The sequence below is a fragment of the Rattus rattus genome, chromosome 3 (genome assembly GCF_011064425.1).
Source record: "Rattus rattus isolate New Zealand chromosome 3, Rrattus_CSIRO_v1, whole genome shotgun sequence".
Lineage (NCBI taxonomy): Eukaryota > Metazoa > Chordata > Mammalia > Rodentia > Muridae > Rattus > Rattus rattus.
The window spans coordinates 70,616,485-70,688,573 of NC_046156.1; the positions used below are offsets into that span (position 1 = coordinate 70,616,485).

The window sequence follows — 72,089 nt, forward strand, 5'->3', positions numbered from 1 at the left end:
GCTACAATTGATGGACACAGAAGTTAGGTACAACATTAGGAACTAGGGTGGCAGATAGAGCTCATTAGTAAAGGGAAAGAGAATAATTATGAGTGAATGGGGGTCTGGAAAAGGATGATCACGTAGGGAGGGGAAGGCCAAAGGGATATGAAGGAGGGAATACAGGGAGAGACAGCTAAAATCAAAGGCCATTTGAGGGATAGTAATGGGAATCTAATACAGCAGAGGCTTCCTAAAATATACACATATATGAAGGCAATATAAATGAAATCACCAAAGGCTGAGGGCAATGCCACAACTGGCCTTCTCTTGCAGCCAAATGAAGCTTCCTGTCTCTGGGCTGGGTTATATCTAATTGAGTTCTTGGCCAAAGAAATCCCATGGGAGTCTTCAAATAACCCAGGTAGTTGCTGAGACTATCAGTTGTTCTCCACAAACTGACAGCAAAGCCCTGTTGCTTAAGAAAATACCAATACACCTCACAGAACATGGGAAAGTCAAGCTGGTGCCTATATACAGCCTTGCCCCTACATTCTAATGCCCTTGGTACAGGAATCTGCATGTTGTTAGAAGAAGACTGGAAACACTAACTCACAAACCTGACTGACAATGATATTGTGCCTGCAAGATATGCCAGTGCAATGGCTACAGAGAGCTTGTGGGAGCAACCTGATTTCACGTATGGGTCACTCCGTAAGGTGGAACGAATACCCAGTCCTGCTTTGGTGACAGGACACTTGATAACCCAATGACATAGGGTAAAACCCAATAATGTTGCTCTAAAAAGGGAGAGAGGAAGAGAGAGGGAAAAAGAGAGAGGGACTGAAGGAGGGAGGGAAGGAAGGAGGGAGGGAAGGAGGGAGAGAATTTAGTGATAAAACTGCTTCTAATGACTTTGTATTATCCCCATAGAACAGTACTTTCCCTAGCCATCATTAGGGATGTTTCCTTCTGTAGCAGATGGGAACAAATGTAGAGATGCAGATAGACAACACACAGAATGAGAGACCTGGCTCAGGGAACCTCATAGAAATGGAGTTTAAGAGCCAAAAGTGATGGGGGCACCAAGAAAACAAGGCCCTCTAAATCAACATGACTCAAAGTACATATGAACTCACAGACTGAGGGAGCACACACAGGGCCTGCATAGGTGTGTATGGGGTCCTTTGTATATTTACTCTGTGTGTGTGTGTGTGTGTGTGTGTGTGTGTGTGTGTGTGTGTGTGTGTGTAATGTAATGTTATATATAGTGAGTAATATACTATATACTATGTGTATATATTATGGCCTCACGTTTAGTGTTTTTGTGATTCCTCAGTTTGTTACAAGTTAGTCTCTCATGTCTTGTGCATTCTCTTGGGTTCTTTTCCTTCTGTTTGTTTTGTCCATTCTATTGTGTTTTATTTTTTTTATCTTATTGCATTCTATTTTATTATTATTACTTAGTAACCTGCTTTTTCCTAGAGACAGAAAATGAGTGGATACAGATGGTAGGGGAGCTGTGGAGGAACTGGGAGGAGTAAAGGCAGGGGAAAACCATAATCAGGATATAGTATGTGAGAAAAAAGCATCAATTTTCAATAAAAGGAAAACAATCAAAAAGAAAGGAAGAGGTACTCATCCTTTCCTAAGCAATTGCCCATCTTTGTGAAAAAATCTGACTCAATGATAGTACAATTAGGAGGCAATGTTGCAGAGGGCTCTGTCTAAGGAGTCTGAAGTCAGTAGAAGCTTTGCTTAAAGGTCCCACAGCCACAGGTGACGGTTAGGAATGAGCAATCTGGCTAGGATGTAATGAAGAGGATGTCCGCATTACAGGTAATAGCTGTATTTATGGATACATAGGCAAGTGGGGCGAATAGGCATCAATATGGGGTGGTTTGAATAAAAATGGCCCCCACAGCCCCATATATTTGCATGCTCAGTTCCCAGCTGATGAACTGTTTGGGAAGGATTACAGGATGTGGCTCGGTTGGAGTAGGTTTGCCCATGGTGGAGGAGGTGGGTCTCTGGGGCTGGCCTTGAGCTTTAAAAAGCCTGGTCCAGACCTTGTGTCTCAGCCTGCTGCCTGTGGTGATGTAGCTCTCAGCAACTGTTCCAGCACATGCTTACCTGCCTGTGTGCTGTTATGCTCCCTGCTGTGATGATAATGGACTGACCCTCTGAAATGGTGAGCAAGCCCATGATTAAATGCTTTCTTTTATAAGAGTTGGCTTGATGACCTACCTTGTCTCTTCGCAGCAATAGAACACTGACTGAAATACAGGGAATGTTCCCTTTTCCCTTTTCAGCTTGCTATGCTCTGATATTTGAACAACTACCTTTACACAACACCATTTTGTTAATTCTAGGTACTAGTGTTATAATCTTGATCAGGACTCTATGAGGCCCATTAGGGTAAGCTAGATGGAGTTAATTCAGTGGGTGCAGTCAATTTCCCAGCCAAGGGACCACCCCCACAAAGGCAGCATGATGGCTAAGCTTCGTTGTCAACTTTGCTGCAAGTGGAACCAACTAACACCCAAGTTGCTAGGAATTCCTGTTGAGGGATTATTTTAGTCAGATTATTTGAAGCAAGGGGACCCTTATTAATCTGGGCCACACCTTGTGGTGGTGGCCTACATGAAAGGACAAGGAAAAGGGAAAACTTGCTTTTTGCCTGCTGGCCCTCACTAAACTGGTAAATTAATCTATTCTGTTGCTATGGGTGATATTAAATCCAGCTTCTTCAGAGTACAATGTAGACTGAAGATCAGCAGCTTTCCAGCAATCCTTCAGGACTCCATTGCCAGACTGGGTCTGCAGAGACACCAACTTCATGGGCTGAACAATGATCAGACTCCTAGCCTTCTCATTGTGAAACAGCCATTGTCTGGACTAAGCAGAACTCATTCTGTAATAAATCCCCTTTTATCATACATAGTCATTCTATAAGTTCTTTTCCTCTAGAGGACATTCACTAATACAGGCAGGTCCCCCAGAAGCTTTGGAGATAGGAAGATTAATTATCCTTTAATAAGGTAATGTGTCTTTCTTTGCCAGAATTCTAAGCCCACCCCCAACTTTCTCCACTTTCTCCAACAAGCTACACCTCCTAATCCTTATAATCCTTTTAAATACTGCCATTCCCTGGTGACTAAGCACTCAAATATGTGAACCTGTAAGTCTTATTCTTATTCAAATTGCCACAGACTTCGAAAAAATGGAGTACAGTATTGGGCATCATTTTTCACTCCTGTGCAATGATGAATAAAATATGACCTCACAGTCTTCAATTAAGAAGTATACAGCTGGAGAGATGGCTCAGTGGTTAAGATCATTCACTACTCTTCCTGAGTTTGGTTCCCAGAATTTCACGTCAAGTAGCTCATAGTTGCCTGTAACTCCAGGTCCAGGAGATCTAACACCCTCTTCTACACATATATGACACCCATGCATATGGATACATACAGGCAAGCAAATAAAATTTTAAGGGAAAAAATATTGTGGTTGGAGAGATGACTCAACTGTGATGAAAAGCATTTGTGGAGAGGACCCAGGTTCAGTTCCCAGAACCTACTTGGCAGCTTTTAACTGTCTGTAACTTGAGTTTCAGGGAATCCAATGCTCTCTTCTGAGCTTTGCTGGGACTCAACACGTGACAATACACAGATATACATGCTAACAAAACATTCATACACATAAAAATAATCTAGACAAACAGAATGGCACCAAGCTGGATGAGGAAGAGGCAGCAAAAGGGTAGCAGCAGTGCTTTGGAGGTGAAGGAGGAGCATCTCTGGGAGGCTCGGCCAATTGGGGTTACACAGTGACACTGTCTCTAATCAACTTAATACATTAATCAGGGGCTGTAGGTGTCATCTAGTGTTATAGAGGTGACCATATTTATCATACACAACTTGCTAGATCCAGTCCTCAGTGTGTGTACTCACATGTGCACATACACACGAAGTGAGAGCATAACTGTGAGTTTATAATTCTTTTTTTTCTCTTTTTTTTTTTCGGAGCTGGGGACCGAACCCAGGGCCTTGCACGTGCTAGGCAAGCACTCTACCACTGAACTAAATCCCCAACCCAAGTTTTGTAATTCTTATGGGGGCAAACACTCCATGATAGGAAAATAACCAGTAACTATCAGAGGTTCTGTTCAATCAACATTCTCACTCTACCAGTTTCTTTAAAAAGAATGTATTTCCTGAATCCGTTTTTATTGGGTAAGAGGAATTGGATCATGAGTTTGGACTCAAACTGCCATTTAAATACCTTGAGTTAAGTTTCTTACATTTCTTCCCTGACATACAGAAATCAAAATCACACAAGACTCAAATTCTAGCTCTTCTGGAAACTAGCTGAGCAGCGTGGCCTCGGAGATATTCATAATTGCTACAATCGAATATCAACATTTTATAAAATTGAAACACTTTTGGAAAACATAACAGAAGAGTAAACAATCTTGGGTACTCTGTCCCCAAACTGGGCACGGGTAAGCACTTCTTATCTCTTTGTTCTACTGTGACCCATGTAAGTTTTGAAAGCACCTTTATCTGGTGCCTGGCTGAATCACCTCTCCTTTGAAGAATGAACGTGTAAGTGTTCCTGACAAAATCTCTTTATTTGTGTTGAGTCAAACAACAAGTCCAAGTTGCAAAATTTATCAGATCAACAGCTCTTGTCAGAGTATGGTTCAGCCTGGAGCTGCTCCAAGGACCTGATGAAGCAAGAGGACTGGATCCCGTAAGTGTCTAGGTTTGCCCAGACACCTGCTGTGGTTGGCTGTCTCATTGCTGGGTGGAAAGCAAGAATGGAGCGGTTGCTGCATGCTCCATCAGTGCGGAGATGCCCGCTTTTTCCTAGCTTTCCCTGCTGCCCCTCAGCACTCACACCTTTACTCTGCCTCTGGCCCCTCATGCATAGATGGCTGTTAGGAAACTTGACTGCACATTCTTTTTATATTTCACACAGGTATTCTGGATGGAGATTTATGAAAACAATAAACTTCATAATAACTATGTCTGAGAAGAAGGAATTTAAGGCATAAGATATGATGGGGTCAAAATACTAAAAGTGTGGCTTTCTAAAATTGGCTAAGGATTTATAGACAGTTTAAAGCCCAGGTCTTCTGTTGAGTGATGCTTCACTAGAGTGGCTACTGTTGACACATGTCACATCTCTCTACATTGTTAGTATCTTTTCTTCTGACCATCCATGCTGAAACCATGCAATGTAGGTATTGTCTCTTAAGTGTGCATGTGTGCATCAGTGCATGTGTGCATCAGTGCATGCATGCACGTGTGTGTGTGTGTGTGTGTGTGTGTGTGTGTGTGTGTGTATCTGTGCATGTTATGAGGAGAGAGTGCAGGACTTATACTAGGCATACACTGACAGCATCTGAGGGCTTTCAGAAAATGCTCCTTTTGCATTTATTTCCCTTCCACTACAAAGTATTTTCTTAGTGGGTTTATCCTTCAGTTGCAGTTGCTTCTACAGTTAGTATTCTGTGCTTGGAAAGGTGCAGGAGGCTATGTCCAGTGCCCTTAGCATGTAGACTGAGGGTTCTGCTACTGAGTTATAGCTCCAGTCCATCATAAACTACCTCTCGTGCTGACTACAACTTAACTTTACTTAAACAGTACAAATGCTCTAATTGAAGACACATGATAGGTGGTGGTTAATCTTGAATGTCAGCCTGAGAGGACTTAGAATCACTATGGAAACAAATGTACGGGTATATGTGTGGGAGATTATCTAGGTTAGGTTGGTGAGCTGAGGTGGGAAGAACTGCTGGAAATGTGGCTCTGTGTTGGCACTGAATACACAGAGAAAGTGAGCTGAGCACAAACACTCACTCCTCAATTCTTGAGCGAGGACACAATGTGCTTCTACTGTCATGTCTTCCCTGCCATGATGGGCTGTCTGTAAAGTGAGACAAACCCTTGCTTCCTGACATAAGCTGCCATTTGGAGACTTTTTGTTACAACAATGAGGTAGGTAATTAATACAAGGTAATAAAAATATAACCAACAACTTAATTTCAGATATACAAGTCCCAATGCAGAAAAACAAGTCATAAAAAGGGACATTTAACAGTGAATGAGTTCACAGTAAAATTTTCTAGTGAGAGTAAATGAAATTCCAGACAAAGAAATGAAAAGTAGTAGTCAATAAGAATGTTCAACAAAGTAAAATGGGACAGTAACTCCTGAATTGAAAATCTGATCATGAAAAGCTCAGTAAATTAAATAAAAAAAATTCAGGAAACCTCACTCCCAGTTTAATGAAGCAGAAGGCACACCATCAGGACTTTAGGAGAGAAAGATTAACTTAGCATAGTCAGACAAAAAGGTTAATTACTGAGAATATAAATAAGCAGGACACGAAAGATTTAGGGTGCACCATCAACAGACAAAGCTTACAACTCGTGGGCACAGAAGGAAGAGACATACAAATTACAGACAAAGAAAACACGCTCAACAAAATCATAGCCAAAGCTAAGGGTAGTGGCACATGCCTTTAATCACAGCACTCTGGAGGTAGAGGTAAGGTGGATCTCTCTCTGCACATTCAAGACTGGTCTACTCTACACAGTGAATTCCAGGCCAGCCAGAGCTACCTGAAAAGGCCTTGTCTCAAAACAAAAGCAAAAAGAAGAAAATAAAAAAAACAAAAAACAAACAAAGCAAAAAAATAGAATAATTTTTCTAATACAGGGGAAGATGCAGCAAAATTATCCTTCGAAATTGAAAGAAAAACAAAATATCCCATGGTAATTACAAAGTGAAAGCTTTCATGACCACTCAGCTAGAGTTAAGCAATTCTAAACCTTGAGGAAAAAAAAGACACGCACCATGAGGTCATGAAAAAGAACAGAGGGTGAGCAAATGAGGGTTAGAAATGTACCAAATACTACAGAACCAACAAAATGTCATGAATTAAGTCATACTTCTCCATAACTGAGTGTTAATGACCTTAATTCTTCAGTGATAAAACAAACTAGCAGAGTGGATTAAAGAACAGTCTCCAGTTATTCTTGCCTGCAAGGAACACAACTCAATAACGAAGAAGAGCTAAGTCTTAGGACAAGAAATACTTCAAGCCCAAGGCTTGGCTGTGAGTACATGCATCGGTGTGAGTCGGCTGTGGGAAGAGCCTCTTAGAGGACAGCCATGCTTGGCTCCTGTCTCCAAGCACCACATAGTATCAGTACTAGTGTCAGGGCTTGGTGCCCAGCCCATGGGACGGATGCCAAGTTGTGCCGGTCGCTGGTCAGCCATTCAGTCTACCTCATCTGACCCTGCATTTCTTAGACAGGAATAATCTGGAGTGGAAATTTTAAGGTGAGTTGGCATCCCCATCCTCCATGAAGGCCCAGTCTGACTACTGAGGTGGTCTCTACAGGTTCCATCTCCCCCATTGTTGGACAACTGGGCTAAGGTTACCCACACTGAGACCTGGGAGTTTTCCCCATCCCTGCTCTATGGGACTTTCTAGAGGTTTCCCCACCCCTCCCCTGGCAGCTGCATATTTCCATTCATTCTCTCCCTGGGCTTCTCTCCTGTATCCTCCCATAACTAATCCTCCCCTCACCTTCCCCTTTCTCCCCCCTCCCACCCAGGTCCCTCCATTCCTCTGCCTCCCATGATTATTTTGTTCCCCCTTCTAAGTAGGATTGAAGCATCCTCATTTGAACCTTCATTCTTGTTTAACTTCTTAGGTCTTTGGTATGTCACAGGTATTCTATACTTTTGGCTAATATTCACTAATCAGTGAGTACATGCCATGCATGTCCTTTGGATCTGGGTTACCTCACTCAGGATGACCCCTATAAAACATTAGGGGAAGGATTGAAGGAATTGGAGAGGATGGGAACCCAATAGGAAGACCAAGAGTATCAACTAACCTGGACCCCTGGGAGCTCCCAGAGACTAAGTCACAAGCCAAAAAGCATACACAGGCTGGTCTGAGAGGCCCCTGGCACATACGTAGCAAAGGACTGCCTTATCTGGCCTCAGTAGGAGAGGATGAACCTAATCCTGTAGAGACTTGTAGGGAGGAGAGATGCTGGGAGGGGGGTACCATCTCAGAGTCAAAAAGGAGGAGTTAGGGGATGGGGAACTCTTTGAGGTGGGACCTGAAGGGGAGGAAGCTGAAAGGGGCAAACATTGGAATGTAAATGAATAACAATTTAAAAAAGAAAAATACTTCAAGCAAATGGAATTTGAAAGTAAGGAGACACAACTATAATTTTCTAGTTTTGAATCATAATGTACCTGATATACAGGATATCTGCTATGCAACCCAAAAGTGTGGTTGAGAAGCACTGCTTTAGACTCACCTCAGTCCTCCTCAGCTCCTAAAATGGCTGTACATAGCCTTTTTATCCTGTGCCTAGGAAGCTGGTTTATAATAAACTCTGAAGAGAACTCTTAGAATAAGAGAGAATAATCCAAGAGACTGTTAAAACAGAGAAAATAATTCACCTGAGAATATAATAATTCCAAACATACCAAATATCAGCACATCCATGTTTATAAAATAAACACTGCTGGGGAAAACGCTGACTTCAACAGAATATGGTGGGCCATTCAATACCTTATTCTTATTCCTACAGAAAAGTCAATAACTAGCAGTTAGGTGACAATATTGGCCAAATGGACTTAGTAGATATCTAAAGAATATTCCATCCAACAACTGCAGAATTAATGTTCTTTTCTGAACATTAATTTTCTATGGAATTCTCTCCAAAATAATTTCAGATATAAAGTAAGCCTTAACAAATACCAAAAAGAAATAGCTTCTTTTACTCTATCTAATCATAGGGTAATACACTTTGATATTATAGTGATGCTACAGAAAATGTACAGATAATGGAGATTGAACATGACCCTGAGGGATAAATGAATCATTGGAAAAACGTCAGGAGATAGAGTAAAATCCCTAGAGCAGAATGAAAATGCAATCACAGCATACAGAATTATATGGATACAATGAAAGTAGTTACCAGGTGGAAGTTACAGGTACAACTGCCACATTAAAAACCAGAGATACCCTGAATAAATAATTAAATGATGTTCTTCAAACTCTTAAGAAGTAATGAAATGCATAGAGTTGGTTCTGGGAATAAGAATGATCACGTTAGCCAATTTACTCGGTGAGAAAGACCAAAATCAATAAAGTTATAGATGAAAAGGGAGAGTTTAACTGATATCAAAAAAGTTAAGGGATCATTAGAGTATACTTTCAAAACCAGATACTCAAGAATTAGAATATCAAAATAAACAGGATAAATTTCTAGACATATATGACCTCCCAAAATTTAATCAAGAGGGTATATACAACTTAATAGGATCTACAAGAAGTTAGGCAATTTATGTGGAAAGAAAAAGTCTCATGGCTAGAGAATCGTGGGCCCTGGTGCAGTCACCATTAAATCACAGTCTTGAAGAAAAGCTAAAGCCCACTGTCCTGTAAGAATCCATAGAGTGGAAATGGAGAGAATGCTACTTTTTAACACCAATATTGTCTTGATGATAAAACTGGATCAGGATAATAAAAAAACAAACAAAAATATGGATATGATTGCAAGAAAATTATCAGCCAATCTCAGTAATCATCATGGAAGTTAACATTCTTAATAAATATTTGCAAACTGAACTCAACAACACATTAAAATGACCACTTACAATGGCCACACTGTCTTCATTCCAGGAATGTAAGCACAGCTCAATTTATAAAGATCAACAAATACAAGACAGAGAGAGTATAGACTCAAGGGCAGCAACTGCAGGGTCACCTTGATTGGATGTTGAGAAGGCTTTTGACAAAGTTCAATATTCCTTCACGATAAAGTCCTGAAACTAGCACTGAAAGAAACATCACGAAGCACTAAAGATTACGGATGGCAAACTATAGCCAACTTACGTTAAAAGGGGAAAAATAAAGGAAACACTCTAATCACAAACAAGACAAGGGTATTCGCCATCTCCAGTCTTACTCCACAAAGTACTTCACGTCTCCCCTAGAGTGAGAAAGAAACAAAAGGACTGCAAATAAAGACACAAAAGTAATGCCCACTTCATAAAGGCAGAAGGTCTCATTATCCTCCTGGAGCTCCATACTTTCCCAAAGCTTTAGGGTTGTGGACCAAGCCAGTCAGCATGCTGCTGCTCCTGGGAAGTCAGGGCGGAGAGGTCACAGTCAGCTGTGCAGGGAAAGAGGAAACATTCCTGCACATAGCAATGTGTCAGTATGCAGTGGAAGATAGGTATGCTGAACATGTGGGATGGTCTTGTGGGAAAGCCACATAGTCCAGTCTATTCTTGTAAAGAGAAGCCTCCCTGCTTCATCTGGGTCTTCTTGGCATCTCTTAATTGCCAGCCTGAAGGTACCAGCAAGCAGGAAAAAAAAAGACAAACAACATTGCATCCTAAAGGCACTTTGCAGAGTACAGTCACCTGATTGATACAGGCCCTGTGCCTTTTCTCAGCCTGTGATTATAGTATTGGCTTGATAAAACGGGACCAAACTGACCCCTAATCGTGTGTAGCTGCAAGCTTGAAGTTGATGACTATACCTTGAATTACAGTTGTCTTAGTGTTCTCACTAATAAAATTATACATTCTTTTGAGGCGTTTCAAGTACTTACCTATCTTCCACTCTGCATTCTGACACATTTTATACACTCATTTTACACACACACACACACACACACACACAGACACACAAACACACACACATTTAGAACATACCAAAATGTCATTTTTTTTATGTCTATAAACAAATAGGAAACTTTTTCACTTATAATTCTCTAGAGACGTACTTTTAAACATGATTATACATATGGTTGTAGGCCACCATAGAGGTGTTGGGAATTGAACCGGTCTTTTCTGAGAGCAACAAGTACTCTTAATTGCTGAGCCACCTCTCCTGCCCAGGCTTCTTTGCTTTTTGTTCTTCTATATACAACAAATTCATATTGAGCATCTAACTGCCAAGCACATGTTGAACCTTTGATCACTGAAAAGGGGAAAGTAAACCACTAGACCCCAGCAGCCACAGGGACAAGAGCAGCCCTATGTGGTTTTGGATTCTGCCTGACAAGAGTAAGGGTGATACTGTTTTGGCTGTTGTGAGAATATTAAGCAGTAACTCTATGCTCTGGGCTGCACATTGCAAATGAATTCTTTGCGTTATCTCTGCATCCACAACTCCAGTTTCAAATCCTCACTCTGAGGACTGGCTCTGGGTTTAAGGTGCAAAAGGTGTTTTCTTTGTCCCCTGAAGTTTCCTCTGTTATTCAGCTGAGAATCTCACTAAAGAAAAGTTCTGGCCCACATCAGTAGGAAGTGCCTCTCCTTTCCAGGCTTCCACCCACTGTTCACGTTTCCGCAGCACCAACTGCCCAGGTAGCACAGTGTTCAGGGTGCTGACATTATCCTTGTCTGTCACCACTATCTTCTTCAACTCAGTTTTGCCTTATGCTGCCTTTGTATACACTCTCATGCATGAAGGCAATCAACACGGTTAAGAACAAGGAAAGCCACACTTACTTGGAAGTGATGAGGCCTGAGACTTACTCAGAGAGACATGAAATATGACAGCTGTATTTAAATCTTAAAGTTGCAAGTGGGTAGGCAGTTATCCCTTGTAGTCAGTATTATGACAAAGCTGAGAACACCAAGTAGCCTTGTAAGACTGGGTGTAATCTCAAGCTTCTGGTAGTTGAAGGCCAGTAGGACCTTGTACGGAAAGTCAGCAGAGTCAATAGCAGGGTTTCAGAAAACTGCCAGTTTGGGCTCGGCGGAGATGCCAGCACTCTTGGGGTGGAGGTGGGGTTCAAAGCTTAGTTTAGCAAAGCACGGGCTCTTGCTAGAAAGCTGATCCCGATGGCTTGCTGGTTCCACTTAAATGCCTAGAACACCTGCCACTGTATTTGGTTTTCTATGATACCATTACCTAATAAGGGAGATATTATCAAAAATAATTTCTAGGTCTATAGGAGTAAAATCTATTAAGAAAATTGTTTGGGTATTAATTAATTATTTATTCATTCCACTTATTTTTGTGTTTCATGATAATTTATTTCCGTTGTGCTATCATATTTTTTTCACACTTCCTGGCTCTTTTATTGGGTCTTCCCTGGGGGGATTCTCTCTGATAAAATAGGAGGATCCTACTTTCTGTCAGGCTCCTGATTGGCTGGTACCATTGGCAAATGATGTCAGTCTTCACTTCCTTGAGTATAAGTAGGTGTTCTAACTTCCACCGGGGATCACGAGGTTTCTCTATGTTGTGCTGGTCAGCGGACCATGCAGGTGTGCTCAGTAGGTTAACCTAGACCCTGCAGGACTCCGTATTCTGAGCAGCAGTTTCAGGTTTACAGCTTAGGTTTCTTTCCTGGTAATATTACAGACGATCACTGTGGTTTGAGCATGAATGAGACATGCACAACAGGCTCCTCTGCTCAGTGCCTGGTCCCAGGTGGCAGCGCAGTGCTGTGCTTGGAGGTGAGTCTAGCTGAAGCAAGTCTAGCTGGAGGCCTGCCTCTAAAGAGCATATTGGGTCCGAGCCCTGGTCCTCTGTCTTTGTTTCCTGTCCCTCACGCTGAGACGTCTTGGCAATATGTTCCTGATGTTAACTAATAATTAGTACAAGCCAGAGAAGTCTGGCTTCATCAGACTCCCTACAATTTGTACTGATGTTTACTGAGGTTCTGGCCATGGGTTTGATACCTTGTCATTGGTCTACATACAAAGTAAGATTGTTGATCCTAGGACAATACAGACAGGACATAAAGATGCCTCATTCCTGTCACCAGAAAAGCCATCCATGAAGCACCTACCTTTCCTCGGAATCCTCTTGATAATGGCTCCTGGGTCAGTGATGGGAAGTTCTGGGCGTTCAGTTGTAGAAAGTCTCATACCACCAAGAGAGAGTGGGCCAGTGTGCTGGAATTGTAACTGTAACACCATCATAAACAAAACAAAACAAAACAAAACAAAACAAAACATATACTTTTGAGAGGGTATCCTCTTGACTGAAGTGAAACCAGAGCAAAGTAGGACTGTTTCCTGTGCAGGAATTCTATATTACTGCTAAGACTTCTAGAAACACACAGGCAGTTGCCATGTTTTTTGGATCTTTGTAATGATGACCAGATATGAATAGAGGAACCTCTGGCAACACACTGACCTTTATATAGAAAATTTACCTTTAATTCTATCAGACCTAAGCTGAAAAGCAGACATCTTATAGGGACTTCACATTACTTTTCTTACCTTTGGGGGTTTGTATTTTATAGTGCATGTATGAAACTAACTTCTAACTTCCCAAAGCTTGCATTTCGTATGGGGAAAATTGACTTACATAGTTATTCTAGCCAACTATGTTACACATTTTTTCCGTTTTAAAGTTTTTTATTAATTTTAAATTATGTATAGGAGTCTGTCTGCCTGTGGGTATGTGTCCAGAGGCCAGAGGTGGCTTATCACCTGGAGTTACAGAGTTAAAAGTCATTGGACTTGCATGTGGGTCTTCCGGAAGAAAAGCAAGGGTTCTTGAATGCTGAGCTATTTCTCAGGGCCCTTTCCACTGTTTAACCTTTTCTTTCTACGCCACAGTCAGCCGAAACATCCCTTTGAGCTAATGACAGATCTTCTCTTCTGCTTTTTCCTTCAGCAAAGGCTTTTGGCTTCTCTCCAGTCAAAAGAACACCTACATTTCACACCTTTCTTCTCTAATATCATCTTTCCCCATAAAGCTTCTAAAAATTTCTAATTTGGAGTCTATTCTTAAAGAAAACTTGTGGCAAAAGGGTTCAGATGTCCTCTTCTAGGAAACCTAAGAAATAAAGGCGATTCCTTTATTTTTGGTTGCAGAAGACATGTCTTTTATAGCAGCCAATGAAAAATTCATCTGCCAATAAAATTTGCTCAGTTTCTTTAAAATTTTGACTGAAAGGAGGAAAGGACATATTCTGTAACTTGAGTCTTTAAGTTGTCTTTCTAAAGCAAGTTTCTAGGGCCTTATTCTAATGACCTTTAAGAAACTCTTGTCTACTTGGTTTCCTTTTTACTGGGGGGTGGGGTGTGAAAAAACATTGGAAATGTTAAACAGTCCCCCAGGCCACTTCCAAGATCACTCACTTTCACATCTTACAAGAAAATATTGCCACCTACTGGCTCTTATAGGTCCCTACAAGGACCCTTAAAATAACTTCAGCTCACAGACACAACTCCGTAAAATTCACTGTTGTAAAGGACAAGGCATAGACATTTGATAGAAGAACATGAAGAACCCTTCTTTCCTAGAGGAAAAAAAAAACTAAGAAAAAGTGTTTAAGAAACCTTCCTCTTGCAGTTTTTGAGGTTAAAAAAATCTTAAAAAATCAAAGCCAAACAAGTATATTAGATGTGGCTCAGGCTTTCAACTTGTTTGGAATATACTGAGCAGAGCAGAGATTAAGAATGACTACTTTCCGAGTTACCAACGTGTCCCTGGTATTGTGCATAGCGGTCTCCTCGTGAGCACCTTTTGGGATAGTACATATCACAGCGCTTCTATACTTAGGTTTTGGCACAAAACTAAGACTCGCTTAATATACACGTTGTGTAAACGCCTACAACTCTCTGTGTAGGTTTTGCTGTCTGTAAAACATGCCATAACTTGGTTAAAAAGCTGTGAAAACCGACGAAGGTGCCCTGGAATAGCTTTTGGCACGAAGAAGCATAAAAGGGCTAAAAACTATGTTAACGTTATTTATCATCCAAGTCTTATCGTATCTGTTTTGAGGGGAAGCAGGTATTAAGAAGCTTTAAAAACCACCTTTCCCGTCCTCATTTAAGTCCCCAAGACTGTTTTGCATCAAACCAGAAGTTCAAGATTTGCAAACTCCATCCAACAAGACAAAGAACTTTGTCAACCTACCTACATCTCCCTGAAGGGAAGCTCACAAGTTCACATTGTAACTTGTTTAGTAACGCCTTCAAGTCTTCCACGCGCCAAACTCCACTCACGGAGACTCGCTTTTCTCCTCCCGATTGGCCAGTGAGCATGCTACTCCAAGTCCCTTTCTCCTGTAGCAAGCGCCTTCTCGGGCTTCAAGCCTCAGTCCCGCCCTCTAGCCCCCACCCGCGGCCGCTGATTGGTCGAAGTGAGGGCACTCCACGTGAGGCACGCTAGGCTGAGGCGAAGAGCCCGAGGCTCCGAGGCGCGAGGACTGCACGAGCGCCACTGGCCACGCCCTGCCCCGTCCGGCCCCGCGGCGACTCCTCTAGCCACCGCTTCCGCCCACAGCGCCGATCCAAAGCTCTGGCGGCGGTTTGTGCTCGTTGGTCCAGGGATTTTAGGTCTGGCCTTTGAAGACCCGACGGGGTGAGGCGGGAATGGGAGCTGTGGGGGTGACCGGCAAACCGCTGGTAACGGCCGCAGTCGGGGGTGCCCTCGCGCTAGTCCGGGGCGCCACCGTCGGGCGGCGGCCGCGGGCTGGCCTGCGCGGCCGCCCCGTCGACAGCGGCTCTGGGTAGCCTCGGGCTCCCTGCGCGGCCGCCCGGTCGATAGAAATTACTCCAGGGCCCTCGGGCTCCTGGCTGCCGCTTCTGACCTCGCTGGCCTCCCGCCGCCGTTGCGTCCGCTCGCTGCGCCACGGAGTCCCTAGCCGGCGGGGCCTCGAACTTTCCGCCGCCCCGACAGGGAACCGGCCGAGCTGCCAGGGCACCTGCGTGAGTGGTTGTCGGGAGCCAACTGCCCGACGGGCCGGCTAACGCTCGCAGTGCAGCCTGGGGTGCGGGAGGACCACGGAGCCGGTGCAGGGACTGGGCAGATGCTAGAGGTTCCTGGCATCTTGCAGGGTGGACTGCCTTCTTGGTGAATTTATCTCAGGGAACCCCATTGGGCTCTGAAAATGCACCCCATTTAGCCGTCTGGGATTAAGGATAAACCAGGAAGCAATCTCAGGGTACCCCAGTGGGCTCTGAAAATGCACCCCATTTAGCCCTCCGGAATTAAGTTAAAACCAGGAAGCACCATAGGCAGCACAAAGATGGTAACATCTTTATGAATATGCATTTGGAAATAGGCTAATTTAAATAACTAGCAATTTCCATTTCAAGGATCAGGGCAATGAGGAGTTTGAGAAACTTCCTTTGTAGTCTTTTCGGAATTAAGCTTTCTTAGCGCTGTAATAGGTAGATTTTGTTTTTAAGTGTACTTGTTTAAAATACTGTCTTAACCACTGAGGACGTGCAGATCTTGTTCGCACTGTATTTGCTAAATACCTACTGATGCCTTATTTCCTGCGTGTGGCCATGTTTTAAGTGCTAATTTTCATTACCAGAGTCTTTGACTTTAATATTGATGTCAAAATTATAAAACAGCTCATGTAAGGTACAAACTTCCTTATAAAGGAAGAAATATTAAAACCAAGATTACATTCAACTCTATTGTATGGGTGAAGTTACGCTTTAAGCGTTCAGTGGTAATCGTTGGTGGAAAACTTAAGACATACCATAAGTTAAAAAAGGATTGCGAGTAAGTAATCTATGTAAATTTAAAATTTTAATGCCGTTATTTTAGTATCTGATGGTTGATAAGGGAAAAAGACGAAGGAAAGATGTGATTTTTGTGTTCAAATGAATAAGACTTACAATGACACTATAGAAAACCAAGAGAGAGATGATAGCTAGGGTCTTTAGTTAGAAAAGCATTTATAGATATTTCCCAAAAATTCAAAGAGCACATAGCTTTTGTGTTTAGTATTTAAATTTTGTTTGCAATAACTTGAGACAAGTTTTACATGTCTGAGTTCAGGGCTTGCATGAACGTTGGGACCTTTGAGGAGTTGATCCTTTCCATGGTAGGGTTCAAAGGTGGAACTCAAGTTCCCAGGCCTGAGGAGCAGGCACTTTAACTCACTGCTCATTGTGACCCCAAATGATTTTTCTAAATAGTTCATTTCTTTTTATCATCCAAAATTTAAGCCAGTTCTATGTGTATGAAATACCTAGTACTAAAAGTTTATCAAACTAAAAGTTTATAATAGAAATAGTTTAAGATGAAATGATCCACCTCTAAACTTGTATTTATAAAATATTTTAGATGCATAGGACCACATTTTTTAAAATTTTTCAAACATGTTATCTGAAGTACCCTGTCTCACTAAAATAAATATTGCTGAAAATTGGCATTAGTCATCTCAGTAACACCTGAACTAACAAATTTAGAATTTAACATTCACAAGATACAAGTCACAAAAATATAATGTGCTTCGTAGAAAAGGGATGTCTTGTATTATTAAACTACATATAATTTAAAGACTTAAACTTGGTATAATGTTCACCTTTATAGTCTGAGAAAATCTTTTGATAATGTGGATGACATCTCAGTTTGAGTTAGAATACAAATAGAACAAAGTCCTTTAGACAAATAATTTTTTCCTATCCATTTTGAAAAAAAATTTACTTATCAAATTTTCACTACATTCTTTTTGAAAGACAATAAAATGTGAAAGATACATAGACACATGTGTAGTGTGTAATGTTTGTGTATGATGCGTTTGCACAGAAGTGTAGTTGCCTTAGGAGGTCAGAGGCATCAGTCAGATCCACTGGAGCTGGAGTTACAGGCCATTTACAGTTTATCCCTGAATTTGAGTGAAGGGTACACTTTTAGTTCGAATACAAGTTCAAGATCTTTTTCTACTTCCTGTTGAAGTTAGACAAAGCTAAAAATGATAAGGAGAGATGAGATGGTGTCTCTTATTCTGAAACAAGGAAAAGAGATAAAAGCTTTTAGCGACGCCTGTAGTTGAGCCTTTAAAATGTAGCATTATTTCGTGAATGATCCAGCAAGTGAGAGGCTGAATCAGTTCAAGGGCGTCTGGACAAAGTAACAAGATTCCTCCCTTGCAGAATTTCACATAGACATTTAAAGATGAATATTTAGATTTAAATTATATTCATGGGTAGGTATTCTGTGTCATGATAGAACAGTGTTGATTAAGACACTGAAGACTTGTTTTTAATCACTGCTCAGACTAGACGGCCTTTTTTGTTTGTTTGTTTGTTTGGTTGGTTTTAGTTTTAGTTTGCTTTTAGTTTTTATTTATTTAATTTTTCTGGCAGGGTCTCACTATGTATATCCATGGCTGTCCTAGAACTCCCCAGACCAAACTGCCTTCATACTCATAGAGATCTACCTGCCGTTGCCTCCAGAGTGCTGGGATTAAAGATAGATGCCACCAGATCAGGCCAGACTAGGAGATTTTAAAAGTGTTTTCTGATGTTATTTGGACAGGCAGATGCTATTTTCTTTCTGTGTGTTGCTTCCTCAGGCACTGGCCACCATTTTCTTACTCGAGTCTGGGTTTCTTCACTGAGTGGTAACTGGAGCTGTTTGGTTAGCCAGCCCCAGAGATCTATCACTGGTTTTTAAATAGGGATTCTGGAGATGGAACCCATGTTCAAGCCTTTTTTTTCTGATTGAGCTGTCTCCCTATATTGTTTTTTTAAGTAAGAGGAGTAATTTCTTAAGGGAAGATGGCAAACTGGGCAGTTTCATGGATGGGACACAAGTGTGTAGAAATGTTAATGTGAGGGAACATTTTCATAGACAAATATCTAATGTGGTTATCCATCTCTTAGTTTATAATTTTACCTGTGTTTGTCTCAGTGTTTTTAAATTAGGAAGATAGTATTTATCCCTTGGGATTTTAAAAGGAGTAATGGGCTATCATCCAAGTCATGTGAAACCATAATGTCTCTGCAGTTTCTTCATTGAATATGCATCATGTATCAGGGAACTATGTGGTACTGGGGAAGTAAAGACTGTACCCTAAGGTCTGGTGGGGACAGAAGGAGGCGAGTGTAGGGGTAGAAGAGGAGAGGATTGGTTATCATAACACTCTGAGGTGGTTCAATAATAAAAGTAGATAATAAGGAATACCTAATTTGTAGATGGAGTTTTGTCTTGGAGAGTATTAATAATAAGCAAGTCAAGGAAATAGAGAAAGCTTATGGGATCAGTGAACATCAGGGATGATGGATGAGAGTATGGCACATTTGAGAAGTCACAAGTAAGTATGCATTGCTTTGGGTATATAAGAAATGAAGTTGGGAGGGGAAACTGAGAGAAGTCCATTGTGACTTTCTACATGTGTTGGAGTTTGTTTTCAAGGAATATTAGGAAGAGGGGCATGGTGAACCATGCTTGCAATCTCAGCATTTGGGAGGGTTGCTGAGGGTTGAAGGCAAGCCTGGCTTGCAGAGGTAGCAAGATTCTCTCTCAAAACAAACAAAGAGAATCTGCCTGAGAAGAGTTCTTTAATAAGAATATATAGAGAAGTGAGAAAGCACGGTGTTTTTTCACAGATGATGGCAATTTTTAAGGTTTCTTATAAATTGCCCCATAAGTTTTATATGCCATGTTAAAAATCTCTGAATGTATATATGCTTTTCAGAAAACCAAACATTTCCAATTGGTGTTGTAGTGAATGCTTTGTTCTCTACAGAGTGTACTTTCAAGTTTTTCTATATTCAGTACACACAAAGACATGAGAATTCCTTTTTGAAAATGTTTTTATTAAGTTTATGTATATTTAGTCAATGTATATGTATGTGAATATGTATGTGCATCACATTCATATTCACAGAATTCAGAGGGAATCATCTGACCCCCTGGAACTGTGAGATGATTGTGACTCACCATGAAGGTGCTGAGCATCGAACTCTGGTCCATTGGAAGAGCAACAAGCACTCTTAACCACTGAGCATGTCTCTAGCTCTAGGCATGACATTCTTTAATGTCCCTGTCAACATGCCATTGTATAGTTACATGGTAATATTTAGCCTGGTTTGTGTAATCTGTTGATAGTGATTGTAAGTTATTGCTTTTATATACAGTGATCACTGGATTTGTGCACATCTTTGTATACTTGGGCAATTCTATCTGTAGCTTGCATTCTTGGGTTACCAAGAACACATGTATTTTGTGTTTCATAGAAATTGCCAAATATTGTTATAAAAAGAAGTTGCTAGTTTGAAATAGTTCACAAGAGCATTATATTTTTTCTAAAGTTTTTGTTGGGATCTTCAAGAAATAATGTTTGAGTGCCTGCTGTAGGTACTAAGGAAAGTGTTGACAGTTCAGAGATAAAGCCATAGGAAATCTGTGGCTCTTTTCTTTGGTCTGTAGGGGTCTATTAATGTTTTTAAATTTGAGAGATTTCACATTAAAAATCTGAGTTTATGGATTCTTCTAAAAAACAAGAACATTCGCTATTTTGGGTAGCTTGGGTTCTTTCCTCGTTGCTGTAATAAAGTGTGGGGGCAGTGTCAGCTCAAGGGAGAGTTCCGTGGCTCACTTATCGGTAGTACAGTCCTCCTTTAGGGAAGTCAGGGAGGCAGCAGTTGAAGGAGTTGGTTAGGTTGCATCTATAGTCAGGAAGCAGAGAAGAGAGGAATCTTTTTAGTTCATTTTCCAAACTTCATACAGTTCAGGATCCACTTAAAATTGAGTTGGACTTCTAAATCAGTTAACATAACCCAGATTATTCCCCCAGAGGCACGTTCAGAGATTAGGTGATTCTGGATACTGACAAGTTGACAGTTAACATTACCCCACAGTGGGAAAGGTACATTTCCTCATGGCAGCAGTTCCTGGAGTTGAGTTGTCCTTTCACATAATAAACAGTGACTCATACTACTTCTGGGGCCTCGTTTGTCCTTTAAGCATTTGTTAGACTTTGGATTGATCCTTTAATAGATACTCAAATTTAATATGTCCAAAATCCATCCACAAAATCTGGTCAGTGTTCCTCTTTTAGTGTTCCGGCTCAGAGTTTGCTGTTATCCTCAATTTTGACTCTCATTCCATGAAGCCTGAAAATTCTCTAGGATGTACCCCGAAACAAGACTGATTCATGTTGCCCTTCAGATTCTATCTCTGTCACCTTCATCACTCCACCTACATAGTAGTAGTCCAAAAGATTGGACAATCAAATGATTTCTGTGCTCACAATTTTCAGTGATTCTCATTTAATTCCATATGAAATAAGCTGAAGTTACCCAGCTTAAAAGGCAAATGTGCCTTGGTGGTTGTTACTGTCCCGAGAACTTTCCTTTACTTTCTTTTCTTTTTTTTTTATTAGATATATTTCTTTATTTACATTTCAAATGTAATTTCCTTTCCCAGTTTTTCCCTTACTTTCATGTGTTCTTTGGTATATGTCGCACATGCCAAACCTGTTTATCTATTCCATTTTCTCTGTCTCTCTGTCTTTGTCTCTGTTTCTCTGTCTCTGTCTTTGTCTCTCTCTCTGTGGTGTTTTTCTCTATAGGTACACGGGTAGGCTCTTTGACTCTTAGATGAAAGCGTCCCTGTTTTTCATCCTGGCTGTCCTGTTTAAAATTGTACACTGTTCTCTAGAGGAACAGAGCCAGCAGAATGAATATATATCCAAAGGATATTTTTCTTATAGGCATACATGATACGGTCTGGGTGACTTCACACTGGAGAGGTCAAGAACCTGATAGCTTCTCAGTCCACATGGCTATATGACTCAGCAGTCCCAATCTGGTGAGGAACACCTGGAGGATTCCTGGAGACCCATTCATCTTTGGTCCATATTGGAAGGCCAAGAAGCTGGGTTCCAATGTCAGCAGGCAGTGCCACAATGATAGATAGCATCAGTGTAGAGGATCTTGAGGATAGGATGTGAATGCAGTCTGGCATAAAGCAAAAGCTCTTTCCTCAGAGCTTCTGATATTTGGGCCACCCTTGGAAGGGCACCCCACATACAGGGCGGAACCTCCTACTTCATAATCAAACAGTTAACATAATTAAGAAAATTCCTCACAGATGTGCCCAGAGATTAATGTAGCGAAATCTTCACAATGTATAGAGAAGTTTGTCTCATTAGTGGTTCTATAGCAGGGGTTCTCAGTCTTCCTAAGATTTGACCCTTTTAATAGATTCTTATGTTATGGTGATCCCCCACCCATAAAGTTTTTGTTGTTACTTCATAACTGCAATTTCATATTGTTATGAATTGTAATATAAACCCGTATTTTCCAGTGGTTTTAGGCAACTCTCATGAAAGGATTATTCAGCTCCCAAAGGGGTCATCCCTTACAGGTATTAACCATCACACCTGTTTCCGCCAACCTCCAACTGTCACATAGCCTTATCCTGACCCCCTGGTATCATTATATGACTTACGATAGATTGTTTTCTGAACTAGCATATAAGCTATGAGTTTTTGGTGATAGTTTATTGTTATATCCCAGAAATAAGAGATACAATTGGTTCTCAATACCTACTGCTACTCAGTAACACAAGATATTGTATGTCAGAATAATTTTCTTGGCAGTGGTGAGAATTTGAAATCAAGGTGACCTGGTTTTGAATTCTGTACCACTTTCTGGCTTGGGGATCCTGGACAGTAGAGTTGTTCTGGTTTCCTCTCCTTCTTTTTTTTCTCTTATAAAAGCACATAGCTTTTATTGTGGGGATTAGAGATGATACTTATTAATGCCTTTGTATTTATAATAAACATGTAAAAGTAAACATTGTATTATTCTTTTCCTGTTTGTAACTGGCATCAAAGTTTTGTTTTGAAGCCAGTTATTGTACAGATAAACTGAATAACTAGTTTCTATAGTTATTTACATATATGAGTTGATATGAACTATTCAAATATATATAAAATTAGAATTTCTGAATAATTGTTTTAAGGTAACAGACCTAATCCTTTTACTTAGTCATCAGCTGATCTATTTGTTAAACATTTCCTTTTATTTTTATAAAATATATTTTGTAAATAATAAAAGGTTATCAGCATATTACAAATGAAAAAACTGAGGTATAGTATAATTAATAATTTATTCTATTATGTAGCTACTGAGTGAAAAGAAAGGTTATGAACCCAAGCCATCTCACTATAACTCCATGCTTACCTCTGAAGCACTAGATGAGAGCTATCGTGGTAGTCTCCTTGCTCCAGACAAGCGGTTCTTAACCTTCCCAGTGCCATGACTCTTTAATACAGATCCTCATGATGTAGTGACCCTAGCCATAAAATTCTTTTGTTGCTACTTTGTAACTATAATTTTGCTACTATTAATGAATTATAAATATCTAATATGCAGGATATATGATGGGATCCTCTGCCCTAGAGTAACTGGTGGCATCCTCGCCAGTCCCATCCTTTCCTGAACCCACTGTGAACCTGTATACCAGATCTTAGAGTCAGTCCAAGTTTGTATTTGTTGTGTCACATCTATTCTACTTTGAGAAATGAAAGTTGTTTCTGAAATAAAAGACAGTGCACCCTACGTCAACACTGTGAGCACTTAAAGGATAAATGCACAGCCATTCTCATATTTATTAAGGCACTTACTTGATCCTTATGGAAATTGCTAGTAGCCCTTTTACACACTGTGTTAGTCTACCTTAAGAAAAGAAGTCTTGTGAGAACTTAATTGGTATGTCTGTTTAAATGAATGATGTGTAAAGAAATGAAGTTGTCCAAGTTACACAGGAAGAAAGGCTAAAATTAAGGTACACTGGCTTAAAAATTTTATTTCTTCCATCTTAAAATATTAACCAGGCATAACTCTGCTTAACTTCTAAGATTATACAAGATTGGCCATGGTCAGGGTGGTACGGTCAAGGACTAAATGGAATTCTAAAAATGCTGTACCACAGTGGCCTGGTTTCCATTTTATAATTAGGAAGATTATATTCTCAATCAAGATATTTTTCAGTCTACTGTTCATAATATGAATTTAAAATTTTTGTAGTTATTTATAATAATTCTATGTGAGAGACAACTACAATGTTGATCATTAGGAAATAAAAATATGGCAATTTTAAAAATTAAAATATAGTGGGAGTTAAGTCAGTTGGAAAAGTACTTGTCATGTAAGTATGAGGACCTAAGTTTGATCCTAGTTTAAAGAAAAAAAAACTGGGCATGGTGGCATGTACTTATAATTCCAGCACCAGAGGAGTCATAGCCAAGGTTGATTACTGGCTTCCATATGCATAGCTGTGCACAAGCATGCCATGCTTACCGACACATATGAAATCATACACATATATAAATACATTTCATATAGGAAGCTGAAGAAGTACTTATCCATCAAGCTAATAAAAGTCTCTTAAGCTGATGCAAATTGAATATCACATTAACTCCTGTTTCTTCTCAGATGATTGGTAATTATGTGTTTCTATTCACTTTCTGAAAACTTCTGGTAGATACAAATGGGCAGATATGAAGTCTTTGTTTCTGGAAATTATTGAAACTCTTGAAGATTGCTGAAACCACGAACAGCATAGAAATCAGGTCATGTGTATCTGACAAGTGTGGTGTTTGTACTCGCAAGAAAGATTCAGTTGGCCCAAATGACAGAATTATTTAAAACTCTGGCTCTGTAGATTGACAGTGACTTTGGATTTATTGATGGAAGTGTATTTTGCTACTTTTTGGGTTTCTTTTTCCCTAACTCTCACTTGTGATTTCTCTTTATTTCTTGATTCTGCGCTGTTTCCTCCCTTCCTCCTCCTTAGATTATCTGAAGGTGCTGCTTAGTAGAAGAGCAGCTTGAAAACGTTTCCAGTTTCTATTCCAGTGAAGCTGGAGACTGCTTTGGCAGACCTAAAGAGCTGTGCTATCAGCTTACAGTTATTTGACCTTGTTTTAGGAATTGCAGCCATGAACGAAGAGAACACTGATGGAACAAATGGATGCAGTAAAGTACGCACTGGCACTCAGAATGAAGCCGCATTGCTGGCTCTGATGGAAAAGACTGGCTACAACATGGTCCAAGAAAATGGGCAAAGAAAATTTGGTGGTCCTCCTCCAGGTAGGGATTTGCTTGTACATGCTTAAATTAAATATTTAACATAGTCATTTAGATGAGGTATAATTCCCACAAGCGTCCCAGCCAGTTTCAGCCATGATTAATGGTTTTGAAAGAGATTATGAATTTATTGAAAATGTTGCTCTTATTTAAGAAGATTTAGGGCATTGGGGAAAAGTATACTCAAGGAATTCTAGGCAAGTCATTTGGGGAGGCTGAAGGAGCAGTGAGTAAAGGCATAGTACTTCTCTAGCCAAATTCAAATAGGCATGGCCCTTACCATTCCAGATGCATTCCCTTTGCTCAGACTCTAATGATGACATTGCTAGTTCTCAGTTGCTGCGTCCCTCACTACTGCTCTCCTCCATGTAGTGCACTTCAGGCAGGAAGGCATATGTATTATAGTTTTCTCTTCACTTCTCTCCCTGATAATCCAGTACTTAACTCTTGGTTTCACTTTGGTCATTGCATAAACTTTGTGTTCAGAGATTACCCTTTCATTAATAGTAACACCTCCCGCGTAGCTGTATTTTTCTCACAGAATTTTGTCATTTACATTGTCTCCTAGAGTTTTGTCAAAATAAGCTTCAGAAGGGAAGGAACGTCATTAGATTTTGTCCTTCAATACTTAGAATACTGCTTGTAGACAATTTATTGAGTGAACAAATGATTGTTTTATTCTTTTAAGATTTTTTTTTATATATGTTAGTACACTGCTGATCTCTTGAGACACCAAAAGAGGGCATCAGATCCCATTACAGATGGTTCTGAACCACCATGTGGTTGCTGGGAATTGAACTCAGGACCTCTGGAAGAGCAGTCAGTGCTCTTAACCACTGAGGCATCTCTCCAGCACCAAGGATATGATTGTTATGAATATAGCTTTGTAGATTTTAATTTTTAGTTGTGTTCATCTTTATTTTTTCAGGTTGGGAAGGTCCACCTCCCCCTAGAGGTTGTGAAGTTTTTGTTGGAAAAATACCTCGTGATATGTATGAAGATGAATTGGTTCCTGTATTTGAAAGAGCTGGGAAGATATATGAATTTCGACTGATGATGGAATTTAGTGGTGAAAATAGAGGTTATGCTTTCGTGATGTATACTACTAAAGAAGAAGCTCAATTAGCCATCCGGATTCTTAACAATTATGAGATTCGACCTGGGAAGTTTATTGGTGTGTGTGTAAGCTTGGATAATTGCAGATTATTTATTGGAGCAATTCCCAAAGAAAAGAAAAAGGAAGAAATTTTGGATGAAATGAAGAAAGTTACAGAAGGTGTTGTAGATGTGATTGTTTATCCAAGTGCAACTGACAAAACCAAGAACCGCGGTTTTGCTTTTGTTGAGTATGAGTCTCACAGAGCTGCTGCTATGGCCAGGAGAAAGCTGATTCCAGGTACAACAGCCTTTCAAAGGTTATTTTACATTTTAATCTCATTATAAAAATACACACAAGTAAAGTTTAGAACAAGATATATAATGCCACGTGGAAAAATATTTGTTTTATTGAGAAAGTAAATTAAATGACTCTAAGGTACAAGAAATTGTGCCTACAAAATGAGTTACATTTGCTGATTATTGAATGTGTCTACCCTTTAACTGACGTTTTAATGTGTATATAACTTTGTTCATTATGTTTAGTAAACATCCAGAGAGCATTATTTAATTATTGCAGTGATCAATCATTAAAGTCTTTTCTTACCAACTCTTAAAGTCTGTCATAAGTTCCGATTAGGTTTGCCTTAATAAAAACTTTGTGTGAATAGGCACAAGTGGTCAATCAGATGTATTGATAGGTGTTTGAGTTTGTTTACTTGGAGAGATTGTTAGATGTTGCTCTTTAGACTTGTACTCTTCGCTTTAGCTACCTTCAAATTAATTCATGCAATTTTTTTCAGGAACATTTCAACTCTGGGGCCACACCATTCAGGTAGATTGGGCTGATCCAGAGAAAGAAGTTGATGAGGAAACCATGCAGAGAGTTAAAGTTCTCTATGTAAGAAATCTAATGATCTCAACCACAGAGGAAACAATTAAAGCAGAATTCAATAAGTTCAAGCCTGGTGCAGTGGAACGAGTAAAGAAACTTAGAGATTATGCATTCGTTCACTTTTTCAACCGGGAAGATGCAGTGGCTGCTATGTCTGTTATGAATGGAAAATGCATTGATGGAGCCAGTATTGAGGTAACCCTGGCAAAGCCAGTAAATAAAGAAAATACTTGGCGACAGCATCTTAATGGCCAGATCAGCCCCAATTCAGAAAACCTACTTGTTTATGCTAACAAGGAAGAGAGTCACTCCAAAAGTCTAGGCAAGCCACCAACTCTCCCCACGCGTCTCAATGGTCAGCATAGTCCAAGCCCCCCTGAGATTGAAAGATGTACTTATCCTTTTTTTCCTGGAACAAAGCTTACCCCAATTAGTATGTATTCTTTAAAATCCAATCATTTTAATTCTGCAGTGATGCATTTGGATTATTACTGCAACAAAAATAATTGGGCACCACCAGAATATTATTTATATTCAACAACCAGTCAGGATGGAAAAGTACTCTTGGTGTATAAGATAGTTATTCCTGCAATTGCAAATGGATCCCAGAGTTACTTCATGCCAGACAAACTCTGCACAACGCTGGAGGATGCAAAGGAACTGGCAGCTCAGTTTACACTGCTTCATTTGGGTAAGTTTAGAAATACTTGATATGTTGACATAGGATAGCTGTCTGTGGTAGATATGCAGTCAGTGACTTGAACTCTGGACAGTAGTGGTATCTTCAAATTTTATCTCAGTTCTCTGAGACCAGAGCAGGAGGACAAGTTCAAAACTCATAATTGTCCTGAGACTTGACTCCTGAATGATTTTCCTAATAATTGCTTTTTAAGTACTAGTAACTTAGAGGGAAGTTTAGTTTTGGTTATAAAGTATTCTTTCTTAAAAGATAATCCTTATTTGATAAAAAGTCTGATATATGTTACAGAATTCGTTATTTTACACAAATTTTAATTAAGGACAGTGTTTAATTCTGTCCTTACATGTTTGGTGACGTCTACACAATGAATTCTTGGTGGGAAGGGTTAGAGATTCATAAAATCACAGATATTTCATGCGGGTCATGTGTAGACATAGCTTTATACTCACCAATCTGGAAATTTGTAGTTATGACTCATGAAAGGCAAAAAGCATCATTAAGAGATATTGATGACAATTTTCTTCAAATTTCATGTTTCTAAACAACTGCATTTCCATACATGTTGGTGGGATGACTTGAGATTTAGGATATATAAAATATGCTTGCTTGATACTCTAAAGAAAAAGGCATTATAACTCTTTAGGGTTGTCCTAATTTTTACTATGTTTATAGCATGTTTTTTAAATAGACAAGGGTTTGCCCATCCAGTGGCCCCATAAGGATAAGATTTCACATGAAGTCAGAAGCTCTTCAATAGCCTTTTAACTCCCCTCTGGGGATATTTTTAAATTTAGTCCTAGGGCTATATTTCACTATTACTAATCAAAGAAAAGATAGAGTATTCCTAATTTGTTTTGTTTAGTGATAAAATTAGCTGTGTGTCTTAATTATGGTTTCTATTGCTTTGATAAAATATTATAACCAAAAGCAACCTGGGGAGGAGAAGGCTTATAGAGCTTCCATAATGCAGTCTATTATCGAAAGAAGTCAGTATAGGAACTCAAGCAGGAACCTGGAGGCAAGAGGACTTGAAGGAATAGTGTTTATTGACTCTGTCCACATATCTTGTTCAGTCCGCTTTCTTCCAGCATGTAGGGCTGCCAGGTGGCACCATCCACAGTTAGTGGGTCCTCTCACAGCAATCATAGATCAAGACAATGTACTGTAAGCTCGCCCATAGGCCTGATTGAGACAGTTTCTCAATTGAGAGTCTGCTTTCCTTAATGAGTCCAGCTTGTGTCAAGTTGACATAATTAGCCATCACCCTGGCAGATGTTTAACCTTTCACATTTGACACAATATTGTCATACACAAAATTTGCACTTGAGAGCTGCACAACTGAGGTTAAACATTTTCAAAACAAATCTCAATGTTTATAGAGTATGTTTATAGTTTTGTGTTTGGATATATTCATAGCGACCCTGGTGTACATGCATTCCACATGCCTCAGACACCTTCCAGAGTGTGAGTGCTGATTATTTAAATCACTTATTTTGGATTTTATTAGTATTGTATTAGAACTTTTAGCTTAAAGAAAAACAGAAGTTTGTATTTTATGTATTCTTGTTTCTGTTCAGGGAGAAAATTTAATAGAATATGATTAGTATTTTAAAAATGGGCTGAGATGTAGCCTTAGCGGATGAATGGCCCTATGTTAAATTCTAAGGTTTTTTTTAAAAAAAATCTATTGTAAACCCTAGAGCTTATTAGAGCACAGTAACCAGGTCTGAGGGTGTAAGTAGGGAACACAATACAACAATACTTACTGTGTGTGACTAGAGTCTAAATGGAGCTGTTGACAATACTGTTCAGACAAGCAAGGGACAGGAGAGAAGGGAAGTGGAAAATCTAGACCAGGAATCTAGGAAACCTTGGTCAGAGAGCATATGTGAGGCCTTTAAAGATCTTAAAGCAGGGTCAGGAAATGTGTGTAGACAGGAGGTGCTGTGTACCATGGAGAAGTTAAGTAGCAGTGTTCTTGCTTGCTTCTCCCTCTAGTAATGTTGGATCCTTAATGGCAGGTCTTATAGGGCTGAGGCCTTCCTTTCTAGGACAGCTTTCCCCAAGGTAAGAAGTGAAGGGTTTTATGCCAACATTGAGGCTAGTTGGTGGCAGTGATATGCTCTAGGAGGTAATAGTAGGGTGAAGAGTGTCTCATAATCTTTTCAGTAGACCAAGAACTACTTTTGCTTTCTTGAGGTTTGAGCGGTTGTTACTGACTCTTAAGAGTGACTCAGGTAGAGTTTTTAATATATTAATACATTTTTGGCTTTATTTTAAAAATTATTTCAGAAATTTAATTTTGTAGATAGTATGAGCTACTTAAAGATACTTTCTTTGGCTATACTAATTGTTCTTAGAATTTGTTTTACTATTCCTTTAACCTTCAATTTGGTGTTTTTATCAGTCATCATTATCCAGGTATATCTTGGTGGGTTTTAAAATGACATTGCTAATCTATCTATTTACCACCAAGCTAAACACAGTCTGACTAGGTAAGATTTGGCTATCTTGTATGTGATATAAACAATCACTTAACTGTCTTTTTTTTCCATCTCTTCAAGAACGTGCTGTTAATATACTTATAGTTTCCATATAATCTTGGGCTTGCTGTCCCCATTTTTCAAGTTTGCAAACTTGAATAGGAATAAAAGGTGTTATGCATGTAAATGATCATTTGTTTTGAAACAAAAACAATACAGTTCTTTAGGGCTACAAACACCTGAAAGAGTATTAGAAGCCATTCTCTTCATTCACTTCAAATGACTTTTGATCGGAAGAACCTTACAGTAGTTAAAAATATAGTTTCTGCCCTAGCTAAAGCAAGCTCTCTATTAATGAAAATACCTTTGCTAGAAAGAAGGCCAAATTGGGGGTGGGTTTATTGCCAATAGAACCTTTTATTCATGCTTCTGAGTTAGAGCCTGTCTCTATGTTCATATCAGAAGAACTTTTCTTACCTTAGTCATCCAGCATTTTAAGCATTCATTTACTTATTATTGCTTATTATAATGCTTATTTTTAAAATTAAAAATACTTAAATTTCATTTCATGTAAAATAAGGATATATATCATAAGTTTACCTATTTATGCATGTGGGTTTCTGAGGTAGGACTTGCTATATTGGCTCAAACTAGCCTTGGAACTTGATTTCTTTCTAGTTTAGCCTCTAGAAGTCATCGAATTTAGTGGGTCAAATGCAGACTTGCATGCTAGGCTCTTTACTTAATGTTTGGTCAGTGGAGACATGCGAGATAATTGACTATCGGTTCCTTTTAAATGTGACCCTGTTCACACTTAAAACAATTTCTATTTTTTGCTAGAAAACAAGGAATGACCTTATCAGGTAATGTGCTAACAAGTCAGTGCAGCCCAGGTGCTGCATCTTTCCTTGTTTCCGTGTGAGGTGGTCTCTGATACTAGCAGCAGATTTTTTTTCTTGGTGACCATTTGATGTTTTTAAAAACAGGCTGAGATTCTCTGCTGGAAAGATTCTTGAGGTAGCTCTAGGAAGGTTTGCTTTGGTGACCTTTGGCAGATTTTAGGAAGAATGGAGGAAATTCAGAGATGTGACATCAGTTACTTGAACTTTCCTTCGTTTTTCTTTTTGAAACAGTTTACAGTATTTCTTGGCTATACTTGCTTTTTCTCTGAGCAAGTAATTTTTCTTGATAATTCTAATTTGTAGAAACTTTCATGTGTCAGTGTTCATGGTTTTACTACCACTGCTTTTCTCTCTATTTAATCTGCAGCTGATATGTGCTGCGTCTTGTCTCTGATTTGAAAAGATACATAGGGATTTTTATTTTTCTAATTGTTGAATGGAATTTTGTAAATATTTTATTTTCTGGCTTCACATAAAAATTAGGTGTTGACTTCTCTATGTCACACAACTTTTAGTTAGATACTGAGGAAAAAGTATTACTATTGTGAGTCTTGACTTGAAAGATTATTGGTGCTTTTTTTCTCATGAGCTATTATTTCCAGATTGATGGGCAAAGTATAAAACACATGCAGGGTTTTAGATTTAGAGAATTTGTCAATAAATTGTTTTGAAATAGAAAACTTTGGTTTTTTATTAAAAATAATTCTAATAGATATTTAAGCTAAATATAAAATAATGGTTAAAATACAATGGAATCATTGTAAATAGAGGAAAATTCTTTCAGAATATAATCCTTCTAGATTTAAGTAGAGATCTTTCATACTATCTCAGCTGATACTGAAAATTTGTTTTAAAATTCACCTTGTTAAATGAGAAGCAGCCATCAGTTTTAACATTTACACAATCCATTTTCACATGACCAAATGATAAGACCAAAATTCCATTAACTCAACTATGTGTCTTCAGCCCTTAAAAAGGGACAATTTTTTGAAATGTATTCATATATATTCTATTTGAATTTTCTTTTTCTTTGAGATTCTTTGATGACCTTAATAACCATCATAATTCTTACCTTGGTAGCACTTATTTTAATTAGTGGGCCACAAGTACTCTTCAGTTAATATGCATGAAAGCAGCTTAATAGAGGACTAGAACCAAAAGCACAGAAATCCTGTAGTTTCATTCAGTGTCAATACTGAATATAGATGTGGTATGAGTGATCTGGCATTTAGACTTCAAAATGTCAAGGTTATTTGGTGGGATCTCAGAAGTTTCTTTGAGACTCTGTAGCTCTTGTTAGACTAAAGCTTGATATGTAGACCAGGCTGATCTTAAACTCACAGGATACTTCTGCCTCTCTCTCCTGAGTGCTGGAATTAAAGAGTGTGCCACAACACCTGGGTTTCTAAGGATTCTTTTTATCTCACACATCTATAGTTTTATTTAAATTATTAAAGGGCTAGTTCAAATATCTGTACATAAAAAACAACACCTCAGTATATTTATATCTGCCAACATACATATTTGTGTTCTGATAATTTAAAATCAGGAGCTTCCCCCTAAGAGTTGACCCTTTCTTGGCATATTATTTCTTTATAAATTCAAAGCTTATGTATGACTTTTTTTGAGTTAGGGTCTCAATTGTGTAATTCTGGCTTTCCTGGAACATACTATATAGACCAGGCTTACTTCCGACTCAGAAATCTTCCTGCTTCTGTCTCCTGTATGCTGTGATTCAGATATTTTTCATAGCTGAACAACAGTATGAAAAAGTGAGTTAGTCATCCAGCTCATTTGTGATGGTGCAGTCTTTTGGTTATTTCCTTATCTGAAATTTCCACCAACCTGCCTGGCTGCCTTACCTGCCCACCCATCCACCTGTCCATCTGCCCTTCCATCCATCCATAAGTCCATCCATCTATCTGTTCATCCATTTATCATATTTATCTGAGAACAGCCTTCTCTGTAGCCCTGGCTATCCCGTAGATCAGGCTAGTGTTGAACACACAAAGGTCTACCTACCTCTGCCTCCCAAGTGCTTGGATTAAAAGTGTGTACCACTTCTGCCCAGCTTCCAGTAAATTATAGTCAAACCAAGATTATAAAACAATTATGTAGAAGTCCAGAAACATTTTTGTAACAATATCTAGAAAACTAGTGTTTAAGTATATCAGGGTTATATTTGTTGTGTAGTTACGGTTATTAACTGCTTAAAGAGGTTTCCTGTGATTTTGTTTATAAACTAAATTAGCTTATAATCTTTAATGATATGATTTCTTAGTATCTTTGTATAGTGTGTGCATGTGCATGTGTGTATCTGCAACCACCATGGCTATCAGAATAACCCATCTGCAGGAGGCAAGAAGGTAGTTTTGCTCAGAAAGACTAAGTAGCCTGTATTTTAGGTGAAAAACTCCCTAGTGATAATGAATCCAGTACTTTGTGCACAGTAAAGTTTAAGACTTTATTCTGACTTTCAAAGTTACTGCACTCATATGTACAGACCTAATATACACATAATTGAAACTCTTTGGGAAATGTATGTGACGTCTTTTACATGTCCAAAAGATAGGTTCTATAGATTGGCAAAGTTTTGAACAAAACTCTTCCTGCAGATGGCTATTCTGATGGCCATGGTGGTTTTGTGTGTACAGTGTGCACACCCACACCCACACCCCGTACAAAGATACTGATAAATTATACCATAAAAGATTAAACTAATTTAATTTATAAGCAAAATCACAAAGAATACAGATCCTGTGAGGATCCTGACCACACAGACAATGCAAATGTCACCAAGCTGTAAAACATGTCCACTCAGCCTTCTGGGCAAATAGCAGGTTGTGAACCTCTTCCTTTGAAAAGGAACAGTCCTGTGTGGTTAACATTCCTGTTTCCTCTACCTAGTGCTTATTATTGGTCTGCACAAGACCTCTGTGCCTCCAACATTGGTCTAACATATTCCTAAAATTCTTGCTTTAATATATTTATTTTCAATAGTAGCCATCTTTGTATTGATAATTGATTTTCTGATTTTACTATTTAGCTGGTACAATAGTTTAAAAATTTCCCTCATATTAAATATTCAAGTAGTTTATAACATACAGTGGATGTCAACAGCAGTTCATAGTTCGGCCACATGGTGTCGCCAAAATACATGATTTAAGGAGCTTTAAAATGAGCTTTTTGTTTTTGTTTTTGTTTTTTAATGCTAGTTTTATTTTAAGCTTTGTTCTCGTTTTGATTTTGTGCTTCACATACTAGTATGAGACATGAAAAACAGCCTTCAGCCTGTCATTTCTGCTTAATTATTATTTAATATGCAACAACAGTTTATGCTGAGGCAATATAACGTCAGTGAACTAGTGAGTAGAGACAGATGCCCACAGTAAGGGATTTTTTTACTGACAAGAATTTATTTTGTGATTCTCTTTTCTTCTTGTTGAGAAAGGGTTTATGAAGTCCCAGCTGGCCTCAAACTGCTATTTAGTTAAGGTTGGCTTTAAGTATCTGGTCCTTCTGCCTCTACTTCCCAAATGCTGGGATTATGAAAATTTGTTACTATATTAATCTATTTTATGCTTCTAATATTCTAAAACTATTCCATATACCTTTGCTTATAGACATTTGTTTAAAGTCAGGTAGACTCCTAGTAGCTATTGTCTAATGTATCATCAGTTCTAGAACTCATCCTTTTTGTAGAGGTGTTTCCTATCCAAGCTCTCAAGAGTAACAGGCTTGTCTACAGACTTGCAATTGTGCTTACAAGGAAATGTTCTTTTAAGTGTTATTATTGGGTAGACTTGTATTAATTACATGTGGGCCTTTATCTCCTAGAAAGGTATACTTGAACTGTAACACTTGCATTGGATTTTACATAGGCAGTAGCTCACATTTTTGGAAGTAATTTGCTGGATAACTAAATATAACATATTATTATTGATTTGATCCAGTACATCTAGTATTGATAACACACTGATAATTGAAGGATTTGAATATAATTCTGTATAATTTAGACTAAAAAGTATATCGGATGGGGGCAGGAAAGATGGGTCAGAGGGTCAGAGGTGAAGAGTGCTTGCTGCTCTTCCAGATGGCTTCCAGGGCTTTCTCTTCAGAACCCTTGTCAGAAGGCTCACAGCAACTCCAAAAGATCTGTCATCACCCTCTTTTGACTTTCAAGGTCACTGCACTCACATGCAGTGAGTGCATAATAGACACATAACTTTAAAAATTAAAATCTTATAAAAGTTCATTAGATTGGATCTGGGTGTATAGCTTAGTTGTAGCCTTCATTCTTAGTAACCTTGTCTGCTGCACAGTTCTCTTCTGGCCAGAAAAATTAAGTAGACCCACAGTCATTGTAAAGCATTAATGGTTGTAATTATATTGCCTGATAATTTGGTAATGTTCATGAAATCAGCCTTGTGTTGTGTGTTTAAAATAATGTAACTTGGGACTTTGGTGTGCTCTCAGTGGAGAGATGCTAGTTTTGCAAAGGATCTGGGTTTGTGTCCTCCATGGAGGCTCATCCATCTGCCCCTCTCAGCCCAGGAGATAACTCCCCCTTCTGTCCTGTCCACCCAGCACCAGGCACATGGCACACACACCTTGCAGGTCAACACTTACCGAAAATTAAAGCAAATAACAACCACAGTAGTTGACAAACATAAATTAGTAAAAAATGCAAACCAAGGACAGAGAAATTTAGCTTTTCTTTTCTTTTTCTTGACTATAGGAGCTGTCCATGGTTATATTTACTTTTTCTTATAGTTTTGATTGTCCTTTATCATATTTTAAGTGTGTTATATATATTTCTTTTAACAATTTTTTGGTAATTCTGTTTTGATTGTAGATTATTCTAAGTACATGAGCTTGTTAGCTTAATTTTTCGTATTTATTTTAGCAGTATGTGCTCATGTCTGCTTGTTCACTAGTGCAGACTATAAAAATCATGAAATGTTGCACAACTGGCAGCATATGTGTCATATGTGTCATATGTGTCATATGTGTCATATGTGTCATATGTGTCATATGTGTGGTTGGCTTCCCTCCCTTCTGCTGCTCTCAATTGATTTGGGGGGGGCGCTGAAGAGGGACCGATCCTGTACTTACTAGATTTATTAAAATTGGGAGCACAGATAGTAGACAAGATTGGAATTGTGTATGACACTAAAAAATTTGCAATATTTTACAAGGTTAGAGATTAGAGCAGAGAAGTGTCTGTGAACTTAATGGGATCTGACCTAGGAAGAAAAAATTATTTGATGAATTTCATTGCATAAAACTTAGGTGTACCGTGAGGATTCCAGAACGTAGGAAAGCTATATTTTTCTTTAAAATTTAATGGGGAAGAGGAGAGTCTTAAGCAAAAATATGATTATATGCTCTGTGAAGTACTCTTAGCTCATAGGGACTTTACAAAGACAGAAAGGTCTTCTTCTGCTGTTTGTTTTGCCTGAGATATACCTAGTATACTTGTTTTTAGTGCTCATTCTGAAATAATATATAGGTATATTTCTGTTACTTTTCTCAATTATGCACCAGCATTTTAAAAAATCTTACTTCTCTGAAGTCTGTCAGGTTATGGAGCAATGGCTCAGATCTTAAAAGAGTGTTTATACAGCCACAAGAAACAGAGTTGGGGTTTCAGCATCCACAGAATGAGCTTCTTGGTGACCACCTGTAACAACTCCAAAAGATCTATGTCAGCCCATCTGTATGCAACCAGGCAAATGTGCCCATGCTCACATAGACACAAATAAATGTTTAAAGGGAGGGCGGGTGGTTGTCTGTCTGTCTGTGTGGTTTGTGCTGTGACCAGGGAGTTGCTGCATTAACTTACCTTGGTTGAAGCAGATGACCAGGATCTTATACATGTTTGAAGACTCGGAAAACAGCCCAGCGATGACAAGTACTCTGTACCGGATTAGGGAAATTATCCCATTTTCTTTAGTTTTTGTCGAATGTTTTATTGAACAATACATTTTTTCAGTTAAGTTTTGAGATTCTGAAATTCTGTTAAAAGTAAAAAGATGTGATGAAAAATTTCTAGTCAGCTCTTAATTATATAAATCTAAGTCTGAGACATGAGTATATTGAGAGTATAATCCATATATAAGTTGCATAAGAAAGTGATTAGGAAAACAAAACCAAGCAAAAGTAAAAAAATGTCCCATAGCGCTATATAAATATATAGTAAATCCCCTTTAACAATCATAGTTAAGTAGATCATGTTTTTTAAAAAATTAGATATTATTATGGGCTAGAGAAAAAATTTGAAAGAATATAAAAAGAATTTATGAATTTAATTTTTCTATTTATAAATGTTTTAATTTTCTAAATTATATAACTTGTCTGTCTTTATTATATACATTTCTTAGTTTTGTGCATTTTTATTATTAAATACTTAAACTGTCAAAGAATGGAAACTAGCAAACAAATGCTTGGATTGTTTTTTTTTTTTTCAAGCTAATTCAGAGTAAAATCATTCTGTTCTGCAGTCTCAAATTAATATAATTCAAAGCAAAACAAGAGAGTTACATGGTATCTAGACTACATAATTGTATATGGCTTGGAATATGTGGAGTGTTTGCTTGGAGTACCATAGTCTAGGTAAACCTTGACAACTAGTGACTGTTGAAGACTGTAACATGAAGTAGAAAATAGATAGTTGAAATGTCTGGGACTGTTTGGTTTATAATATTCATATTTGTAGTGAGGCGTTATAGTGACTGTCTTCAGATGTCTGAAGAGTGACATGTGGAAGAAAGACTTTAGAATTTATCTTTAAAGTTCCAGGAAGTGGAAGTAAGTTAACTAGCGGAATGATTTAGGGAGAAGCAAATGGCAAGATTCTTGTACTGTGTAAATTCTTAAACCACTGAAGGCAGAGACACTGCTACAAATGTGAACCTTTGAGGGATTCATGTTTTCAGTCTGTGTTTTCTAAATAGGTATGTGAAAGGAGAGTGTGGCTTTTACTTTTGTGATAAGTTCTTGCCGTGTAGCCCTGGTTGGTCTTGAACTTGTAACTTGCCAAACTCTGTTTGCCAAGGGCTGGGGTTACAGGCATGTGCCACCATGCCTGACGAAGTTTTAGTTTCAGCAAGGTTTAAGTAACTTGCTTACCGTCTAGTTATTCTTAACTATTAACTCCTAATCTTTGTAATTTTACCATATAGTTCCAATGAAAAACCAGCATTTGTCTAATGTTAAACAGCTGATAACAGATTGAGAACTTGTGGAAATTTTATTAAAAAGTTATTACTTTAAAAAATAAAATATCTCACGGATGCCTTGCCTCCTTTTCAGAGATAGGTCTTTACCAGTCCTGTGGGCTGTTAAACATATCACTTCAGTTACTGCACATGTGTTAGACACTATCCTACTGCTGTGACATAGTACCAAGGCAACTCATACAAAAGAAAGCACTTAATTGAGGGTTGGTTACAGTTTCACAGGTTGGGCCCATTATCATTATGGCTAGGAGCATGGTAGGTGACACGTGTAACTCTGGCGAAGTAGCTGAGAACTCTTCTTTGATCTGCTGGCTGAGAGAAAGAAAGTGAAAAACACAGGTCTTTTAAAAACCTCAAAGCCTTCATCCAGTGACACAACCTAGTCCTTTCAAATAGTGTTTTTTTTTTTCTGGTGGCTAATCATTCAAATATATGAGTCTGTATGGTGCATTCTTACTCAGACTACCATATTCCACTTCCTCAGCCCCATAAGTTTGAAATCATATAATTTAAAAATGCATTTAATACAACTTCAAAACTCTTCATTGTCTTGTCATAGTCTCAACACTGTTTAAAAGTCAAAAGTTCAAACACTCAGAAACTTCTGGCAATGTCTTAACTGTAAACTCCTATAAAATAAAAAGCAGGATTACATACTTGCAGCATACAGAGACACACACGTACATTACCATTCTAAAATGGAGGAAAAGGAGCATAGTGAGGAAATGCTGGAACCAAAGCAAGACCCAAAACAGCAGGGCAAATTCCAAATGCTGCATCTCGTGTCTGGTGTCAAAGCACTCTTAGGTCTCCAAATCCTTACAGCTTTGTTGACTGCAACACACTTCTCTCTCTTGGGTCGGTTCCACTCTGTTAGCATCTTCCTCAGCATCTCCAACATGTTAGGGCCTCTAACGCTAACAAGGCTTGCCCTTCACAGCTTCACACAAAAGACCTCTCTAGGCCTCCATCAAGGACACATTCTGACACATGCCTGGTCTCACTGTCTTTCCATTGTCATAAACCCTTTCTTGTATTTTTGTTTTCATCCATTTTATTTTATTTATCTTTCCCTTTCTTGTATTCCTAAGGCCAGAACCACATGGAGAAAGCTTCCACGCTCTGCCGTTGGGTCTGGAGCTTGGCCTCTTTGTATGAGCTTTCTGTTGTTGATGTATTTTTTTCACTTCGTGTGCTTTCTTGAATTCCTTTTACTAGTTGGTAGCTTAGCTGGGCAGAGTCTGGCCAGAGGACATTACTCCCTTTGTTCCATTTAATATCAGTAAAATTTTTATCTCCTTGAGCACTGGAATTTCTGTCTTCTATGTTATATTTTCTGATGCTCCTTTTCTCCTCAAACTGTACATTTTGTACCTCTTTTTGTCTAGTTTGCTCCTTTTCATTATATATCTACATAAGAGTGACCAACAACAACTGAGTGACATGGTTAATACTAGGCTGTCTTGAAATTTCACCAAAGCCATTCATCCAAAAATGCTTCTATTATGGCAAGCTTTCAGTATAAGGGCAAAAATATCACAAGAATGGTTTCTAGTCCACTTACTAATAATCTTCTCCTCTGAAACTTCTTGAACTGGGCCCCCACAGTCAAATTTCCTTCAGGACTGTCTCCCATCTGGCTGCTAGGATGACCACTCCCATTTAAAGCATCCAATCACTTTTCTACTCCAAAGTTCCAAGGTCTTCCATATTCCTCTAACAAACAGCATGGTAAGGTCTTTCTGAGCAATACGCCACTCCTTGTAAGACACGTCTGAAATAGACACTGTTCTTTTGCTGTGAAGAGACACTTGTGACCAAGACAACACTTATAAATGGAAGCATTTAATTTGAGGCTTGCTTTCGGTTTTAGGGATTTCGTTCATTCTTACCATAGTGGAAAGCATGGCAGAATGTGTGGAGAAGTAGCTGACAGCTACATTCTAATCTACTGGCTGAGACAGAGAAAACACTGAGCCTGGTATGGGTTCTTTGAAAAACTCAAAGCTTATTCCCAGATACATTCTTCTTTCAACAAGCCCATAATCCTTTCAAATAGTTCCACTCCCTGGTGGCTAAGCATTCAAATTTATGACCCTGTGGTGCCATTCTTACTCAAGCCACCACAGTGGATTTAGGACATTTGACTCAATCCAGAGTGAATCATTGTAGTTGGGACATTTTGAGAATACCTTGATTTCAAGCTAACCTTGGAGTTAAAAGATTTTAGGGTTCCTTGCTAGTCAGTGATGGTGATATATGTAATTTCTTTTCCCATCCAGGTCCTGGACATATTTTATGATCTCTTGTTTGGTACTCTGAGTTTATCCTTCTCTTGTGTTGTATTTCAATAATACAACCACATAAACGATCAGTCTAAGCATGTTTAACTATTTTTTTTCATTGTCTCCCAAGAGCCTACAGTGGCTTTGCTATTTTAGGGTACATATTATGAAGTCTAGATTCTAGTTTGAATCCTTTGTCATTTGGTGTTACTCTCCCACCCTATCCTGGATGTGTGCCTGTGGCTTTGGTCATCTCAGCTGTCATCTCACTAGTCTCTAGTGTCGATAGCTCAACCTGGAACGCTCTGCTTACCCCCTCTGCTTAGTTCTTTGCATTAAGCCTCTTTCGGACGCAGTAACCTCAAATTTGTTCTGCATTATAATCAGACTACAGTTTAATGTAAGAATTTTATGTTGCTTTTTATTTACTATTAGACTGTATTTTTAATAGAGTCTTGCTGTATGGTTCATGCTGGCCTTTGAACTCAATATGCATACCAGGATAGCTTCAAACTTGTAATCTTCCTGCCTCTATTTCTGAGTGTTAGATTTATAGTCATTTATAATCATGCCTGCCTGGTTACTATTAGACAGTTTTGGTCCATAAAGGTTTATAAAGTCAAGGGATTTGTGCATGGAGAATTGGTTGTTTCTTTTCCCTTCACCTATACAAGATAGGTGAATGCTGTGTCATTTATTAGACCTTTGTAGTAGTGCTTTTCAAATAATTTAAAGCGATACATATGTTATAAGGTTAAACAAGCCTGAAGAGAATAAATTTTGGTTGTGATTTCGGTAGAAAGAAGAAAGAATTGGAAAAGAAATGTCCATGATATTGCAGGCACAGACAGAGGACTATTTAAATTATGAATTGTTGTGAGTGGTGGCTAGTACTGGATGAGGTGTATATTCAACTGAAGTAGAACTTCTATTGCTATATAATTTTCAAAATGGTCATAAATGGATGTTTTAGTTATTAGCAATCTTGAACACATATTGAGGCATAAGGGTTTGGATATGTCTTATATATATATAAATATATATATTTCGTATAGTGGGAGAATGAGGGATTATGGTTTTACTAGCTTTTAAAGCATTTCAGGAAACATGTTTTTGATATTGGTCAACAAATGTTATTCTATAGTCATATTGTTTGTAATTTATAGTAAATTAATTGCATGTGCATGCATGTATGCTTAGGTTTTGTTTTTTCTTTTCTTTTTTTTTTTTTTTTTTTTTTTCAAATTGACACAAGCTGAGGTTATTTGGGGAAAGGGAACCTCAGTTGAGAAAAATGCATCCATTAAATTGGTCAGTGGGCAAGTCTGAGGGACATTTCTTGATAAATGTTTAATGAAGGAGGGCTGAGCCCACTGAGTAGTGCCATCCCTGGGCAGGTAGTCCTGGGCTACCTGAGAAAGTAGGCTGATAAAGCTTCAAAGAGCAAGTCAGTAAGCAGTTTTCCTCCGTGGTCTTTGCTTCAGTTCTGCTTCTCTGTTCCTGCCTTGTGAGTTCTTTCCCTGAGTGTTCTTCATGACTGACTGTGATTGATATAAGCTGAAATTTACCCTTTCCTTCACAAGTTGCTTTTGATCATGCTCTTTATTATAATAGAAATCAAACTAAAGCAATATAATCGGAATATTAACACCATTAACATTTGTTTAAACAGAAATAATAATTGACAGCATCTTGTATTACGTGTGTGTGTGTGTGTGTGTGTGTGTGTGTGTGTATGAATAAATGTGTGCTTGAAGACAGGAGGAACAAAATTAGAGATAAGCTCCTATATAATGATATTTCTACTTAGTTTATCTTTCTGTTACATAACATAAAATTAAAAATAGTACATTTAGTGATTCTAATTCTACAAAAAATAGGCCCAGTTCCTGTTTTTGACTGTGATTTCTTTAACACTTGAAATTTTGACATTCCTTTTCACCAGTCTCTTGATAACTGAATAATCTCTTTAAAATATTTCTCAGAATATATTCATTAGCACTTGATACTTATATGTACTTATAAATAAATTGTGAATTAAATTGGACCAGCACACCTGTCTACATAGTCTACTACTTGACACTAAATTGAGATACTCCTCATAGTATTTAGTTTTCCTTTAAATGACAATTTAAGAATTGCTATCATTTTTATGCTAAAAGCATAGTTGTAATCCATGGTTAAATTCCAATAGTTTTCTCTGTTGTTTCATTGAAATTAAATATTTAAACTAGATTATAAACTCCAGTTGAGTAGATATCAGGGAGAAAGTAGTTTCTGTAGAGTGTTTCCATTCCACCCCTGCACTGAACAAAATCAATATAGTTTAAATAGCCTTTATAGCTGGGTTCTCTCTTTATATTTATTCACTTTACACCCCAATCCTAGTCCCCCTTCCAGGTTCCGCTTTCCCACAGTCCCTCATCCCATCTCCCCTCCCCTTCTCCTCTAAGAGAATGGATACCCCCAGTATCTCCCAACCCAGGCACATCAAGTCTCTGATGTGCTAGGTGCTTTTTCTCCCACTAAAGCCAGTCTAGCCAGCCAAGTTAGGGAAACAGATTCCACAGACCGGCAACAGCTTTAGGGAAAGCCCATGCTCCAGTTGTTTGGGACCCACCTGAAGACTGAGCTGCACATCTGCCACATATTTGCAGGGAATTGGGGATTAGTCCAGCTTGTGTGTGCTCTTTGGTTGGTGATTCAGTCAGAGAGTCCCCAAGGATCCAGGTTAGTCGACCCTGTTTGTCTGTGGAGTTCTTATCTACTTTGGGGCTCTCAATTCTTCCTCCTATTTTTCCATAAGAGTCCCCAAGCTCTATCCACTGTTTGGCTGTGGGGTCTCTGCATCCCTTTGAGACAGCTGCTGGGTGAAGCCTCTTAGAGGACAGCCATGCTAGGCGCTTGTCTTCAAGCATAAGATTAATAGTGTCACAGATTGATGCCTGTCCATGGGCTGGGTCTTTAGTTGGGCCAGTTATTGCTTGGCCATTCCCTCAGTCTCTGTGTTTCTTGTAGGCAGGATAAAAATTGGGTGGAAAGTGTGGAGGGTGGGTTGGTGTCCATATTGCTCCACTGGATTTTCTATCTATAGGTATGGCTTCTTCAGGTTCCATATCCCCATTGCTCTGAATTCCCTTAATTTATTCTTGAGAACCTCCCTTATTCATAGGTCTCTGGCACATCCTCAAGATGCCCCTCACTGACTCCAAACCTTGCCCGCCACAGATTTCTATTCATTCTCATGGCTATCTGACCATCTCCCCTGTCTATCCCTACACCTGATCCTAGCCCCCCCCCCCTTAACCTCCATCCCCCTCCCATGCAGTTCCTTCCCTCCATCTGCCTACTACAACTATTTTATCCTTCATTCTAAGTGAGTCAAGCATTCTTGCTTGGGCCTTTCTTCCTGTTTAGCTTCTTTGTGTTTGTTGAGTGTAGCATGGATATCCTATCTACCTATAAGTGAGTATATACTGTGTATGTACTTTTGGTTCTGGATTACCTTACTCAATATGATACTCTCAAGTTCCATTCATTTGCCTGCAAAAATCATTGTATCTTTGTTTTAATAGCTGAATAGTATTCCATTGTGTTGATGTGCCATATTTTCTTTATATTTTCTTGAGTTGAGGAACATCTAGGTGGTTTTCAGTTTTTGGCTCTTACAAATAAAGCTACTATAAACATAGTTCAGCAGGTGTCCCTGTAGAATAGTGGGGAATCTTTTGGGTAGAAGCCCAGGAGTTTTATACCTGGGTCTTGGTATTGGTGGTATTTGTTGAGTTCTTCATAAATTCTGGATATTAGCTCTCTGTCACATGTAGGGTTGGTGAAGATATTTTCCCACTCCGTAGACTGTCATTTTGTCCTAATGATAATGTTCTTTGCCTTACAGAACCTTTTCAGTTTCATGAGGTGACTTTTATCAGTTGTTGATCTTAGAACTTGAGCCATTGGTGATCTATTCAGGAAATTGTCTCCTGTACTAGTGCATTCAAGGGTGTTTCTCACTATGGGAGTTAGTGTATTTGACTTTATGTTGAGGTCCTTAATCCCCTTAGACTTGAATTTTATTCAGGGTGATAGATAAGGGATCTACTTGCATCCTTCTACATGTAGACATACAATTAGACCAGCACCATTTGTTGAAGATGCTTTCTCTTTCCATTGTATATTTTTTAGCTTCTTTATCAAAAAACAAGTGTCCATACTTGTGTGGGGTTATTTCTGGGTCTTTGATTCAATTCAGTTGATCAATGGATTTGTTTTTATACTAGTACCAGTTTTTATTATTATTGTGCTATAGCACAGCTTGAAATCAGGGATGGTGATTCCTTCTGAAGTTCTTTTATTGTTCTGGATTATTTTGGCTATCCTGGATTTTTTCCTTCCTTTTTTTTTTAAATCTAGAAAATTTTTATTTTAGTTTATCACAAAGACGCATGAATAGATACTTTTATAATTTTTTCATTAAGAATTTATGATTTCTATTTCTTTTTTCTTTCATTTTTATTAAATTGGGTATTTCTTATTTACATTTCAAATGTTATTCCCTTTCCCAGTCGCCTATCCATCAGCCCCCTAATCCCTACCCCTCCCCTTCTATATGAGTGTTCCTCTCCCCATCCACCTTCCATTACCACCCCTCCCAACAATCCCCTACACTGCAGGTCCAACCTTTGCAGGACCAAGGGTTCCCCTTCCACTGGTGCCCCAACAAGGCTATTCACTGCTACCTATGAAGTTGGAGCCCAGGGTCCATCCATGTATAGTATTTGGGTAGTGGTTTAGACCCTGGAAGCTCTGGTTGGTTGGTATTGTTGCAAGCCCCTTCAGCTCCTTCAGACCTTTCTCTAATTCCTCCAACAGGGGTCCCATTCTCAGTTCAGTGGTTTGCTGCTGGCATTCGCCTCAGTATTTGACATGCTCTGGTTGTGTCTCTCAGGAGAGATCTACATCCGGTTCCTGTTAGCATGCACTTCTTAGCTTCATCAATCTTATCTAGTTTTGGTGGCTGTATGTGTGTGTGTGTGTGTGTGTGTGTGTGTGTGTGTGTGTGTGTGTGTGTGTGTGTGTGTGTATGGGCCACATGTGGGGCAGGCTCTGAATGGCCTTTCCTTCAGTCTCTGTTTTAAACTTTGACTCCCTATCCCTTCCAATGGATATTTTTGTTCTCCTTTTAAAGAAGGAGTGAAGCATCTGCATTTTGGTCATCCTTCTTGAGTTTCATGTAGCCTGTGTATCTTAGGTAACTTGAGCATTTGGGCTGATAGCCACTTATCAATGAGTACATATCATGTGTGTTTTTCTGTGATTGGGTTACCTCACTTAGAATATTTTCCAGTTCCATCCATTTGCCTATGAATTTCATGAAGTCATTGTTTTTGATAGCTGAGTAGTACTCCATTGTGTAAATGTACCACATTTTCTGTATCCATTCCTCTGTTGAAGGGCATCTGGGATCTTTCCAGCTTCTGGCTTTTATAAATAAGGCTGCTATGAACATAGTGGAGCATGTGTCTTTGTTATATGTTGGAGCATCTTTTGGTTATATGCCCAGGAGTGGTATAGCTGGGTCCTCAGGTGCAGTGTCCAATTTTCTGAGCACCCTACAAACTGATTTTCAGAGTGGTTGTACCAGGTTGCAATCCCACCAAAAATGGAGGAATGTTTCTATTTCTCCACATCCTTGCCAGAATCTACTGTCACCTGATAATTTGATCTTAGCCTTTCTGACTTGTGTGAGGTGTAATCTCAGGGTTTTCTTGATTTACATTTCCCTAATGACTAAGGATGTTGAATATTTCTTTAGGTACTACTCAGCCACTTGTTATTCCTCAGTTGAGAATTCTTTGTTTAGCTCTGTATCCCAATTTTTATAGTATTATTTGATTCTCTGGAGTCTTAACCTCTTGAGTTCTTTGTATATATTACTGTCAATGAGATGTAGGATTGGTAAAGATCGTTTCCCATTCTGTTGGTTGCTGTTTTGTCCTATTGACAGTGTCCTTTGTCTTTCAGAAGCTTTGCAATTTTGTGAGGGCCCATTTGTCGATTGTTGATCTTAGAGCATAATCCATTTGTGTTCTGTTCTGAAAAAATTTCCCCTGTACCTGTGTGTTCGAAGCTCTCCCTTACCTTCTATTACTTTGAGTGTATCTGGTTTTATGTGGAGGTCTTTGATCCACTTGGACTTGAACTTTGTACAAGGAGAAAAAAATGGGTCATTTTGCATTCTTCTACATGCTGACCTCCAGTTGAACTAGCACCATTTGTTGAAAATGTCTTTTTTCCATTGGATAGTTTTAGCTCCTTTGTCAAAGATCAAGTGACCAAAAGCTGTGTGGGTTCATTTCTAGGTCTTCAGTTTTTTCCACTGAACTACATGTCTCTGTACCAATACTATACAGTTTTTATCACTATTGCTCTGTAATACAATGTGAACTTCCATGTGTATGTGGGCTTTCTGTTGTTTTTGTTGTTATTGAAGACCAGCCATACTCCATGGTGATCTGATTGGATCCATGGGATTTTTTCTATCATCTTGTATCTATTGAGGCATGTTTTCTGACTGATTATATGGTTAGTTTTTGAGAAGGTACCATGAGGTGCTGAGAAGAAGGTACATATAGAAATGTTCTATAGATATCTGTTAAATCCATTTGGTTCATAACTTCTGTTAATTTCACTGTGTCTCTCTTTAGTTTTGTTTCCATGATCTGTCCATTGTTGAGAGGGGGGTGTTGAAGTCTCCCACTATTGTGTGAGTTATGATGTGTGCTTTGAGCTTTAGTAATGTTTCTTTGAATTATGAGTTATGAATGTGGGTGCCCTTACATTTGGAGCATAGATGTTCAGAATTGAGCTTTCATCTTGGTAGATTTTTCTTTCATGAGTATGCAGTGTCTTTCCTTATCCTTTTTGATAACTTTTGGTTGAAAGCTGATTTTATTTGATATTAGAATGGCTACTAAGCTTGTTTCTTGGGATCATTTGCTTGGGAAATTTTTCACTGCCTTTTACTCTTAGTGTTTGTCTTTGTCACTGAAGAGTGTTTCCTGTATGCAGCAAAACACTGGGTCCTGTTTTCGTATCCAGTCTGTTAGTCTATGTCTTTTTATTGGTAAATTGAGTCCATTGATGTTAAGAGATATTAAGGAATAGTGATTGCTTCCTGTTATTTTTGTTGTTAGACATGGAGTTATGTTTGTTTGTTTCTCTTCTTTTGGTTTTGTTGCAAGATTACTTTCTTGCTTTTTCTAGGGCATAGTTGTAGGACTGGATTTTTGGAAAGATATTGTGTAAATTTGGTTTTTTCATGGGATATCTTGGTCTCTCCATCTATGGTAATTGAGTTTTGCTGAATATAGTAGCCTGGGATGACATTTGTATTCTCAGGGTCTGTGTGACATCTTCTAGCTTTCATAGTCTTTGTTGAGAAGTGTGATGTAATTCTGATAGGTGTGATTTTATATGTTACTTGATCTTTTTCCCTTACGGCTTTTAATATTCTTTCTTTGTTTTGTGAATTTCATGATTTTGTCTATTGTATGATGGGAGGAGTTTCTTTTCTGGTCCAATCTGTTTGGAGTTCTGTAGGCTTCTTGTATGTTCATGGGCATCTCTTTCTTTAGGTTAGGGAAGTTTTCTTCTATAATTTTGTTGAAGATATTTATTGACCCTTTAAGTTGGGAATCTTCATTCTCTTCTATACCTATTATTCCTAGGTTTGGTTTTTCTCATTGTGTTCTGGATTTCCTGGATGTTTTGGGTTAGGAACTTTTTGGTTTTGTATTGTCTTGGACTATTGTATCAATGTTTTCCGTGTTCTGCATCTTAGATACTCTCTTCAGTCACTTGTATTCTTTGATGATGCTTGCATCTATCTTTTTCCTAGATTTTCTATCTCTAGGTCATCTCCCTTTGTGGTTTCTTTATTGTTTCTATTTCCATTTTTAGATCCTGGATGGTTTTGTTCAATTCCTTCACTTGTTTGGTTGTGTTTTCCTGTCATTCTTTAAGGAATTTTTTTGTGTTTCCTCTTTAAGGGCTTCTACTAGTTTATCTGTGTTTTTTGTATTTCTTTAAAGGAGTTATTTATGTCCTTCTTAAAGTCATTTCACATCATCATGAGATGTGATTTTAAATCCTAATCTTGCTTTTCCTGTGTATTGGGAGATCCAGTATTTGCTTTCGTAGGAGAACTGGGTTCAAGTGATGCCAAGTAGTCTTGGTTTCTGTCGCTTAGTTTCTTGTGCTTGCATTTTGCCATCTGCTTATCTCTGATATTTGTTAGTCTTGCTGTCTCTGTCTGCAGCTTGTCCTTCCTTTGGCCCCTGAGCCTGTTAGGAGTGAGAGGGCTCCTGGGAGACCAGCTTTCTCAGGGCAGGTTTTGGGTCTGAGAGCTGTGGGACAGTCCCAGCTCTGGGTGAAGATGGAGACCTGAAGGGTCTTGTCCTAGGCTGCCCCTTAGCTCCCACACAGTTCCCGGCATGTTTCTCCTTGTACAGTCAATGGAGAGAAAGTGGAGTTCCACCTGTGGGCTATAGGCTTAAGGGGGAGAGGAGCTCTCTGCAGTTTGGTTTTGTATCCAAGGGCTATGTGGGATCGATCACCCCAGCTCTGGGGGCAGATGGAAACCGGAAGCATCTGGTTCCTGAGCCCTGTGCAGTCCCTGCGAGTCTCTCTTTTGGATCGTCAGTGAAGAAAACATGGGGTGCTACCTGTGGTCTGTGTGCTTAGGAGGGAGAGGGCTCCTGGCAGAATCTCTGCCAGCAGATTTTGGAACTGACAGCTGTGGGGAAGCCCCAGCTCTGGGTGCAGATGGAGAATAGAAGGGTGGGCAGCCTTTTCTCATACCTGATTTTAATGGAATTGTTTTAGGTTTCTCTCCATTTAATTTGATGTTGGCTATTGGCTTCTTATGTATATTTTTTTATTACATTCAAGTATGTTTAGGTATGTTTAGGTATCCCTGATTTCTCTAAGACTTAACATGAATGTTGTTGGATTTTGTCAAAGGTTTTTTCAGCATCTAATGAGATGATCATGTGATTTTTTTCTTTCAATTTGTTTATATGGTGGATTTTCATATATTGAGCCATTCCTGCATCACTGGGATGAAGCCTACTTGATCATGGTGGATGATGTTTTTAATGTGTTGTGTGAGTATTTTATTGAGTAGTTTTTCATCAATGTTCATCAGAGAAATTTGTCTGAAATTCTCTTTGTTGAATCTTTGTGTGGTTTAGGCATCAGGGTAACCATGGCTTCAAAGAACAGATTTGACAGTGTTTCTTTTGTTTCTATTTTGTGGAGTAGTTTGAGGTATATTGGCATTGGCTCTTCTTTGAAGGTGTGGTAGAATTCTGTACTAAAACCATCTGGTCCTGGGCTTTTTCTGATTGGGAAACATTCAGTGACTGCTTCTAGGAGTTATAGGGATGTTTAAATAGTTTAACTAATCTTGATTTAAGTTTAGTAAGTGGTATCTATCTAGAAAATCAACATTTTGTTAAGATTTCCAATTTTGTGGAGTACAGGTTTTTGAAGTAAGACCTCAATGTCTGCTGTTATGTTTCCTTTTTCATTTCTGATTTCATTTATTTGGATACTGTCTCTCTCTCTTTTGGTTAGTTTGGCCAAGCATTTGTCTATCTTGTTGATTTTTCTCAAAGATCCAACTTTTGGTTCCATTGATTCTTTGTATTGTTTTATTTGTCTTTAACTGATTGATTTCAGCCCTAATTTTGATTATTTCTCACCTTTCATTTCTCCTTGGCATGTTTGCTGCTTTTTCCTCTAAAGATTTCAGGTGTACCTTTAAATTGTTGGTATGAGAATTTTCTAATTTTTTATGGAGGCACTTAGTGCCGTAGCACTGTTTTCTTTGTGTCCCACAAATTTGGGTATATTGTGACTTCAGTTTTATTAAATTCTAGAAAGTTTTTAATTTCTTTATTTTTTCCCTGACCCCAAGATTACTGAGTAGAGAGTTGTTTATTTCCTATGAGTGTGCAGACTTTTTGTTGTTTCTGTTGTTATTGTTGTAGTCCAGCTTTAAACATGGTGGTCTGATAAGATATTATTTCCATTTTCTTATGGCTGTTGAGGCTTGCTTTGTGACCAACTATATGGTCAATTTTGGAGAAGGTTCCATGACAGGATGAGAAGAAGTTGTATTTTTTTGTGTTTGGTTGAAATATTCTATAGATGTCTGTTAGTTCCATTTGTCTGGATGACATATCAATTGGTGTGAATAGGGTGTTAAAGTCTCCCACATTAATGTGTGGAGATCAATGTGCAATTTAACCTTTAACAATGTTTCTGTTACAAATGTAGTTGCCTTTGTGTTTGAGGCATAGATGTTCAGAATTGAGATATAATATTGGTAGATTTTTCCTTTGATGAATATGAAATTTCTTTCCCTGTCTCTTTTAATTTTTGTTGAAAGTCTGTTTTATTGGATACTAAAATGGCTACTGCAGCTTGCTGTTTTCTTGGAAAACTTTTTCAGCCTTTTACTATGAGCTAAATGTTTATCTTTATTGCTGTGGTGTGTTTCTCATAGTAGCAGAGTGATGGATCCTGTTTATGCATCCATTCTGTTAGCCCGTATCTTTTCATTGGGGAATTGAGTCCATTGATGTTAAGAGGTATATTATTTTGAAGGTGGTGGTGGTGTGTTTGCGCGTGGTTATGTTTGTGTGTACTTCCCTTGTCCTCGCTGGTATGGAATTACTTATTTCTTGTGGGGTTTTTGGATATAGTTATCCTCTTTGGATTGAAGTTTTTTTCCTAGTATTTTCTGTAGGACTGGATCCGTGCAAAGATACTATTTAAATGTGAATTTGTATTGAAATATTGTATTTCCTCTCTCTATGATAATTGAGAGTTTTTCTGGATATAGTTGTTTAGGGTGATTACTATTTCTGTTGGCTTTAGGTGATCTAATTTATTTTCTAGTATTATTAGTTTTTATTGAATGTCAGATACTGCAATGAAAACTTATAGAGAATTTGAAGTCTAATTGACAATACTTTTATTCAGAGAGGAGTAATTTCCTTATCATGGAGGTGCTTTATCACATCACAAAATATCCTTATTCCTAGTCAGAATTGAGACACTTTGTAAGTTCAGTTATGTTCTATTTGCTGTCTCCTTCGGTTCAGTACGGTCTGCTGCTCTACTCAACGTCAGTTTTACCAGGGTCGCTCCTCTCCATTTTGTTACCTCTCAGTTTCAATAATTTTTCTGTGTATTAGAATTTCTTGCTGTTTGTCATCTCCCTTTTGAGAATTAACCAATCATTACCGGGACAAGGACATTGCTCAAAGAAGAGTGTATTTCTTTAGGTTTCCAGTGTGCCTTAAGAGCATTGCTCTATAATTTGTTATCCTCTTAGCTCTTGTCAATGATTTTAGCTAGGTGTCTTGTGTTTAAAAACAAAATTGATCCTGTGGTAACCAGTTATTATGACATTTTTATACTGTGTTATCTTTAAAGTATTATTTAAAACTCTGCAATGTTTTTGGAGATCATCAGACATGTTTTACTTGTGCATACTTGTATGCAGTTTCTTAGCACAGAGTTGGATGTGTACTCTTGATGGGAAGGTTCTAGGCATATGAAACGACAGCTAAATTAATGGATGTGACACTGGAGCTGTGTATGCTTTAGCAGTTTCCTAGGGAAGTGATGTGCCAAGCAGGTTTTTGAAGTTTAATATTGTTTTGGTCATCCATCTCTTCTGGAAACAGGAAGGAAGAGATACTTCGTGTATAAGTAATTACACCTACAAACATTTCCAATTCCCGAGTTTGCTTAGGTTTCTCATCTTTTCTGAAATCACGTAGCCTCACTTACTTTTTAAAAATCCTTTATCTCTGTTGGGGTATTTTCTGAATACACTGATGAGTAAGAACTTAACTTTCTTAGAAATGTTTTTTTTTCTGATGATGTACTAACTCACGATTTTCATTGAGATATCAGAATACTGTTCTCTTTGTTCATCTTTTCAGAGTCCAGAAGTGACACCTGTTTGCCAATTGTCCCCCTTTCTCCATTTTTTCTTATTTACCAATCAGAGAGTTTTAAAGTTGTCAAGGATTCCATGCACTTCCAAGATAGGGATAACATCAATCTAAAGACTCAATTCTTTTCTGTCTTCACTGCTTACAGACAGGGAACACAGTCTCTTCAGCCTGGACCTGTGTAGAAGAATTTGGAGGAAATAAGCAGGTAAGAAAACATCTCTTAGGAATACTGTGGCCTATTGTGTTCTCAGGAAAGCAGAGTTAAGCTAATCCTCTCATGACTGTATGGGGAAATGCATGGACTTAGCTACCTAAACCCTGCACTTTACTAGCTGTACTGATTGGTTTATGGGAATAGACTCATTAAGAAAAAAATTTAAATTTAAATGGCATTCTGTAATTCAGATGTTTTCAAACCTTTGAACAAGACAATGTTCTGATATCTAAAATGAACCATTTGGATTCTAAATAGTTTACATCAGACATAGATTGAGTACTATATTTTGATTATCTGGTATTTCTCAAACTAAGCTGAGACTGAGACTATTTTTCTAAATTATTAAACCAATATTTTGACTCTAAATTATTTCTGAACAATTCACCATTTAGTTTTCTCACCAAGCTTCAAGAGACAGATTTAGATGGGGTAGGTGGTGGGCTTTATGTAAGTGTATGATTTGCCAAAACTATTTTTTTTCCATGTGAAGGAATCAGCCCCTGTATAATTCTGTGTTCCTAGGTAGGCTATTTCACCGCTGTGTGCTTAATTCACTGTTATTAAAAGTGAGAGTGCGTGCAGTGCCTTCAGAAGGGTGCGTGTGCAACTGGTTTTGTATGGTTATTTTTGGCATATACTAAGCACTAAACAAGTATTATCTAACATTATTAATGCCTATGAGAAATCTGTTTATTATTAGACTCTAAATTTATCCTCACAGATTTTAGCAAAACTGTAGCTTTTATAACGTATAGATCTTAAATCTCACCTAAATTTTAAACACAGTGCTATTTTAGAGCTGCCTTCTTTTAATGTCTTAGGTTTTAAAGCTTGACTTAGGAAGACTAGTTGTGAGGATTGGTTTACTGGCAAAAATGAACCTTGAGGAGAGTTGCTGCCTTTATTTAATCTAAGTCTGTCCTCTTCACTCTGATTCAGATTTGTTATCTGGTGATCTACAGGTTTGCCTGTCCTGAAGTGTAGACTGGGACAGCACCAGTTATGGTTTCTGTTCTCAGAGGCTGCTGTCCAGATGGTTAAGAAGGAGTCGCCCTTAGGCTCTTTGAGTACACAGAGAGCCAGTAGACAACTTGCAGTATGGTTTATTTGGTCGTCTTGCTTCTTTGAAAGGAAAGCAGCTGGACTTCTTTTAGTGTCAATGCACAATTTCTCTATCTCTGGCCCTTCTTCATCCTTTGGTTTATGTGCTAAGGTTTGGTCTCTAGTAGCCTTTATTTGTCATTTTTTCTTATAATTTACCAGTAATGGGGAAGAAGAGGCGAAGGGATCAGAATCAAGCTCATTTTTGGGTAAAAGTCAAATGAAAGGACAACCTGAGATACAGGAGACACTGTCCCGGGATATAGAGTGGGAGAGAGGGCGTGAGGAGACAGGGGAGAGAAAAAGAGAGAGGAGGGAAGAAATCTATTATATTAGAAGACCAATGCAAGTGAAATTACAAAAAAATTCATACATGAGGAAATAAGATGTTGCATGCATTAAGAATAGTTGTGGAAATAGTTAAGTTCACATCACGTCCAGTTTGCTTAAGAGAATAGCACCATCGACTTGACTTTTGTTTTCCTGCCCATTCGAAATGGAAACCTCTGGGGACCTTTTGAGATGCTTTCTTTCAAATATGCTGCTTAAGATTGCTCTAAAAGCTTGGCCAGATGTAAACACTGCATCCTAGGAATTAGGAGGTCTAAAAATTTTAACTTTTTTTTTAAATCTAACTGTGAACCTATGGATCTGTCTTACCTAAATCAACTGTTTTTGTCATTCATATGAATTGAGATCATTTGATTTAAAGACTTGTAAAGTTTCAGCTTGTTCTTAGTTTTCAATTTGAAATTAGATTATTAAAAAGTTTATTAGAATCAATAAAACTAATATTAAGGAGCCATGAAACTTAGCATAGCTGAACAAAAATGTATAAATATGTAATGAACACATTATTAACCACAGGGGAATCTAGATTAAAACCACAATGAAGTATAATATCACATGTGCTGGCATAGCTATAATTGGAGCTGGTTGACCAGGTTTGGTAGTGCAAACTTGTTATCACATCTGGGAGGGAGAAGCAGGAGGATCAGTGCAAACTGCTCTTCTACAAAGTGAATTCAGGCCAGCCAAAGTCAGAGTAAGGTGTGTGCAACCCCCTCCAACCCCTGTGTGTGTGTGCGTCTGTGCTGGCATACCAACTGTTGTGAAAGATGTGACCAACAGGCAAGTTCGAATTTTACTATTTGAATTTGATTGTCACAGTGACGATCTCGAGAGTATAATATCTTTACCCAATGTTCCTGCAGCTCAATTCTCAGCTCTTTACCATTGCTAAGAGAAACCTTCAAAAAGATTTATATAAGAATGAGCATAGGGCATATTTTATTTGTAAGAGATCAGTGTTAGAAGAGTTCACATATTCATTAACAGGTGACTGCATAAAAATCATGGTATATTCTTACCGCAAGTACTACTTAACAATGAAATGAAAGAAATAACTCAAATATTATGAATCTAGAGCTTAGAGTGAACAAAAGAAGCTAGAAATAGAAACTTTTTTTAAAACAATGAAATACAAAAACAGATGAACTAATCCAAGGTGCTAGAAATCAGAATGTGAGCCTGCCTATAGGACCACTAACTGAAGAGACATGTCATTCTGTGGGTTTTTAAATCTGTTAATTGTGGATGACATAGCTTATACACTTATTAGAATTAAATGAAGTGAATATATCAGGTGTGTGCCTTCTACTGTTTGGAAATTGAACCTCTGTTTTGAGTATCCAGAAATGAATTACATAAAGTATAAAATTTAAATTCTGAATTGACCCTCTGGCATTCATTATAAAGGGTATACAGATCATTTTGGGTCTGAAATAGGGGGACTGAAGAGTTGAGGATGTACTTGAAGAGGAAAAACTGAGGTGGGTGGGGTTGAATAATAATAACGTGCTTAGAATTTTAACTCATTCATTTTCTTCTTGTGATGTTTTCTATATGTAAATTATATATAAGGAATGTGTACCTACTCCTAGGTTTATTCAGCTATACAGTTTCACTTTACATTTGATTTAATAATCTTATTTGACTTGTGGTCTGTTTTCTAATCACCCAGATGTTTTTCTCAAAATAAATACTTAGGTTCATAGTGATTTTAAGAATAGGGTTCACTTATGAAGTGTTTGTAAAATCTTAACAAGCATCTAATTGGTCTTTCTTTTGACCAATTCCCTTACATGAATAGTATTTTGAATAAACCTTTAATTTGGGATTTAATGTAGTTTTTAAATGGGAACAGAGGAGGTGTTGTATTTGTTTAAAGGTGTGTGGTCGAGGACTCTGGAAATGCTAAGTGTTATGTTCAGAGCCAGCTGTGGAGCTCGCTTTTAAATCTCCTGGAAATAACTTCTGGGATCACATGTTACAAGTAGGCTCTGCTACCTTTTGAATGGTGGAAACTCAAAGAAAGCATGATATCTACTTGAAAATTATATTTCCTATCTACTGAAGTCATTTCTAAGTCATGCTGTTGATTACTACATTAGTGATATTTAAAGAGCTAAGTGAGTTAGAAGTATGTGGCTACTAAGGGACTGGATTTGCATAATAAATTGCATAATAATCTTCAGTAGGAAAGAATCAACTTTTAAAATTCTTCATCAATGCATAATAGATCTAATGTTTCAGTTAAGGTTTTAATACTTTAACTCTTGGGTAAAACAGAATCTTTAAAAGAAAAAATAAAGCTGATGTTAGAAAAGCCAATGATTTCAAAACGCCTGAAATATTTTGAACATTGCTTTGGACATTTCAAAACATGTTTATATTTTCTTAAAACAAGCTGCTTTATTGATCTTGTGGTACCATTCATTTAAATTTAATTAGAGTTTTACAGTGCTAGCAATTAAACCTATTTACAACTGATTTTCACTTTTTTATTTTTTTCTTAAATAGGTCCTTTCTGATGTTGCTTGAGCTTATTCTCCTGCAGTTGGTCTCATTCCTGTTCGTTAAACATTAAGTTTCTTCATGTGTTATAGACCTCATAGTGAATGATACTGGAGAGTGAAAGCTTGACCTGTATATTAAATGATCTCATTCCATTTCTTTCATTCCAACAATAGCACAACTTTGATAAATGATCATTTTACAGACACAGTCACCACTTTGACTTATGCTGTAGTAAAGAGCATAGTTGAGTTTTTGGAAAGTACAGGATCTACAAATTTGGTCAATAAAACACACACATACAAAATTACTACAATTAAGGAAGCAGGAAATTATTGGTACATGAGATGAACGTTTGTTTGAAATTAATATTTCAAATATAATTGTTTGAATAATTTGGTTAATTTTGGATAATTTTCTATATATTAAGTTGATAATGGTTTTGACGTTCTTTTGGTAGAGATGATTCATCTTACAGTTTTGTGGTACCAGGGAGACTCTAATGTTAAATTGATGTTTGGTTGTATGAATGTTTGTGCCAGCATTTAAATAATGAAATTTTGGACAGTTAGTTCATACCAGAAGTCCAGGGACAAATGCTTATGCTGGTTTGATACCTAATATGGTTTTTTAAAAAAGAAAAAAAAAGAAAAGAAACTGAATTTGCTGTTCTTTTATCTTTTTCTTCATGATCTACCCTTGGTGTCAGATCCAAATTTAAGAGAAGCTTTTTGTTGATTAAAGAGAAATCAGAGGTTCTCTTTTTCTGTGTTAAAAAGAAAAAGATACCCAAAATGCACTGTAGTAAGACCTTTGAAACAGTGCTGTCCATTAAGGAAAGAACCCTGACTTGATGGAACTGCTGGTGTTTGCCCTGCAGTGATAGTAATCCACCACCATTACAGTATCATCAGGTACTTAAATGTTAGAACATTATGTTAAAACGTGATTGTCATTTACATGTTTTGTCTTTTGAATTAAATTTGTGTCCACAAAGATGTGCAGCATAATTGTTCATATATTTATTTACAGACTACAATTTCCGTCGCAGCTCAATAAATAGTCTTTCCCCTGTTAGCGCTACCCTCTCTACTGGGACACCCAGCGTGCTTCCTTATACTTCAAGGCCTTATTCTTATCCAAGCTATCCCTTGTCACCAACAATATCACTTGCTAATGGCAGCCATGTTGGACAACGACTATATATCTCCAATCAGGCCTCATTCTTCTGAAGAAAGTCTGGATATATTAGTATAAAATTTTCTTTGTATAAGGCATGAAAATTAAAATACTGTTGTATTTTAGAATTGGGTTTGCACATTTGACTTTAAAAACAAATATTTTAACATTAAACAGCTATAATTCAGAATTACAAGAGTGGTAGGATTTGCAGAAATGCAATTCAAAGTTACTCAGTGATATCAAGCTACTACTTTTTTTTTTAAACTTTGGGGGTTTTTAATTCCCAAGCTTGAAAGGATTCCAGTAGTTTATGTTTTTTTGTATAACAACTTTGTAAAACAGCATTTTACAAATATTGAAGTACTTAAAGACAGTGGTTGTACTAGATTAGATTACCAAGGATCGCTATTTATAGTGGAGTTTGAAACAGTTATGTAACCAGAAGCATCTAACTATTATGTAGAAAGAAATAATGAGACAAAAAAGATTAAGATGCAAATTTTTGGCAGTAGTAATGAAAATCAGTCTACCATTGTGGTCCTTGAAAGTAAGCAAATATTTTAGTTAATATTTGTTACAGAAATAAATTATAACTTTGCTGTTAATATATTTAAGGTTTTTATAGTTATGCTTCATTTATGTTTTGATATTAATTACACTGTTTACATAAGAAGTGTTAATGTTTTTTAAATGTTCAAATCATGTGTTAATTTTTATACTTCAAATTCTTCAACATTAAATATATGGCACTACGAATGTGTGTTTCGTTTTTATTAAAATCCATGCATATAAATGTCTTTGATCTTTAAGAACATCTCTTTCTTTGCCAGGTCAATAACAGTTGCAGAGTCTTAGGTTTGACATCTTCATGAGATCAAAGTGTCAGATAGAAAGAGAAAAAAGTTTTGTAAAAACAAATCAAATACCAGTAGAAAGTTTTGTTTGGTAGATAATCAAGAATCACCCTTTTTTACTAAAGAATAATTAATGAATTCAGACCATTTTGACCTCTTCAGTTTATTAGCATACATGGATAATTATAGTGATAATTTTTATAGTTGATATCAGATATTTTATATTTCAAAATATTACCTTTATTCAACTCATTCTATAAGCACTAGAGGCAAGAGTGAATGCATAGAATTTAAAATAGTTAAAAATAATTTTTCTATCAGCTTAATTTGAAGTTTCTAGTGGAAAGTTGTAAATGAATGTCAGCCTTTCCAATGCTAAAGAAGACAACATTCCTCACATAGCATAAGTGCTGCCTTTGCAGTGAACTGCTTCAGACTTTCTCACTTAAATGGGTATGGACATCAAATCAGCACTATGGATATTGTACAGCACAAATATCACAGAGATGATTGGCTGCAAATGATCCTTTCAGAGAACATGCAGTGAATGCTTTCATTTGCTTTGAGACCACCCATGGAACACAGGGTAGTAGGCTCAGACTCTAAACCAGAAGAAGAGACACGTTTGTTTTTCACAGAAATGTTTGTGATAGCTCAAATAAGTTATTACACACATTCTTACAGAGTTTTCACTTTGGGGTGAACCCAGCAATTTAGAGAACTATCAATCACAAAATATTTGAATTCATGGTGATGTAATGGTAAATGCGTAAGTTTTGGTATCAGTCTTACAATATTAAAGCTAAAACATTGGCAAGTGTTAAGAAGTCATGGAGTAACTGATATTTAAGGGATATATTTTTATTAATTAGCATTTTTTGCACAACTTTTATCGCTTCCCCCTCAGTCACAATTACAGCCTTTATGTTAAAGGTTATTGCTTTGTGCAGTAGTGTGGATGAGTGTAATCGTGTTCATATTGCATGAGACTTTACTAGACTAGTGAATGTAATTGCATGCTGCCTTAATTTCTGTAGAAGAGGGTAATTATATATGGTCCTTGTCCCAAATGAAGGCCTTCGTTAGTTACAAACTGTTGATAGATCTTAGATGGTACAGCTCTTGGGCTGAGAAACACTCCAGATGACAGCCTTTATGAAATAGTGCATGCAGCTTCTTTAAAGTGCTGCTGAGGTTTGGGGGTGTTCCTTAGAGCAGAGGTGTAAATGAAAACCATAACTTTCAGTATTTGTTAGCATGAATAAGGACATTAATAGCAATGATTCAAAGTTTAGAAACCAATATAAAAGGCTGATGAAGCCAATTTTAAAAGAGCACACTTGGCAAGAAAGAGCTATAGCTTGTATCAAAATGCAGATATCAACTATAATATTGACATAGTGAATGAAAAGCTAATTCCTAATTCAGATGTCCCCCGAGTATCTAAAACTCAACCTACCTGTAACCAAGGTAACTCTGTCTTATTTCATATTTTTATAGTGACTCACATTAACATGATCTGTTGGGATTTTTTTTGTTGCTGTGATAAAATACCTGAGAAAATTTAAAAGGGAATTGTGTCTTTTGACTCATGTTTTCAGAGTTTTCAATGCCAATCCATGGTCATTTGTGTTCATGCTGTAGTCTTGGTTGGGTGGTGGGTAGATCAGAGCTGTTAATCTCATCAGCTGGAATGAAGGAGTAGGGGAAAGAGATGGGATGAGGATGATTTACACAGTCCCCATAACAGGAAAGTGCTGTGGAGAAAGCAGTAAATGAACAATTGCTACACACAGATTTGGTGCTGGCTCAGCTGGCCTCTGGGAATTTCACAGGCCCCGTATCTCATCCAGTCAAGTCCCTACTTTCACATAAAATGATCCAACTGGCTAAATGTATTTTTTTTCCTGGTCCTATTCAAGAAAGAAAAGGAACACAGCTCTGTCCCACACCGTATCAAAGAACTGTATGTAAACCCAGAATCATAGGGCCAGAAAGTGCCTTTTCTCTGGACACCTCCTGCCCTGTGGTATACAGGGGGCTCTGGCAACATGTGCTGTATGCTTATGCACTGTCATTGCTGCATCAGATCTTGGACCTGGTGCAATGCCGATTTCTCATTCTGTAACTCCTTTCTTGACCGAGAAATAGTGTCTTAGTGAAAGTTTCTATTGCTGCATAAAAACCATGACCAAAAGCAAGTTGGGGAAGGAAGAGTTCGAATTACACTTCTACATCACAGTCCATCATCAGTGTCAGGGCTGGAATTCAAGACAGGAACCTAGAAGCAGGGCTTGAAGTAAAGGCCGTGTGAGGAATGCTGCTTACTGTTTTGCTCAGCTTGCTTTCCTATACAACTTAGGACAACCTGTCCAGGAGTCGATGCCGGCCCCCACCACATCAACCATTAATCAAGAAAACACCCTATAGGCTTGCCCACAGGGCAGTCTATTGGGAACCCCTTTTCCTTACTAAGGTTCCCTATTCCCAAATTATTCTAGCTTTGGTTAAGTTAATAAAAAAAAAAAGTAGCCAGGATCAATGAACTCAGGTAAGAAAAGCTAGTAGTTTACTAAACAGTGGTTTACAAAGAATGGGACCTTCTCAGACATGACATCTAAGTGGATACTCCCATCTCTAAAACTTTTCTTCCGTTAGTAGTTTACACTCAGAAGACTGCAGAGTCTCTTGGGAGACATGACAGCATGGCCCTTCAACCAATCAGACCTTTGTATATTTCCCTCCAAGTCTTCAGTTCTAGACTTACTCTTGAATTTAATTACAAGCACATAGGTCTGATACTGCAAGATTTATCATGTCTAAGGAGCCAGAGAGGATGAATGTGACAGGATTCTAAAGGGGCTTGATCAAAGAGGCTAGTTTAATAGGTTGGTCTATGAACACTCTTCAGTGATAGTTTTAATACCACGGTAGGATCTCAGAGGATGGTCTAAATTTGCTATGAAGATGGCCCTAGGTGCCAGGACCAAAATGAAATGTTTAAAAGGGCTGAGTGGTAGGCAGCCCAGTCATGGGAAGCTGTGGGCTAGGTGTGCTGGGACAGGGCTAGCAGACACCTGAAGTGCTGTTGCCACCACACAGCTATTGCTGCAGACTTCACTGTGGCCCTTAAAACTGTTTCCCAGACACAGGTAAGCTTTTAAGAATTAACATTAGGAGATCCTCTCCCAGTTTGACCCAAATGTGCAGAGGTCAAGTCTTGGAGTTTCTTCAAGACTTCTCTTCCAGTGGATCTCTGAGCGGATACCCTGGTAGGAACCGAGGTCTCTGCTTTGAAAACCTACACTCTACTTTCTGTTGTTGAGATAGATACCATGGCAAGAGCAACTTGGGGGAAAGGCTGTGAAGGTCTGTGATCCAGACCACACAAGGCTGTCTGCAACCTGGACGGCTGTTTCCCTTCCCATCCTTTCTTAGAATTCCATTTTAATATTCAGCTTTGATACCAACCTCAACGAAGTCCTCTGTCATTGCAAGTTGGAGTTGATATCTCAGGCCATCCTTTGTATATCTGTGTTACTATCTGACACATTCTACGGAGTGAGGGGGCAGCTGTTACCATGCAATTCCATCACACTTCAAAGCAAAAATCATCTTGCCCCCAAATCCAGTTTTGTTGTTCTTTTAGTGGGAACTCACTGTGTAGCTCTGGCTGACCTGGAACTCACTATGTAGACCAGGCTAGCCATAGACTCAAGAGATCTGCCTCCTGAGTTCTGGGATGAAAGGTATGTACTACACCTGGCTTGCCAAAATTGTACCTTCAATCACTGGACATAACCTATAATGCCTGGAAAGTGTTTAAGAACACTTTATTAATTTAACCAGAAAGTGATTCAAACCCCAAGGTAAGTATTTACTATCTGGTGGACTCCAAGGAAAATTCAGGTTCCTGAGGTCCATGGAATCCGAGCAGGGTAGGATTGCAAGCCCTTTACAAGGTCATTTCCTAAGATACGCATGATTGTTTTGTCCCCCAGCATTGATTTTTCTCTTTCCAACTAATTTAATAAAATTGGCTTTTGGCTTTTTCAGCTTCAGTGAAACAAGGCAAACCAGCAACATTTGAAAAAGCAGCTGTTGGGAGTAATGTGGTTAAAGGCTTTTTCTAGTAAAAGTCCGTTACTGTGAAAAACATCCATAAATAAGGAAACCTGATTTGTGTTAGACTTTCCTATTACTGAGGGTAGTCTTTAGGGTTCAGGACGTAGATTTGAAAAACTGCAAAAGAAATAAAGATCAGATCCTTCTTTCCTTTCCTCCCTCTCTCCTCCTCCTCATGTTCCTGCTCTCTCCCCCACCTCCATGTAGAAGGCAGCTTATAAAGACTGCTGGGAAGTTTTTACACAGTTCTTAGGTTTGCATGAATTAAATTCCCAACATATTCATGGGACTGTTGGTAATGGCATATGGTGAGTAGTAGAGTATTTTTGTAGCAGGAGAAAATTTTTTTTTTAGCTATATTGATATCCTAATCAGGTCCTATGCAGTTTGAGTGTAGGAAGCAAGTTTAAAGTGTCTGCTAGCTGCTGTGCCACACTGTAGGTCACGCTCCCAGCTGGACTGCTCATACATCTAACTTTTAGACTGCAGAGAAAGCAAGGACACAAAGCATGCCTATAAACTAGGTTAGCTCAGAAGTTGTCAAGTTTCCGTTTTCTCTCTCTTATTTCAAGTGTCTCCCAAATAAGGACACTTAAATTTAAAATTATATTATTGTTGTGTGGTGGATAAGGGTAAACCATGGCTAGAGTGGAGATGTCAAGACAGTTTGTGGGAGTTTCTTCTCTTTTTCCACCATGTGATTTCTGGGGATCAAATGCAGATGGTCAGACTTGGGAGCAAGTGTCTTTGCCCCTCTGACCATCTGCCAGCCCAGGGAGATTTTGTGGGTTTTCCTTTTTTTCTTTTTTTGCTTTTTTAAATTTATGTTTCTTGTGATGCCCAGGGAGGTGAGAAGCCATGACTGGATTTATAGATGTGACTGCTGGGAGGTAAACCTAGGTTCTCTGAGAGTAGCCAGTGCTTTTGTGCACTGAGTTATCTCTCCAGCTCCCTCAGAAGTTTTTTTAATTGTACAAAGTAAGATGTTTTGCTACAGTGTCACATACACATATGTAGTTACTTAATGATGTATTTAATGATGTCCATGTTCATCCCATTAACCTGATTCTTTGTGTGTGTGTGTGTGTGTGTGTGTGTGTGTGTGTGTGTGTGTTTGTGTGTGATCTTTATACTGATTTTCACAGTGGCTTAACTATTTTACATTCTACCTGTAGTATAGGAGAGTTACCTTCCTATATTTCTAGGCCAGCTAGCATCTATTGCATTCTGTTGGTAGCCATTCTGGCTATACTGAGATGGACTCTCATAATTTTGATTTGTATTGTTGCTCTGTTGAGTGGAGGTGTGGGATGTATTTTCATGTTTTTATTGGATGTTTATAGTTCTTTATTTGAAAAATGTCTATTCAGTCCATTTGCTCACAATAAGGTTATTTTTCAACCCATTACAGCCAACATATCAGTTAAGTTGATTTTGTATTTTATCTTGTTTTGAATAAAGTAATAGTGGGTCTTACATATGCTAATAACCTCAGTTTGATGGGATGTAAGTGCTAAAAGCCTGTTTAGGTCACAAAAAGAAGCCAAGATGTTCATGCTAATAACAAGTCATTTTATACAGGAAATAGGTGTTTCATGACCACTATAAGGAAATGAAGAAAGAGAAGCTATCAATGCTGACTTCATCTGGAAGTGTCAGGAACTTTGTAGTTAGCTGTTGTAAATTCAGGGCCCTTCATGAACCTACTCACAGTCCCCTCAGTGAGCAGCAGCAGAGGCCATGACTCTCAGGAAGTTAACTGTCTTTGACTTCAGTTGTCTAGGCTGCTGAAAAACTAATTTGAAATACGTGCTGCTGCGTCGTGCTGTTAGCAAGGTAATGCAAGTACTATGATTGCACTAGATTAGCTTCCTCACAGAGGAAGGAGTCAAACGCTGGAAACTTGTGGCAGGTGTGACACGTTTGTTGGAAAGCTGATGTTTTCTTTCCCTTCAACTCAAGCACGTCTCACAAACAACCTTTCCATGTACCCTCCTTCCCTTAGGAATTTCTCAGTCAAACCCTGGCAGACAGCCCTGAAACAAAACAAAAATAGGAGCATTTTCTTTTTAAGTTTAGCATTTAGGTGCCCCAGCATGTCTGCCATTAAGTGAGAAGAAACTTTGGGCTTTGTAACAACATGTAATGCATGCTTAAGGTTTCGTGCAGAATAGCGAGCTGGCTGTGGTTTACTGGTTAGCAGCAATTACACATTTGATGGGCTTTTAAGAAATGATAAGCTTTGCTTGTCACTGTTCACAGGAATCCATAGGGTGATGATTATCTCCAGGTATCAATTCGACTGGACCATAGCCGCCAGCTGTTTGGTTAGGCATTATTCGGTATGTATTAGGGAGGGTAACTCAAGAGGCTGTGTTCCGTTCTAGTGTGCACAGAGCTCACTAGTAACTGACTACGGGAGTAGAATGGAAGTTGGAGTAAAGCAGCCCGCCCTTCTCTGCTTGGTCCTCTTTAAATAGGACATTAGTATTTCCTGGCTTTGGCCTCAGGGTTGGATTAAAAATCACTATTAGCTTACCTGGTCCTTAGTCCTTCAGAACTGTAACCAACCTATGCCATCTTCCCTTCACCTTTTACTTAAAATTTTATTTTAATTCTTAATGTTATTTTTAGTTTTCATTGTGTCTGCCTATGTGTGGGCATGTGCACACTTGTGTAGGTGCCTGTGGAGGCCAAAACAGGGTAGTGGATCCCCTGGAGCATGAGTTATAAGTAGTTGTGAGTTGTGGGTGCCAAGCTTAGGTCCTCTGGAAGAACAACAAGTGCTTTCTTGACTCCAACCACCCTCATTTATTTCACACCTTTATTTCATGGACCAACTTAAAATTTTGTTGATGCTTGGCCCATTTCGATGGTTGCTATGGTATCCCAAGGCACACATAAAAAGCTCTCGGTCCTACGAGCATTTTCCTCAATGATTTTCATTATATAATTTAGGTGCAACCTAATTAAGGAATAAAGTTTGCATTATGTGGCCTTCACTGTTTGTTACATCCATCCCAGTTGGACATTGCATTTGCAAGAGACAAACCCTGCAGTGGCCTTTTAATTTCCCCTGTCTCTTAGCTTTAATCCTGGGCTGTTTGTTTAGCATCATCATCTTTTGGTCTCTTGCTTACCTTCTGAGCTTATGAACTTTGATAGAATCAAAATTGCAAAATAAAGCCCCAAAATGCTAGAGACAAAGCAGTTTCTAAGTCTGTGGTACAGATGAAAGGGAGGTCTTACGTCTGTGTTTGTTTGTCCTCTTTCATCTATCAGTTTCTTGCTTGCAACTTTAGCAGCACTTACAGAGCACCCTGCTGGAGACATTGAAATCAGCCCCGGCAAACTCCCTCACTCACTGCTCCATAGAGAATTTAAGGAAACCAACCTGCACCCCAGAGATCTCTCAGACACTGAGCCACCAACCAGGCCACATTCACCAGCAGATATGAGGCCCCCAACACATGTACAGCAGAGGGCTGCTGGGTCTGGACCCAGTGAAGAGAAGATGCACCTAAACCCTCATGAGACTGGAGGCCCCAGGGTCTGGGGAGGTCTGGTGGGGTTGGGGGTGGGGACATCCTCATGGAAATAAGTGGGGGGGGAAGTATGGAATGAGGAACAGTCAGAGGGTAGACTTGGTGGGGTATAAAGTTTTGACTATAAAAAAGATTAATTAAAAATACATATAAATATAAAAATATATTAGTGTAAAGTTGCAAAAAATTTAGTCCCTGCTCTTTTCCTTGAATTATTTTTTTTTCTTGTTTAAGTTTTATTAATGCTTGGTGCAATGTTCTTTTCTATGTGTGGTGGGGAAAATGTTCTTTTTTTGTGTGTGTGTTAACTCTCTATTTATTTATTTTTTAAATTAACTTGAGTATTTCTTATATACATTTCAAGTGTTATTCCCTTTCCCGGTTTCCGGGCAAACATCCCCCTCCCCCCTCCCTTCCTTATGGGTGTTCCCCTCCCAACCCTCCCCCCATTACCACCCTCCCCCCAAAAGTCTAGTTCACTGGGGGTTCAGTCTTAACAGGACCCAGGGCTTCCCCTTCCACTGGTGCTCTTACTAGGATATTCATTGCTACCTATGAGGTCAGAGTCCAGGGTCAGTCCATGTATAGTCTTTAGGTAGTGGCTTAGTCCCTGGAAGCTCTGGTTGCTTGGCATTGTTGTACATATGGGGTCTCGAGCCCCTTCAAGCTCTTTCAGTTCTTTCTCTGATTCCTTCAACGGGGGTCCTATTCTCAGTTCAGTGGTTTGCTGCTGACATTCGCCTCTGTATTTGCTGTATTCTGGCTGTGTCTCTCAGGAGCGATCTACATCCGGCTCCTGTCAGTCTGCACTTCTTTGCTTCATCCATCTTGTCTAATTGGGTGGCTGTGTATGTATGGGCCACATGTGGGGCAGGCTCTGAATGGGTGTTCCTTCAGTCTCTGTTTTAATCTTTGCCTCTCCCTTCCCTGCCAAGGGTATTCTTGTTCCCCCTTTTAAAGAAGGAGTGAAGCATTCACATTTTGATCATCCGTCTTGAGTTTCATTTGTACTAGGCATCTAGGGTAATTCAAGCATTTGGGCTAATAGCCACTTATCAATGAGTACATACCATGTATGTCTTTCTGTGATTGGGTTAGCTCACTCAGGATGATATTTTCCAGTTCCAACCATTTGCCTACGAATTTCATAAAGTCATTGTGTTTGAAAGCTGAGTAATATTCCATTGTATAGATGTACCACATTTTCTGTATCCATTCCTCTGTTGAAGGGCATCTGGGTTCTTTCCAGCTTCTGGCTATTATAAATAAGGCTGTGATGAACATAGTGGAGCACGTGTCTTTTTTATATGTTGGGGCATCTTTTGGGTATATGCCCAAGAGAGGGATAGCTGGATCCTCAGGCAGTTTAATGTCCAATTTTCTGAGGAACCTCCAGACTGATTTCCAGAATGGTTGTACCAGTCTGCAATCCCACCAACAATGGAGGAGAGTTCCTCTTTCTCCACATCCTCGCCAGCATCTGCTGTCACCTGAGTTTTTGATCTTAGCCATTCTCACTGGTGTGAGGTGAAATCTCAGGGTTGTTTTGATTTGCATTTCCCTTATGACTAACGATGTTGAACATTTCTTTAGGTGTTTCTCAGCCATTCGGCATTCCTCAGCTGTGAATTCTTTGTTTAGCTCTGAAAGCCATTTTTTAATAGGGTTATTTGTTTCCCTGTGGTCTAACTTCTTGAGTTCTTTGTATATTTTGGATATAAGGCCTCTATCTGTTGTAGGATTGGTAAAGATCTTTTCCCAATCTGTTGGTTGCCGTTTTGTCCTAACCACAGTGTCCTTTGCCTTACAGAAGCTTTGCAGTTTAATGAGATCCCATTTGTCGATTCTTGATCTTAGAGCGTAAGCCATTGGTGTTTTGTTCAGGAAATGTTTTCCAGTGCCCATGTGTTCCAGATGCTTCCCTAGTTTTTCTTCTATTAGTTTGAGTGTGTCTGGTTTGATGTGGAGGTCCTTGATCCACTTGGACTTCAGCTTTGTACAGGGTGATAAGCATGGATCGATCTGCATTCTTCTACATGTTGACCTCCAGTTGAACCAGCACCATTTGCTGAAAATGCTATCTTTTTTTCCATTGGATGGTTTTTTTGCTCCTTTGTCAAAAAATCAAGTGACCATAGGTGTGTGGGTTCATTTCTGGGTCTTCAATTCTATTCCATTGGTCTATCTGTCTGTCTCTGTACCAATACCATGCAGTTTTTATCACTATTGCTCTGTAATACTGCTTGAGTTCAGGGATAGTGATTCCCCTGAAGTCCTTTTTTTATTGTTGAGGATAGCTTTAGCTATCCTGGGTTTTTGTTATTCAGATGAATTTGCAAATTGTTCTGTCTAACTCTTTGAAGAATTGGATTGGTATTTTGATGGGGATTGCATTGAATCTGTAGATTGCTTTTGGTAAAATGGCCATTTTTACTATATTAATCCTGCCAATCCATGAGCATGGGAGATCTTTCCATCTTCTGAGGTCTTCTTCAATTTCTTTCTTCAGTGTCTTGAAGTTCTTATTGTACAGATCTTTTACTTGCTTGGTTAAAATCACACCGAAGTACTTTATATTATTTGGGTCTATTATGAAGGGTGTCGTTTCCCTAATTTCTTTCTCGGCTTGTTTCTCTTTTGTATAGAGGAAGGCAACTGATTTATTTGAGTTAATTTTATACCCAGCCACTTTGCTGAAGGTGTTTATCAGCTTTAGTAGTTCTCTGGTGGAACTTTTGGGATCACTTAAATATACTATCATATCATCTGCAAATAGTGATATTTTGACTTCTTCTTTTCCGATCTGTATCCCCTTGACCTCCTTTTGTTGTCTGATTGCTCTGGCTAGAACTTCAAGAACTATATTGAATAAGTAGGGAGAGAGTGGGCAGCCTTGTCTAGTCCCTGATTTTAGTGGGATTGCTTCAAGTTTCTCTCCATTTAGTTTAATGTTAGCAACTGGTTTGCTGTATATGGCTTTTACTATGTTTAGGTATGGGCCTTGAATTCCTATTCTTTCCAGGACTTTTATCATGAACGGGTGTTGAATTTTGTCAAATGCTTTCTCAGCATCTAATGAAATGATCATGTGGTTTTGTTCTTTCACTTTGTTTATATAATGGATCACGTTGATGGTTCCTTGAATTATTTTTATAAACCTTTTCATATCTTAAGGTTTCCTAAGATATCTGTGTGTGTGTGTGTACATAAGTGCATTTTAACAGAACAGATTACATACTATTATCCAATAGTACCACAGAGTTCTCTAGGTTCTCAAAGGGAAACCTATTGGATACATCCGTGGAATTTTCCAGTGCAAGCTTTGGCACATGATAGGAGGCAGAAAACCAAGAGGACCAGATCAAGGACCATGTGCTGATTGATAAACGTGTATCTGGCACCTTTAAGGATGTTCACTGGCAGATAAGATTTAAGAACACACACAGGTGTCCTGTAGATAGGTTGGGTAGAGAATAGATTCATATAATAAAATATAAATGGGTAAGTTTTCCAAGATGTAAGTTATTACTAGCTAACCCGCATTAACAGAAAGAAATCATCTGTTTTGATTTTTTTTAAATAAATGGTTGTGTTATTTCTGTTTGTATCAAAGCATCAAAAAAGGAGACAGTAGTGATTCTTAGTGGCTGGTGATAAGGCTAATTTACTCACAATCTTCTCAGTTACAATTCTATATTTGTGAGAGTGAGAAAACCAGAATGATACAAGAAAACACATGCAGAAGCACCCAGCACCATGGCAGGCACATAACAAGTAGTCCATACTGTGCACTTGCCAGGTAACAAGCAGAGATAATTTAGAGCGTTTACCACAATGAACTTACTAGAGGCAGAGTGAGGCAGAGGCAGAGGCAGAGGAAAGAAGACGGCAAGCCAGCGCCTACACCTGCAGCCTTGGACAGGTGCTTAGGTTGTCTGCACGCTGGTTTCATTTGCTCATAAAATGGAGATGCTAAGACCTCACTTGTGGGGAGTATTAAATCATTCATTGCACAGAACACATTGGGAACACTGCTTGGCACTAGCAAACACTCAATAAATTTTAATGACTCTTAAATTGCATACAAAGAAGTGTGCTAAGAGTTGTCAAGGGTCATGACTCTCAGCGATAAATGTAGTTTGGTTCCGTTTGCAGGTTTCCTACTGTGTGTGGTGGGAGGGAGGAGAGGGAGGCAGCCTTCATTACAGGGGCCAATTCCTAGTATTACAGGCAGGATCACACCATGTGAGTTCCAAATGTCTTCTTGCCCTCCTCTGTGCCTACATGTGCATACCTTGGAAGCCAGTCAGCGGCATCCATCTTTCGTACTTATTAGCCCCCACAGCCCCTACTACAGTAAATTATAGTCAGATGGTTTTGAAAGTTTGTTAGGAACAGAAATTAAGGTGGTTCCACTTGTGTTGCAATGTGGCACTAGAGGGTCTGAGATGTTGGAGGTAGGGAGAGACTCCTGGATCTTGCCTTACATTAGACCTTTTCTCGTTGACTCATTGAAGCAGACCCCAATGGCTGCCCGCTCATGGGCACCTCTCCTAGTTGTCTAACTGAGGGTAACCTCGGTGGCTGCCTGAACAGTATTTTCATCTTGCTGATAGAACCCTGAATTTGTTCACATTTTGCTTAAGTAGATTTTGAAGCCACGGGACAATTTTGTTAATGCTTGAAAGAGAAACATCAGGGCAGGCAAGGAGGTCATCAGTGCAGGTGCAGGGAAGAAGGAGAAGAGGACTAGAAGGAGCCATGCCTTTTTGTTTGAGTTGGCAAACAGGTGGAAAGGGGTAGGGTTCAGAGAACAAGTGAGACCTTCCAGGCTCCTAGGGAGAGTGCGCTAATATGTTTTAGCCAATATTAAGAGAAAAAGAAGAAAAAAGAAAAGTGGGAAATGTTTGTTTTTTGTATTAGAATTCACAGCTAAAACTTTTTTAAACACAGCTAAAACTGTTTTTTTTTTTTTTTTAATTCAAAGAGAGAAAACAGAACAAAACAACCAGCCACCAACCAAACTTAGTTTCACCAAAAATGGGCAGGGTTACCTCTCCTATTTGGTGGCAGCTCTTTAAGCGGCTTAGTCATGTATTGCGAAGTCATAATATGGTTGCGGGTTCCACTGGTGTCAGGAGTGAATTGCGATTAGCTTTAGGAGTCACCACAAGACCCAAGACAGGCTTGGGCGAATGGGTTCTTGGGTAAAGTTTCAGAGCCCCGAAAAGGAAATTTATCTGGGGAGCTGTTCTTTCCAGCTCTGAGGTTATCTGCACGTGCAGTTCAGCATCCGCAGCGGGCCTGAGATCCTGAAGGGAGGCAGAATAATAAGCAGGAACATTTGCTTTTGTATCTGTGCATGAATATTACTTACTGCTGGAATGAGACAGAGCTCGTTGACAATTCTACCCACATTGCTCCCTGTAATAGACTTAAGTGCTGAGAAACTTGTTTATTTGAATAAGTGGATGGAATGGGAGATGATTATATAACAGTGCTTCATTTATTCCATCCAAATAATTGGTCTAATCAGAAATTTATTTTTGGTGCTCTCTCTGCTGACATTAAGTCCTTTGGTTTTATCAAAGCAAAGATTTGAAAGCTATCCAAGTACAACAGCAACAGAGATGTACCGAGCCCGAGTAGGGTCACTGACTTTCTCTACCTGGAAATGACATGTCTAATGGTCTCCTTGAACTACAAGGATGCTTAA

At 38.6% G+C, this 72,089-nt stretch overlaps 1 protein-coding gene across 2 annotated transcripts; it reads left to right on the forward strand.

Moving 5' to 3' along the window:
• The first annotated feature begins 15,194 nt into the window (after positions 1-15,194).
• Positions 15,195-58,601, forward strand: Rbm46 (RNA binding motif protein 46). Of its 2 annotated transcripts, XM_032898189.1 has the most exons (6): positions 15,195-15,369; positions 24,696-24,857; positions 25,783-26,250; positions 26,753-27,535; positions 52,639-52,698; positions 56,674-58,601. In XM_032898189.1, the coding sequence occupies exons 2-5, from the start codon at positions 24,707-24,709 to the stop codon at positions 52,692-52,694; spliced, it is 1,458 nt and encodes a 485-aa protein (XP_032754080.1). In that variant the 5' UTR covers positions 15,195-15,369; positions 24,696-24,706; the 3' UTR covers positions 52,695-52,698; positions 56,674-58,601. The 2 variants fall into 2 exon arrangements, with proteins under 2 accessions (XP_032754080.1, XP_032754081.1); XM_032898190.1 differs by lacking the exon at positions 52,639-52,698.
• Positions 58,602-72,089: the final 13,488 nt, after the last annotated feature.

Coding starts and splice junctions, on each gene's coding strand:
- Rbm46 (XM_032898189.1), top strand. CDS start 24,707: ATGAACGAAGAGAACACTGATGGAACAAATGGATGCAGTAAAGTACGC. Junction 24,858..25,782: donor ATTTGGTGGTCCTCCTCCAG/GTAGGGATTTGC, acceptor TTATTTTTTCAG/GTTGGGAAGGTCCACCTCCC. Junction 26,251..26,752: donor CAGGAGAAAGCTGATTCCAG/GTACAACAGCCT, acceptor AATTTTTTTCAG/GAACATTTCAACTCTGGGGC.